The sequence below is a fragment of the Syngnathus typhle genome, linkage group LG6 (assembly GCF_033458585.1).
Source record: "Syngnathus typhle isolate RoL2023-S1 ecotype Sweden linkage group LG6, RoL_Styp_1.0, whole genome shotgun sequence".
Taxonomy (NCBI): Eukaryota; Metazoa; Chordata; class Actinopteri; order Syngnathiformes; family Syngnathidae; genus Syngnathus; species Syngnathus typhle.
The window spans coordinates 14,616,011-14,685,298 of NC_083743.1; the positions used below are offsets into that span (position 1 = coordinate 14,616,011).

Genomic DNA, 69,288 nt, shown 5'->3' on the forward strand with positions numbered 1-69,288 from the left:
CCTTCTCACCACGTGGTGCAGGGACAACAACCTCCTGCTGAACGTCAACAAGACCAAGATTGTTGTTGACTTCCGGAAGGGTCACACCCAACACCTGCCGCTGACCATCGACGGTGCTGCGGTGGAGAGAGTGAGAAGCACCAGGTTCCTGGGGGTGCACATCAGTGAGGATCTCTCCTGGTCCACCAACACCCATCACTGGCGAAGAAGGCCCAGCGCCGCCTGTACTTCCTGCGGAAACTCAGGCGAGCGTGTGCTCCTCCGGCCGTCATGACTACATTTTACCGTGGCACCATTGAGAGCGTCCTCTCCAGTTGTATTGCTGTTTGGGGTGGTAGCTACAGTGACTACAACATGAAGGCCCTCCAGCGCATAGTGAACACGGCTGGTAAGATTATTGGTGCTTCACTCCCCTCCTTGAAACACATTTACACCTCCCATCTCACCCGCAAGGCGACCACGATTGTGAGTGATGTGAGTCACCCCGCTCACTCTTTGTTCGATCTTCTACCCTCTGGGAAGAGGTACGCGAGCCTGCGCTCCCGCACCACCAGACTCACCAACAGCTTCATACTCCAGGCTGTTAGGATCCTGAACTCTCTCCCCCCTTCTGCGTAGCGTCCTGTACTTTTGCGCTATATTCTGACTGTCTGCTGTATGCACACTTGCTCCGTTTTGCTCCTCTTATTTATTGTGTTATTTGTTTATTTATTATTTATTCATCACTCTTATTATTCATTGTTTGTGCCTTCTTGTTTTTATTTTGTGTTGTTTGCTTGTATGTATGTCGTGTACTATGTCTTGTCACCGTGGGATAGTGGAAACGTAATTTCAATTTCTTTGTGTGTCTTGGCATGTGAAGAGATTGACAATAAAGCAGACTTTGACTTTTTCTGCGGCGCATTATCTCTTCTTCGTCTGTCTCGCTCTTGCTTCCTGCTAGAGCGCCCCCTGAAGGCCGTAAAAATCCATAAATACGCCGCGCCGCCATTTAAGATCTATTTCCCTCTTTGACAGCCAAATCGATTGCTTTTAACTTAAAAGCTGCATCAAATGCATTTCTTCATGGGTTTTCCATGATGAGGGTGTGTGCGTGATGCGCAAAATGTTCAAAACACAAACTAGTACGTCTTCTTCGGCGCATTATCTCTTCTTCGTCTGTCTCGCTCTTGCTTCCTGCTAGAGTGCCCCCTGGAGGCCGTAAAAATCCATAAATACGCCGCGCTGCCATTTAAGCCTCGGGGTTCAAAGTAACCTTCTGAATAAAATGCATTAAAAGTTCACGTTCATTACAACTTGTTTTTGGTGAGCAAAATGTCAGAAAAATTGAATTTAATTTCTGATTGATTGGGTTTTAATACAATGCAGATGGTCCAAACAGCGTCACTGCTTTGTGTAATCTCTGAGTCACATGGCAGAGTAAGAGAAAGGGTTTAGAGCCCTTTGACGCAGGTCACCTAGCGTGCATTCCTACTAAAGCTCATAATAGTCACAAGCAACACAGCCAGAATAAGCAGCAGCCATAGTAGTGTTTCAAAATAGTATTTTTGTTGTTGTTTTTTTCTTCAAGATACCACAGTGTATAAAAGTGATCAAGTCATCACAAAAATCACAAAAAAAATCTTTATATAAGCCGCGCCTGACTATAAGCCGCAGGGTTCAAAATTTTGGAAAAAGTCGCGGCTATAGTCCGGAAATTACGGTAGTTTAAAGTTATCCTCATTGAAAAATACTTATTTTATTTTAAAAATAAGGACATTTCTAAGTGACCCCAAACTTTCGTTTTTTATCTTCGTCAGAATGGGAACGTATAGATTTGCTGGCCAGTTAAAAAAAAGGCGCTAAATATCGTTGAAATGTAGTTCCATAACTTAAAGACCCAAAGGCAAGGTAATTCCCAAAGGCGCTAAATATCGTTGAAATGTAGTTCCGTAACTTAAAGACCCAAAGGCAAGGTAATTCCCAAAGACTAACTGAAAAAGCCCAACATATTTTAGGCTCATGCTGAGAATCAGCAACAGCCAGTAGAGAGAGCAGAACAGTGGAGTCCCCCAGCCTCAGGTATTGTTGTGAGTCATGGTTGTTTGATAGATTGTTGTACAGAAAAGCAACTTGTACGTAACGGAACTGCAGACTTATCTCTAAAGTCTAAAAGATTCTTCCTGGTCTACAAGCTTTGTTGTAAAGAAGCCAACCCTGTACAGTACCTGGCAACAGTTTTACACAAACTCAATAATGATCATAAAGTTAGTTCTTTTCTAAATGGTTAAAATTTAATAGCGATTCTTGTCACACAATTTCTCAGTTACAAAGTTTGCAAGACCATAATCACAAACACTGCTTAGCTCTCTCTCTCTCTCTCTCTCTCTCTCTCTCTCTCTCTCTCTCTCTCTCTCTCTCTCTCTCTCTCTCTCTCTCTCTCTCTCTCTCTCTCTCCAATGCATGAACTGAAATCTCTCTCTCTCTCTCTCTCTCTCTCTCTCTCTCTCTCTCTCTCTCTCTCTCTCTCTCTCTCTCTCTCTGTGTTTCTCACAGATGCAATAGACAAGACATGCAATAGGAGTATTCATTGACCTCAAAAAATCTTTGGACACAATTAATCATAACATACTATTCAATACACTAGATTATTATCCATTATCTATACCGCTTGTCCCCACGGGGGTCGCGGGCGTGCTGGAGTGAGATCCCAGCAGTGATCGGGCAGTAGGCAGGGGACAACCTGAACTGGTTGCCCGCCAATCGCAGGGCACACAGAGACGAACAACAATTCGCACTCACACTCACACCTAGGGACAATTTGGAGTGCTCAACTGGCCTACCAAGCATGTGTTTGGGATGTGGGAGGAAACCGGAGTGCCCGGAGAAAACCCACGCGGACCCGGGGAGAACATGCAAACTCCACACAGGGAGGGCCAGAGGTGGAATCGAACCTGCACCCCCCTAACTGTGAGGCGGTCGTGCTAACTAGTGCGTCATCGAGCCGCCTAATAATATGACTCAAGGAAATGTTAAAAGTAGCCATCCAGATCATTACATAAGTTAGTAATCACACAAAAAATCCCCTCAACTATGAAGTAAGTGGTAAGCACCAAGTGATTTTTTTACTAGTTAAATATGTGTATGAAAAATGAAATACAAATAAAAAATAAAAAATAAGAGTATACCAATGAAAAATATTGCACAACATTATTATTTAAAATATATATATTTTTTCAAGTAAAAACTTAAGCAAATAAAGCCAGATGAAATATTTTTGAATAACATTAATTTGCTTACACCAAATGTCACTAGTCGGTACACTGGATTGGTGAAAGAGAGTCATGTGTCAAGTCTTTCTAAATAGAATATAGATTGAAATCAACAGTAAAAATATGCAAACAAAAGGTTTTGGGCAAAAGGTATCTCTGTTTAATGAAATAAGTACAATAAAAAAGTTGTTGTGTTAAAAATATAAAGTAAAATTACACCCAAATTTTACTTGTATGTAAATGTAATGTCATAAATGTAGCTTACTACCCGCCTCTGATCCCTCACTGGTAGAATAATATCCTTGGATTTTGTGGGGGTGTTTGTGTCCACAGTGCAAAAGCAGGGATATACTGAGTTTAGGTTTAGTGAATTAGATTAGAGATTTGAGTGCCCGTGGTTCCCTATATTCCTTTGTGGTTACTTCTAGGATTTCAATGGGTGTTACAAGTTCCTGTTACTGTTAGTTTTACATTTTTCGATAGCTTTGTTTTAAAGCATTTAAACCTTGTTTGTCCGTCATTGGCTCATCAGATGGCATAAATAGAGCTGTTTTGGTTGCCATCAACAAAACATTGTATATCATGATATTTTGTGTTGTTTTGATCTTTAGTGAACACCATACACAGTTATGGTTAAGAAGTGTCTGAACCATTAAAGCTGTTTAAAGTTCCCTTTGGATTTTAAAGGAAATAATCAAGATGAGAGTTACATTACATTGTATATCATGATATTTTGTGTTGTTTTGATATTTAGTGTTTCTTTTTAGAGGACGTCTACCGTGAAGCAATGCATGAACTGAAATGCCTCTCTCTCTCTCTCTCTCTCTCTCTCTCTCTCTCTCTCTCTCTCTCTCTCTCTCTCTCTCTCTGTGTTTCTGTCTGTCTGTCTCTGTCTGTCTGTGTTTCTCTCTGTGTTTCTGTCTGTCTCTGTCTTTCACTCTCTGTTTCTCTGTTTCTGTCATTCTCTCTCTCCCTATCTGTCTGTCTGTCCATCTGTTTGTCCATCTGTCTGTCTGTATCTCAATCAGTCAGTTCATCCGGCTATCCATCCATCCATCCGTCGATTGATCGATCGACCGAGAGATAAATATCGATAATTATTGCTTCCAAATCCACACTTGATGGCTTTAGGTCTGTCTTCTTACTGGAGCTTTGGTTTGGTTTGTCTTGAGATTCAAATCTTAAGCGTGTCTGTTGTAAAAATGTGTATTTTGTGTGCTGAACCTTTTTCCATATTTTCTTTCTTGCACCTCTCAGCCCAATCCTATGTGACATGGCCATAAAAGAGCGTTAAAATCAGTGTGACATGGTTCATGTATTTTTTTTATTAGTTTGTTTATTTGACAGGGACAGTGTACATCAATGAACATTTCTGTAGAGGCACCTGAATTAGCTAATGGACTATTTTTCATCTGTTGGCAAGGTTTGTGAAGTGTCTTGCCCAAGGACACAATGACACGTGGCTCAGACAGAAATGGGCTCAAACTGCCGACCCTCCGGTTTCTGAACATCCCACTCTACTGCCTGAGCCACGGCCGTCCTTTACAGAACGTATGGTCAAATGCCGACCTCACTGCCATGTACACAATGTTTGTAACGCAGAATCTTGAATGTGGATGCAAATAGTCCATAAAACGTCCTTACCAAATATTTGCATTTAAACAAATAGGTTTTAAAAAGCTCACACTTCACATCTGCAGTGATGAAGTATGGTGGCATGTTCCGTGACGTGATTAAAGCTCTCACGGAGGCACACCACTCACGATGGTGCTCAACATTGGTATTCAGTTACCGTAGACAAATACAGCAGAAGAATAGAGAGGGCTACCTGTGTGTATGTGTGTGTCAGACTGAACAACAACATCATGGACACTGGTAAGCAACTTCTACTTCTATTATATGTATGTGATTTGTTTTCCTGTTCTTTGACGAAATGTACTTTTGAAACTTTTCTAAATATTCAGGTCTGAATAATTTGTGTTATTTCTATCATTTTGTATTAGTTGTAGGTTTTGTAATAAAATAATCTACGTATAGTAAAAAATGATGTCCCTCATCCATGCATTTTCTTTTTTCGAATAATCAGAATTATATTTTCTCCATTAAAACTCCATATGTGGGGCTTTTCTAAAATATTGTGCACAATGTTTGATCTAATGAATTACTAATGTTATTAAAATCTTTCTGTCATTGAAAACAGTACGAATAGGTACCACCATCTACTCCATATTTAATATTCAAGTTCCAACAAAGTGTGTAATCTTTATCAAATTGAAGTTTTAATTAAATGTAATGCCATGCAAAAATCAGTTGTCATAGACATTTATACATGATTCTCAAAGAGTTAGGATGAGTTTCACCAACGAGGTTAAATTGAATCTAGGATTAGCTCTTATCAGAGATTAGTAAAACTAAACTTAAAATGAGTTAAGTTCTTAAAGTTAACCAGATTTCTGTGGCAACATTTACAATTTAAAATCAAGTGTTTTGAAATTTCTCCCAAATTTCTCCCAATATAATCTGAGTTCAACCAAATGTATTGGGATTATTGTAGGTATTGTAATTAAATTAAAAATTTAATTAAGCAGGGCGGCATGGTGCACGTCCGCCTCACAGTTCAGAGGTGCATGGTTTGATTCAGATTCTGGCCTTCCTGTGTGGTGTGCATGTTACCCCCCGTGCCCGCGTGTGTTTTCACCTGGTGCCCTGTTTTTTTTCCGCATTCCAAAAACCCATTTACCACTCCAAATTGTCCGTACGTGGTTGTGAGTGTGTTTTCAAGTGTGAATGGTTGCTCATCTTATATGTGTGACATATTGGCTGGCGACATGTTCTCTGTGTCCCCCACCTACTGCCCAAAGTCAGCTGAGAGAGGTTAGGCAGTTCGGAAAATGGATGGATGGATTTAATTATGCAATTAAATATACTGGCTACTCTGTTACACTACTGTCAAGCCCCAAGGGGTAATGTTTTATTTAAAATTATTTTTATCATTATTGTTATTATTATTATTAAACATTACAGCCCATATCTCAGAGCGGCCGGCATTTGATTTGCGAGTGTAGCGAAAGAATGTCGCGAAAGTTGTTTTTTCCTCAAAGTTCATTCGAGGTTGCAAAGACATTTGTATCCAGACACTGTGGGTTTGACACCTTTTCTTGTCGCCATCAAATTTTGAGAGCCCTAATGAGGGAATGGCGTTTGACCTTCACCACCCCATGAGATGTGAGCATGGACATTTAGGATATGGGCTATTGTTGCTCGCTAGTTTCCTAACGTTTCTTGTTCACTTGATTGGCTGCCAGAATAGCTCGGCAGAGAAGCTAAAACTTTTCCTCCTGTGACAATAACTTGTTGACCGAATGGAGCAAAGAAAATAAAAGACAAGAAAACAGACAACAGCAGGGCAAAAAAAGAAACATACTGTGTGGCAACAAGTGTATGACAGTTATAACAGATCGAGAAGCAAGATGCTGGAAAACTTAAAAACAATGGCCGCAGTTGTAGCATTGGTGGTACAACGACATTTCTGTCACTGTCATGTATGACAGTTGCTCCAGTCTTCAAGTTCAGCTCCAAAACTGTTTACTTGATAAACCAGTATCTCACTATTTAAAAAAAAAAAAAAAAAAACTTCAAGTGGCTTATGCCTGTCCATCATTTCCATTGTTTTAGCTTCATACAACAAAAAGTGCAATTAAAGTTATCCCATCCCAACTGTTTCTGTAAAAATTCTTGATCACAGTTGAAATTGGAGTTTAAAGTTCTGGTGCAACAGGATTAAACAATAAAGCGAAATTTAAAGGGAGGTTTAAACTTAATCTGTTTTATTTTCAAACTAGATTTAAACTTTGGTGCAACAAAATAATTCAATGTACTTAAACCTGCTTGGTGCAATCTGGCCTTATTCCTTCCACAGCTAAAACTATGATGCATTCAAATCAACACAATTATAGCAATAATCATTACTGTGTATGAAGGTGCAATATCAGAGACATCAAAACCACTTTTGCATTTGTACCATGTTTAATCACACTATTTTATTACCTTACAGAATATTCAAAGAGAGTGTACCAGGGCGTCCGAGTCAAGCACACGGTCAAAGACCTGTTGGCAGAGAAACGATCTCGACAGACACATGGCCCAAGATACAGTGTAAGTACAACATTTTTAAAAGCACTTTGCTTTCGTCCCTTCCCGTCTCCCCCCACCTTTTTTTCTTCCTGACCAAACTTCACAACCACAGTGGACATTCTGCTGGTGGCCCTTTAAAAAGCTCCCCTTCTGTTGATGTTCAAGCTGCTTATGTGCACGAACCCATCCATGGTTAATCCATTGTCTATATTGTAACCCCGCCACCAGCTTTCTTTGCTTAGAAAAACTGTCATGCCCTTGCAAAGCCAATCTGTAAATAGCTAAGCATGGTGCTGAGAGGATAACAAAAGAGCACTCATACAATGCTAGCAATGGTGATGGCCATGCTTTCCAAAAACCTTCTGTCGGGTGGAAGAGGGAACTGGTGGACGGATGTCATAGAGAGAGAGCGAAAAGCTCATGAAGGAGGCTGTCTATGCAAAGTTAGAGCCACACACACCTGCAGCCCTGCATTGTCCGTGGCCTTGCACAGGCCACAGACAAGCTCTCTATTGTTGCCTCACAACAACACACATTCTCACTGGGAGTCAGGCGTAGCTTTAGACATGGACATGCACGAGCAAGACAATGTTGGTGCAGGACAGTGTTTGCTTTTATGTTGAAGTCAGACAATCACAAAATGAATATGCCTTTTATTTACGTATATGAATTAGGGAAGGGCAAGCAAGGTTTGGTATGTGGTTTGGACCCCTGCCTCACAGTTCTGAGTCCAGTTCTTGAGTTGTATTGAGGGTGTTTCACTTTCTCTCCCATTAAAAATGATTTTTTATAGGTTAACCAAAGACTGTTAATTGCATATACTGAAGCTATGGATGTAGTAAGTGTGAATAGTTGCCGCTCCAAGTTGTATCCCACCTATTGCTCAATGTTAAGTGTAAATGGCTCCAGCCCACCCGGGACCCTAAACAGTATAAGCAGTGGGAAATGGTTGGATGGATATGACACACAAACAATTCGCTGTATCTCAGAGGGAACAAAGTTAAATCTACCCTGAGGACAAATGAATAAAGCACACTTACGTTGAAATTGAACTAATATTCATCTGAAAAGGGATTGAATTTTCTCCAAAGCTGAAGCAAGGTACCGTAATTTTCGGACTATAAGTCGCGTATTTTTTTCCATAGTTTGGGTGGGGGGGCGACTTATACTCAGGAGCGACTTATATATGTTTTTTTTCACAAATTTTTACTTGATCATTAACACATCACTTACAAGTATAGTTGACCACTTCACATGTTATTTTTAGTATAGTTGATCACTTCACATGCTTTGATATCTTTATCTTGAACATATTCAAAACATGAAAAATAGAGAGAAAAAATCAAATAAAGTAATTAACACTTTAAAGCGCCACATCCTCTGGACATATCCTCTGTCACCAGGATGACATAAAGGATGAGAAATTTGATCGATGGATTTAATGATTTGGAGTGACACAAATGGTTTGAAAATATTGTTGTTTATGTGATAGTTATTTAAAATATAGTTTATATATCGTTGTATGGGCCTGTGGAATAATTTGAACTCCGGCGCGGCACACGGAATTGTTGACAAAGGACGATCGATGGATTTAATGAATTGGATGCTTTTATAAACGTGTTATTTATGTAATAGTTTTTTTAAATAACTGAATGTTACGTCAGGCCCGTTCTCAGTTCCTCTTTTGTGTTTGTCACGTTAGCATACCATATTGTTTAGCTTGTTGTTGCTCGTTCATGTCTGTTCTTGGTGTTGGATTTTGTCAAATAAATAGCCCCCCAAAATGCGACTTGTACTCCGGAGCGACTTATATATGTTTTTTTCACATTTTTGGGCATTTTATGGCTAGTGCGACTTATACTCCGGAGCGACTTATAGTCCGAAAATTACGGTATAATTGTGGGCTGTGAACTAAGGGTGGGCAAAATAAAAAGTGAAAATAGATGTCTTCTACATTTGACACACCCCAGACATTAGTTGTTAACAACCTTGCCAAAGAATTTTAAGAAATGTTCAGTATATGAAATGTTTTATTTTTTTAAATCTCCCCCACAAAAAAGAAAATATATATACTTTTTTACTGTTTGAATCATCATGCCATTAAGTGTATAACTTAAAAATAAAATATTGTCTAATCATATTAGTGTACTGAGGTGGCATGGTGGAGCATTGGTTAGCACGTCTGCTTCACAGTTAGGAGGGTGTGGGTTCGATTTCACCTCCGGCCCTCCCTGAGTGGAGTTTGCATGTTCTCCCCGTGCCCGTGCGGGTTTTCTCCCGGCACTCCAGTTTCCTCCCACCTCCCTTGGTAGGCCGATTGAGAACTCCAAATTGCCCATTGAGTGCGAGTGCGGATGATTGTTCATCTCTGTGTGCCCTGCAATTGGCTGGCAACCGGTTCAGGGTGTCCCCTGCCTACTGCCCGATAACTACTGGGATAGGCTCCATTACGCCTGCAACAAGCTATATAGAAAATGGATGGATAGATATTAGTGTACTGACGAGTTTGTACAAGATGGTAACTGATCAATGTTACTGTGATAATATTACACTACCACCATGAAAGTCTTGGCTTTTCAATCAATATTTACGTAGTACACTACAGCTGATGATTTTTGCTTGCTTTCACAGTTTATCATGCATGTAGCCAACATAGTGCTCTGTTTATTGTAGGTTTTAACAATTTCATCTATCTTTCATTCTCTAACTGCCACAGGTGGTCCTAGGCATTTACTGTACTAGGAGCTTTAAAAGGTGGTTAGGGCGTTTTAATATATTGCATGGATTTATACTACGGCCAAAGAGCAAGCCAACATATGTGTGTGTTCGTTTGTGATGGTATTTTGTCTCCAGTTCAGTGGCTTTTCATTACACTGTTTACTTTTATGTTTACAAAAGGCGATGCACAGAGGGCTGCTAAAGCCATCCATCAATGCCTTTATGTCCATTTATGCCATCCCTTATTCTTGAGAATAGAAGGCTTTCGAGAGTGCAGCACAAACTACTGACCACAATGAATTGTCTACTGTTTGGAAAGGGGACAGACTATTGTCGGTAACTTTATGCATGTTGTCTTCCAAAATACACCATAATAGCAAACAATCACAAATTAATGATGGAATATGAAATGATTAAGAACTAAACTATTAATAAAATTATTAACTCAATTATTAATAACTAAATAATCATGAATCAGAAATCTCTGCTTTTTACAATAGCATTGTTTGCCTTAGTTGTGTTTTCCAAAGAAAGGATGGCATGTAAACCAGACAGTCACTCACGCAGTCTGAACTTAAACATGTTGATTTCCATACACAGCCTTCAGAGATGCACTGAGCCGTACCTGGGCCATAAGAGGAAGTCTTAGCATTGGCAAATCACATTCAAATTCTGTCCTCAAAATTTGCTTGCCTCACAGCCTACATGTGCTTAATATTATCGACTCTTTCATGTTGGCAGTATGCAAACAGGAGAGCTTATCTCTTGTCTTTCGCCCCACATGCTGCTAAACTCAGTCTTTCAGGTTTTAAAAGGCCTAGATATTTCATATAATAGCTATTACAATCAAACCTCAAATTGAAACGACTAAACGGGATTCGTCAAAACTTGTCAATTGAAGTCCTTACCTTATTTCAATGCAGTTTTCATATTGAGCAAATGGACGAATGTAACAAATGACTGTAAAATGTGACAAATGTAGTGGCATATTAGATCCAGCTTGAGATTTGGGGAGCAGTTTTAGTTTAGTTAGTTTAGTTTTATTGTTTAGCACATATTATTATATCAGTAACTGTGCAAGGAGGGAGACGAAGCCTAGGGCTTGGAAAGAGCTCCACTCCTTCTAACCCCCAATTCCAACCCTTAATGCTGAGTGCCAAGCAGGGAGGCAATGGAGTTTTCAGTCACCTACTGTACTTTTTCCCTATTTCTTATTGCCTTATTTAAAAAAAAAAAAAAAATCCCTTTTTGCTTATTGACTAGCACAATTTTGCATGCTGAGCAATCAAATTTAGAACATTTTCAGATTCCAACAGAGGAAATGATACACACTCTGCTGTGACAAAAACTCATATTCTTTCCTTTCTCTTGATTGTCTGAAAGCTATTTGTGGACCTTGATTGTCATTTTGTGTATGTGTTCATTTCAACTGAGTTATTTACCTGGTACAAAATATACCTGTCACATTATTTGCTTTCAAAAGTAAAAACAAAAAAATGCATTTTAGTGTCATTCATGTATCATTTGTTTCCTTAACAGAGTGGTTCAACAACTCCACCTTCTTTCATTCAAATGTCAGGTGAGTTATCCACTCTGAGAAAAACACAACTTGAATGAATTAATGTTTAAATGGATTGTTTACTTTACAAACTTTTCGAAATATTGAGATCGCAAGAATCATGTTGTTCGTTATTATCATTATAGTTACATTACTGTGCCATTCTGATTGATTTCTAATGCGACATTTCTCATTAAGCTAAATGACTAGAACAGAAATACAACATGACTAGCTGGCGGCCAGTCCAGGATGCCCTGACTTTTTCTCAACATCCATGATAGGCTCTATCTCACTTGAAGCCCTAATAAGAACAAGTGGTAGAGAAAATGGATGGATGGAAAAAAATAGAACCACTTGTGTATAACGAGAAATGTAGTTCTACAAGTACACTATTAAAAACTACAATGGCAAACATATTGCTAAATTAGTATTTATTGCAAATTAGTAGAGTATCATATTTCCGGAGTGGACTCCGTTAATAACAGACTGTTTGATTGGATTGTTTTACTAACCACTTACCTTCTTCCCTACAGGATCTCATATGTTACCCAGCTACTACAGCATGAGGCGGCCTTGTATATCGGATTCGGACATCAGTCCATCTACCAAGCAGTTTTCACCAGATGTGTACCCGTCTACATTTGGAGGCAGACCACTGGGCTGTGAGACCTCAAGCTTCTCTCTCATTGACACCTACTATCCTGACACTTTCAGTGAATACCGCACCACCACCACCACCTTCTCCGGCTCTGGGGGATCTTTTCTCCCTTCTTCGGCCCTATCTTCGCTTTTGCCACCCTTCAGTGGAGAGTCATCACATGTATATATGGTAGGAATCTTTGCGTGTGCGTTTGTGTGTGCGTTTGTGTGTGCGCGTGGCTGTTAAAAAAAAAAGAAGAATCTGAGAATTTGCCAATATAGCGCCAATTTGACAAAAATAGAAACCATGCCTCCTAGTAGACTGACTATCAAGCGGTGGTTCAATGCAGCACGCCCGCGACCGCCGTGGGGACAAGCGGTATAGAAAATGGATGGATGGATGGTAATAAAAAATTGCAAACAATATCTATTTTTTAAAAGCGAAGACGATTTGTAATTTTTGTATTGACACAAAGATCGACTTTATGTCAATACACAATTTGTCTTTGTGGGCCACATAAAATAATGTGACGGGCCGTATCTGGCCCCCGGGCCTTGGCTTTGATACCATTAATTAGAGAGATACGGCATAAGAGGCGTGACATATGAATGGTTGAAAAGTTAGTTAGAAAACAGATACCAGTATGTACAGTTGCACAATTCAAAATCATTATCAATTGAAGCTCACTTATCGAGTGCCTCAAGGGTCTATGCTAGGACCTAAATTATTTATATTGTATATGAACAGTGGCTCAAAACTACTCAAAAGTTTTCCATTCGCCGATGACATAACTCTACTGTTCCAGAGAACATCTGAAACAGCTTCTGACTACTGTGAAAAAATAAATTGAACACATTAAAAATGGTTTGATCTTAACAATTAACTTAAACAAAACAAAGTGTATTATCTTTGGCACTAGGCAAACCAAACACCAAATCAAAATTATGGTAAACTTAACTGACAGAATGAATAGCCTGTATGAAAATAAATTATTAGAGTAGTAACTGATGCAAAATTATGTTGGAGGTCTCATATAGAAAAAGTTAAAAGAAAACAGTCAAACATCATTGGGATTCTATACAAAACAACAATACACATTATATTGTTCCTTATTACTACTGTTGTAGCCTTAATTTCCTTTCCGCACAGTTAAGACAAGACATGATCCACATTCAAATTGAAGGACATATACCAAAGCGCTCTCACAGACATAAAATATTTGTTCGAGTTTGTTGACTTTGGTCAATGTAACGCTTTCTTTCCATTGTCCTGGCTCCGTTTAGGTGTGCATGTGGTCGTACGTATGTGATATGTTGTGTGCGTGTACAAATCTGTAAATCTAAATAATAAGTGTCACTAACAATTCAACAAACCCGATTGGATCTGGTATTTACACAGTCACTTAAGGTCGTGCTTTATGCACATAGTAGGTGTCACCTCACGGATGAGTTGAGTTCACGTTAGAAGTCGCATTGGGTTAATGTGAACGAGTATGTGGAATGATCAAATTTAGTAAAGGATCTGAATTGGGCATCAAGCCTTGGAGTATGAATGTAGCCAGAGGGAGGACCGTGGGTGATATGCCTGTTTCGTTTAAGTGTACTGAACTTAGAATCAGTTCATTTGAAAAAAAAAAAAAAATGGTTCTAAAGATTCCTTCACCAAAAAAGTCATATTATCTACATGGGAATTAAAAAAAAAACTCTCAATAGAGAAAGGGCAAAGATAAGTAGCAAGAGTGGTCTTCTCATAACCCCGAGATTGTGGATTCGTCTCCCAGCCGCTGTCGAAATATCCGCCGCCCCAGTTGCTCCTGATGCTGTGTCATCAGTAAGTAGAAGACATTTTAGTATGAAGTGCTTTGAGTGCCTTGTAAGTGGAAAAGTGCTATGAAAGTAAAAGCCCCAAGTCTGCATTCCACCATGGTGGACAGCAGCACCACGATTTTCATCTGCACTTTTGTGCTCAAAAAAGATTAAAAGATTAAAGATTAAAGTCCCAATGATCGTCACACACACACCTGGGTGTGGTGAAATTTGTCCTCTGCATTTAACCCATCCCCGTGTGATTTTAATCCATCCCCTGGGGGAGAGGGGAGCAGTGAGCAGCAGCGGTGCCGCGCTCGGGAATCAGTTGGTGATCTAACCCCCCAATTCCAACCCTTAATGCTGAGTGCCAAGCAGGGAGGCAATGGGTCCCATTTTTATAGTCTTTGGTATGACCCGGCTGGGGTTTGAACCCACAACCTTCCAGTCTCCGGGCGGACACTCTACCACTAGGCCACTGAGCTGGTATGGCCACTGAGCTGGTATACCTCAACCTCCTCATGTTATTGCAATTAGTATAAATGTATTTGTTTATTATTAACAAAAACATTCCAGCTATAATGTGTCTGTGTGCATCTCTATATTGATTATTCATGTAAATATAGTATAAATCTTGATCTAAATCTACATATGTGCTTCTTTTCATTTGATTTGCATTCATTGTTACGAGATTGTTGGATAAACGAATGCCAATGATCCTTGAAGGGGGACAAACAGCAAATCACAAAATTCCTGGCTCAGTGACACTTACTTAGTCATCTGTGGGAATGCTAGAAGTCGTTTATGATGACATTGTGCTTGCACCACAATGCTGTGTGAAGTGAAATCTATTATAACCAATGAGAGCATTGTAACGGAAGTCTCTTACTGGATGTTTCTAATATATTCGTTACCCCATGAGAGATTTCAAAAAGATGGATATGTACTGTCATGTTGGACACTTGGAAAATAGTCACGTGATATTTGCAAAAAAATACAAGCCCAGATGCGCTGTTTTGTTCAGTCAGTCAGTCAGTCAGTCAGTCAGTCAGTCAGTCAGTCATTCAGTCAGTCAGTCAGTCAGTCAGTCAGTCAGTCAGTCAGTCAGTCAGTCAGTCAGTCAGTCAGTCAGTCATTTCAATCAGTCATTTCAATCAGTCAGTCTGTCATTTCAATTCATTCATTCATTCATTCATTCATTCATTCATTCAGTCAGTCAGTCAGTCAGTCAGTCAGTCAGTCAGTCAGTCAGTCAGTCAGTCAGTCAGTCAGTCAGTCATTCAGTCATTCGTTCAGTCATTCAGTCATTCATTCATTACTGTTGTTGGTTCATGACGATCACACCAGAACTGAGAAGTTGAATAACAAAATATTAAAAAACAAGAACTGGGGTATGCATCATCAAACTGCAACCACTACCTTTTCTTTCTTTTGTCTTCCATTGCACGAGTTCCCCTGACTGCAAGTCTATGCGGTAGAGCATTGGAATCACAAACTCTCACCCCTCAGTCAGTGGGGCAGAGCTAACTGAATTGTTTGGCGGAGGTGGTCGTAACGGCCATTTAGACGTTCATTCTGTGTGTTGTTGAGCCACAGAAGCTCAGTCAGCATTCTAATTGTACATTAAAGACAATTATAACTTAACTTACTTAAGAAATGTAATGTATGGGATTCTAAAATCAATCAATCAAATAGAAACGACTTTAATATGCATCTTTTGAATAATTAGTGATTATGTTTTGCACCACTAGATAAGAGGGATCCTGCATGCCACTAGTGCTGCTTGTACTACACTGTGAGAATCCATATATCCATTTCCTGAATCACTTATCCCTAGAGAACGAGCCAAAATTGACTCCCGTGCCGATGTGGACACACCAGCGCCTGAGGGGAAATATTGACCTTAATCTTGTTTTCTCACCCTCAGAGAGACTCGTGGGAGCAATCGATTCCAGAGCCAGGTCCTCAGGTAGACGCTCTCTGTCCAGACAACTTGGCTTCAGTCAGCATCCCATCTTCCATGCCCAGCCCAGAATCCCAAGGGAGCCCCTCGCAGCCGAGCCAAGGCTCATCCGTGGCCCCTGGTTCCAGCAGCCAGTCCTACACTCTGCAGGCCCTTGAGGATGTGCACTACCACCTGTTATCCTCCAGCAACCCCTACTCAGCTCCGACCTCCTCCTTCCCCTGTCCCCCCTACATGAACAGCGACTTGGCATCCAAGATTGTCACAGAGGAGCCAGCAGACAGCCATACGAGTCTCCCTCTCAATTTGGAGGCTCACACATCCTGGGATAAGGATGATGGCATGAGCTCCTGGTCACCCTATGAGCTCAGGAAGGCCTACTGACTGACTCCCATATGTCTGAGTTTGAGGTTATTTTTTTAAGAAGAAACGGTCTGTGACACAGATCGGGGAGGAGTGGGTGGACCTTATTTTGGTTGGATGTCATCAAGCACCACCGCGAGGAATTCGAAACTCCACAATGTAACTACAAACAAAACAACTACAAATAACATGGCTCACTTAATCTGTAGAGATTGCAAATAAACAATAATTCTTCAACATTTCAATTGTCCAAGGAATAACGTATTTGTTGTGGAGAATATTCAACAAGATTAAAAATTAAAAACCTTAAGGGTCCTACAGGGGATACTCATTTTAAATTAATCTAAAGGTAATCTTCTCCATTCATTCATTCATTCATTCATTCATTCATTCATTCATTCATTCATTCATTCATTCATGCAGTGAGTATATAAATGAAATATGATTCTTGACAGTAAATAAATGAAATATCCTGCTACAGAATTTGTTGCTACTTGAGACAAGATAATAGTTATACTGGCATTCTCATCGCATGAGTCAACCAATCAAATGTTCTGAATTGAAGAGCCCCTCCAGCTTTGGACAATATCTCTCGCAACTGTGCTTTTCCAGTGCAAGAGCCCTCATGTTGTTGCAACTTTAATCACTGAAGATCAGTGACTTTTTTTTCTATTAACTTGCTGCATATTCCTGTCTGAGAAGTTTTTCATTGATAATGATTGATGTCGCTGAATATAAAAACGCATGTTTGGGGGCTTGCTTTCTACATAATCCTGTCTGAGAAGTTTTTTTTTTATAACGATTGATGTCACCGAATATGAAAACGCATATTTGGGGGTTTGTTGGGACCTTGAAATATATAAGATCTTGTGTGATGCATATCTATGTACAGAATATGATCCTAAAACTACAAAGATATTCGACTTGTTCAGTAGTTCAATACAAGTCATTTTTGATATATGGACGGACGGACGGACGGACGGACGGACGGACGGACGGACGGACGGACGGACGGACGGACGGACGGACGGACGGACGGACGGATGGATGGATAGATAGATAGATAGATAGATAGATAGATAGATAGATAGATAGATAGATAGATAGATAGATAGATAGATAGATAGATAGATAGATAGATAGATAGATAGATAGATAGATAGATAGATAGATAGATAGATAGATAGATAGATAGATAGATAGATAGATAGATAGATAGATAGATGATATATAGGAAGTTTAATGGTTTTCCTGATGTTTAATAAAACATATTTCACTTTAATGGCAGTTAATGAAAGAGAAATACCTCAACAAAAGTATTTGCAGCAGATATTTGTGATAAAATTTCATCTGAAGCCAGATAAGGGAAACATGCCTATTAATCAAAAAAATAGCTCATATTTTTTGGGTGATTTGGATTGACTGCAGATTTACAAGACAGTGCATCATCATAATATCATTGCAGATGACGTTTTATTAAATAAAACTGGGCAAATTGAAAAGACGGAAAAGAAAATCTATTTGATGATGTGTTGAAGGAAAGATGACATTCTCATTTCTGACCACTAAGGGGCGATATTTCATCACCTAAACATAGCGAGTGGGCGATGGTCCCTGCATGAAAAAGGACAGTACTGTGCATCACATGCACGAAATGCCGAAAACAAGTAAATGCATTATTGTATGCAAAGTACAAATCACACCCCACCCCCACAATATAATAAAATTAAATATTGCCGTTACACATAGAATAATAATAACAACAGTATTTTACAGCATCCAAGTGTGAAGAGCGTTTGATTTCTCCTACAATACATTACTGCTGACAACCACTACTATGAGTAATGTTAGAAAAAATATAATAATAATAATAATAATAATAATAAATTACATACAAAATTCCTAACGTGCTTTGGTCGCTACTATATTATATTCATCTTGAGCTTATGGCAAGGATTGTAAGCATTTTGCTTAATATAAATGAGGAAAAGGTAAGTTACACCATGACATAATGTATAAATATGTATTATTGGATGATGAAATCTTTTTCTTTCTTTTCAAAGAAATGTACAGCAACAAACGAATAAATGAAAAAAGTTTATTTGAACTGAGTCAACATGTCCTTCATTTTTATTAATCTTTTAGTAGTTGATTAATAAATAAAAACATAAACAATCAAGAAAAAGCATAATATGTTTTAATTACAGAGATTGATTGCGTAACGCTTCAGCCATCATTAGTGGACTTGTTTCTGCACTTTCTGCACTTGCTGAAGGCCCGTGGATCCAAAGATGGCTACTGCCCTTTGCCACGCCCACCCAAGTCCCACTTTTATCACCGTTTTTCAGTATTAAAGCCTTAAATGTGCCCGATCGTGGTAATGACTCTTTGGCTGAGCCCTATTAATATCCGATAACGTATTAAAATAAAATTGTGGTGTTTAAATTGCGCACAAAACGCACTGTGCCGAAGTGCTTAATGAGGGGTGTGTGCTGCTGTCATCTTGCAAAAGGACGATAAATGAATAAAAATACCGTTTATTTTCGATCAAAATATAAAATAAAGTCATGATGCATTAAAAGTGTACATATAGACTGCACTAATTTAGTGAATTTCGCTGAAAAATCGATTTAACTCGGTTGCCTCTGAATATTCAAATCGAAAGTAACGCGCAATCAAATCATTGTCAAATCATTGAGTTCTAGGGGTTTTAAATAGTAGGCATGGAGGGAGAAAACCCCAAACTAATATGTTCCCAGCTATATAACAATATTGTTGTATGCCCTGACGCTGCTCTAACAGATTTGTGTTGATATTTTTGGAGACTTTTGTACAATTTTCGTTCTTGGTCATTGTGCTGAGGCAGAAAAGGACATTGAGGAGCCCCACGGGTCTTCATCAGGGAAACTTTTCATCATCTCTGTCGTCATGTCTGGTGAGTTTGGAGAAGAATTTTCACCAAGTCCAATCCATTTGTACCCTTTTCTCCTGTTAAACACAAAAAGAGAACACCAGTGATGCTTGAAATGAAAAGTAAAGCATTCAGGAAACCATGCGGGGGACGTGTGTTTTCCCTTTCACTTCGCAACAGCTAATTTCGTTCAAAGTTGGACATATTGCGAAGTTAACAAAAGATAACACATATTTACATTTTGATACCACCTATATTTCTGAGTTCAGCAGGGGAGTCCTTTTTATTCAAATTACCCTGTGCTGCCTCTTACTAATCTTATTATTTAATCAGTTGTTTTTATTATGTCTTATCTTGCGTTTTCAGAGCACAATATAGTTTTTTTTTTTAACGGCCTATCGAAAAAAGAACTAACATTTGGACAGTTTTCTTTCTTTGTCTTATGGTGTTGTGTAACAGGCGATTATGACTACACGAGTTACAGTGGGCTGTGTCTGCCGTTTAATTTTGGCTCTCCATTTGCCACGTTTAAGACAAATCATGGACTAGCATTTAGATGCATGAATATTTATCAGATGGTGTTCCTCGTTTTCTGATTAGCGCTTTATCAATTCGGCATACCTGACTATTCTGAGCCTTTGGGCATAAATCACCCGATTATCTGCAACGATTTCCATTGGATCCTTATTCCCATTCAGAGGAATTTAAGACACATCTCGCTAACAGAAACTGTGCAGGTTGATTTGAATATATAGTAACAGAGATCGGAGATGGCAATTTGACTACACGCAGCACAGACAACACAATAAAATAAGAAAACAACAACAAACTAAATAAGATCACAACTTTACTATCAAATTCTGAAGAGTTGAGTTTTCTCACAAACATTTTCATTGCTTTTCCACAAATGGAAGGAGATTATTCGACTCGATTAAGCAACACTCCCCCCTCCACCCCAAATCTGTATTTTACGCAAACGCGGCGCGTTTTTCTACAGTATCAACGATCCGGAATGAATGAAACACATTTACACCTCAGATCGATGTCCGCCATTTCAATCCATTACACATAAGAGCATATATGTACACTTACAGTCGCATAATTTCAACATCTTACCGACATTTTCTTGTTTGGGTGAGGTGGTTTAAAGAGCGCGTCGAGCAGTGGAGTGAAAGCTGCGTGCAGTCGCTCCGTGGTCGGAAGTTTCAATAATAGCTGGAAAGGGGCGCGTTGACCGGGGAAGAGCGTATGGGGCTCACCGGAATATAGCATGCGACGGTGTGCGCTTTTACGCGTTTTAACGCACGATGAAAACCGGAAAATAACTTGCTGAATAAAAACAAATGTGCAAAATTATTATATATATATATTATATATTATAACTTTTTTCCATGCGTAAAATACGTGCACCTTTTCAAATACCTTCACTATAGTATATGAACTTTAATGCTGTATGTCACATGGTTTTTTTGTGTGAGAGAAAAATGTGTTCTTCACACATGAGCGCACAATAAATCAGAAACAAACAAATACTTAATTGTTACCCAGAGATTTTTTTTAGGGATTCCCGAGGATGGGGTTCAGTTGGGGGGAGGCTGGGAGCCGAGCGGATGTTTGTTATTGTCCACTTTTAGGTAAACAGGAGTGTCCTAACCCTATCCCCCCCCCCCCCCCCCCCCCGCATTGCAGATAAGCCCCGGGTGTACCAAGGAGTGAGGGTTAAGACCACAGTCAAAGAGCTCCTGCAGAGGCACAGAGCCCGCGAGGCCAACTGTAAAAAAGTGAAAACGGTAATTCCACTCTCAGCAAATATTAGTCATGTCACTGTATTGCCTGTAATCCGTATCAAGGGTCGCTAACAGAAATATACTTTGTATGCAAATTAATGAGTGCCCTCCCAGCAAAACACACTCAAACATTATTATGTACACATATACTGGCACTGCACATGTAATTCTGATCACACTTTGAACACAAAACAGATTTCGAAAAATGCTTCTGCCATCCCCCTGTTTAAATGATGCATTTTCTCTGATATATAGCTATCCCAACACTGCGTGGATCTTCAGGCTTTATGTGCGTCACCTCTTCCAAGTAAGTCTCCACAGTCGTATCAAACCATTGCAAAAGCAGACAATACAACTGGAAGTGCGCCGTACTCCTATTTATAAATGTTGCCTACATTTTTTTTGTCCGCTGGTGATGCCGTGAAATCACTCTCTTAAATTATGGGCCCAGTCAAATATCTCCTTGTTAATTAGTAGTTGGTCTACCTGTCAAAAAGAGGTGGGAGAGAATTCTGCATCTGGGCATTCAATTACGTACTGGTTGTGAAAGGGTCTAAAGTCACAATTTAAGCCTTTTTGTATTTATAGCAAAGTGTTTCAGATTATTTACAGCCCCTCTTTGATTTTTAACCCTTTCAATAGCACTAGAGAATATAGGGTTAGCAGCATTGACTCGCAATTTTTTGGGGAGGGTGAGAATGTGCCCCTCCCACTAATTAGATGAACTTACTCGTTAAACTTGAAGGTTTTTCCATTTCCATGTCACTGTTTCATGGTGGAATGTTGGACTTTTTTTAAATTCACAACTTGCAAGTTTATTTATTTATTCAGTCATTTATTCTAAACGCAGGTAGCTATGTGGATGCCACCGCCACCTCCATCGTGGACCCCGGTACTTGCAGCTCGACCGCCGTGCAGCTTCGCCCCGCCTCCTTCACAGTCCCCGACAACGGGTGCAGCATTCAGGCACGGGGGAACAGCTTTACGTGCAGCCAGCAGTCGTTTGGGGACACGATTATGTCTCCTGACTGCTACAATGGAAGCAACATGATCAACGACAGTGATGGTTGCTACAACAGCTCCCTTCCTCTCCCTCCGTCCTTGCCGCTGCACTGGAGTCACGGCTTTGCCTTGGACTCAGACAACTATGGCCCCGGGCTGGTACGTTTGCACTGCAGACTTATTGTTCATCGTAAAACCTCGAAAATACTACTATTGGTAGTATGAATAGTGCATCTTATGCTTATGATTTTGACTAACTGCGTCTTAAAAAAAAAAAAAACCCTCAAAAATCAGTCTTAGAATATACAACAGGCCAATCAGACCACAAGTTAAGCCGCTGGACAGTTTAACTAAATACTGCAAGTCCCAGAATGCACCGCGTCACACCAGCTATTTCCAAAACTACCACACACCTCTCTCCTGTACCTCAACTAATTTGATGAACAAAATAAAGGGGCAATTTGAAACAAGTTATTTTGTGCATTAGCTCAGATAATTGTCTGAAGATATTTGCCCAACAACTATAATTTCTTTGTCTTCCAAATGTACATTGTGCATGTACACTACAACAGGCGTCACAAACATTTTTAATCAGTTTGATAGAATTCTGAAAAAAAAATGGTCCAATTGGATTAACTTTCATTGCTGTTAATAATAATTATTAATTATATTATTAATAATTATTGATTAATCTTAATAATGATGACTCGTACATGTCAAGAAACTATGATTACGTTAGAACTGTGTAAACTCTTTGTAATCCAAGTCATTGTAACCCACAAAATTGGCTTGATGCAGCATATGCAGACTGAACATGTTTACAATTTCTGAAAATATTAATAATTATCATAGTTAATTTTATTATTATTATGACCATTCAAAAAGGTCCATCCTAAAACATGCGTAGAATACAGAGTTTTTAGACATATCTGACTATTACGCTTGCTTGTGTGAAATTGTTGTAAAATAACTAAATTGCGGTTTAAAGATGGAGATGAGCCGCTGTATTTGCAAACTGCATTTTCCTTTGTAATTATCATATTTGTTTTTGTGGTTTTGAATACTGGAATCTCATTAATCACTAAACTGCAATATTTTCTTTTAGGCTCCCTGCTCCCCACCAGAGTCAGTAAAGCTGCGCAGCCCAGTGGATCACAACAGCTACTCGCCACAGGATTCTTTCTCATCTTCCTCTTCCTCCTGCTACGATTCGCCCACCAGGAAGGAGTGCAACTTCATTAGCTACTCCTCAGAGCACTACCACAACCAGCACTGCACCCTTCAGGACTGTTACTGCCTGCCTCAGTGCTGGGCCGACCCACAGGAGAGCTTCTGCGCTACTGAATACTCGCCTTACTTCCCTTCCACAGACTATGCATACCCCTGCCTCACGGAAGAGAATTATTTCAAGAGCAATATTGCAATGAGCACTGAAATGTGTTATAATGTTTTATGATGACAAGTTTATTGCTTTTCAAGCCCCTGGTAAGGATCTGCTTGTAACTCTAAGCGAGGGTGGCATGGATATGATAAATGGATAATGGATGGATGAAGTGGCTGAATTTATCAGACTTTTTTTTAATTCCTCAGATTTATTTTCATACTCATGACAAGTTTGCTTTTTTAATAAAATACTACAACACTCATTATGTGCTCCCAATCGACCTATACATTATATAGAACTTTTCAAGTGAAACTATGTGTGATGTGATCTTAGTACAATTTTAGGTGCTCACAGCAGTGCAGGTAATGCTACTAATTCCACATCATAGTATAGAGAAATCTATGTATAATCTGGACCTATAGGTAAAATTTGTGTGTATAAATTTTCAACCCTTCTATTTTCAATACCATTTGTTTTCTTAGGGTTGTAGGACAAGTTGGAGCCTATAACATCTTAGCTTGGGGAAGAAGTGAGGTCAGAGGTAAAGCCATCATTTTTTATGTGTGTGTGGGTTTGAGTGTTGTAGGGGGATGCTACTCTCCACAGTGGCTACAGAACTAAATGGCCAAACTGTCAAACTCGGTTTGATGTAAAACACAATGACCGTAAAGCATAAGAAGATAGATGAGTAAAACAATTAGTAAAACATTTTTGCCAGCAAGCTTATTTATACAAAAACAGTAAAAAGGAGCAATGAACAATTCATAAAATATATTTTTTAAATCTTCTAAAAATCCTCTAATTTCAGACCCTCATATGCGAATATTTTCCGATTTCACCTTTCTTAAAACCATAAAAAAATAATTAAAATGAAAAACAAGACATAAATTGAAATCAATTTGGACTAAGAACATCTGTTCAACATTTCAGATTTTTTTTAATTTAACACTACCCCAGTGATCCTCAAATCTCGGAGTGTTAGGTCCTAATATGAAATGTGAAAATTCTCAAAACCTCAACACATGGGAATAACAGTCAATAATTTCAAAAAGTACCAGTATATAGTTTTTATAATCAGAATGTGTTAGCAAACACTGGCTATATACAGTAGAATTTCCAATTAATAATAAAAATAAAAATAAATGTTGCTTTTATCTTTCAACATAAATAAGACTTAGCCTTCCATTTTCCAAAGTATACGGAAATACAAATAGTATAAGAAAATATGACCATTGAATCAGACCATTTGATTAATTATGTAACTGGTCTGAGTACTTATGTAACTTATTTGTGCTGCATAAGTGTACATTAATAAAACGGAAGTGACAAATAATGAACTCCAAATACTTTCTTACCTTGAGCAGAATTTATACTATAGTTACTACTCTTCATTTTGTAGCAGTCTAACACTATAAAAAAACACAACTTGTATTTTGGGGTGTCAAAAACAGAAAACTAACATGGAACAATTTTAAAGATGATAAGAATATGGATAATTTGTTCAATGAATTGAACCCTACAATGATTCAGAGGGTTTGGTGAACGTTGTTGTCATATTTATGAACGAAATACGATGACATCCATTGGAGCTCAATCGAATCCCCCAAAATTGAGTTCGATCTCCTGCACCAAAAAGAGGAACCAGGTACTTGTCAGGTGAATGGGTCACCCGTGGCGGGAGAGTAATAGAAAAGGCCCTTAGTGATTGCTTACCATTAAAAGTTTAGAATTCACTTGATGTTACTTGGAATTTTATTTCAAAACAATTGCCTCATTTTGTCCCGATAATGAGATTTTCAGCAAATGAAGGTCTAAAAATGAACGTAAATGCTGGCATTATGAAAAAGTATAACTACATCTCAATGGCTTAACGCAGTGCTTCTCAATTATTTTCTGTTACGCCCCCCCCCCCCCTAGCAAGAAGAAAACTATTCGCGCCCCCCCCCCCTCCCCACCGTGACTATCCTAACTTGTCTTGTAGGTCGTAAAATGTTGCACTGTCGCAAACGTCACAGAAGTAACAATGAGAGCGCCACTGCCCCCTGCTGGGAAGATGCGCAATTACACTTTATTCTAGTACTGCAAAAAAAAAGCCTGTTCCCCAGGGTCATACGCGCCCCCCCAGGTATAGCACGGCGCCCCCCAAGGGGGGCGCGCCCCACTATTTGAGAAGCACTGGCTTAACGAGTGTGAGTCATGTTGTGGTATGACAGTGAATATGTACTTGTAATATGTAAGCATGTTGATGAGTCAATTACACTAGGATGTTTTTACATGCATTGATTCTGCAAATTGATTGCACATAGGAAAAGTGTACAGGTGTAGTACATCAGTGGTTATGGGAAGTTCTTTTAAGAATAGTCAACAATGAGGTTACCCTGCTTTCTTGTGCAAGCTTTACACCTCATCAGTGTTGTGGCTTGTCCCATCAAAAAATATTTGCAAAAATGTGAGAGGTCTGACTATTGTCACAAATATCCAACTGTGGCTTGTTTTGTTACATTGGGGTAACACTTCAGAAATCCACAGACAGATTGGTAGTATTTTTGTAATGATTGAATGAATGCAGTCATCCCTTTGAACTAATAAACAGCAAGCACTATTACAAATATTTATTCTAAGATGTCCAAACGTGGGACAATCTTTCCATCTCATATGTCCGAGCATGTTTTCAAGTGCAACTTCTGTGAGTAATCACAAAAATAGTACTATTTTTTGTTTGTTTGTTTGTTGAGCTCATGTTATTAAAAGTGTGTTATGAGAAATGCTGGTTATTAAATAGCATCAACAATGAATAGTCAACCTTTTCTATAACAACGGGTTAAATTTCTACTGTGGGGAGAAAAAAAGAGAACACAACAATGAGAAAAAGGATTTGATAGCTTGCATAACACTCAAGTTCTCGCAACGCATTCCTGATCTTTTGTAGTAGCTACCTTTCATTGCCAAAGTTAAGCATTAAGAGATTGCTGGGCATGCATGTGCATGTGTGAAAGCAGGCGCGTGTGCACATTGTGTACGTACTTTACTTTTCTGCCGCAGGCCTTCACATGTGGAGGTCAGGTCAGATTCATTAAATGGCTTTCTTTGTGGTTACTGAATATTCTTCTGTAGATAGTTGGATTGCTATTCAACTGTACACTGTTCAGTAATTTCTATGCATCACGCAAAGACAAGATCAAATAAAACTTTGTGTGAAAGTTTTATATTAAGAATTCTAAATTAAATACAATTATTAGGGTGCAGTTTTAGTCAATGTTTGTTTACCGCTCTATGTGCCCTGTGATTGGTTGAGAACCCCTTACCAAATGTCAACGAGGATAAGCTCGAACTCCCTGGGATCATCAACTGGCTTGGTTCAGAAAATGGATAGACGAGGGTTATGTTCTTCGTCAGTGGCTGAGAAATTCCATCATTGCGTTTGATTGATTGCAAATGTAAATTCATGCAATACATTTTACCTTGGAAGAGCAGTCATTTGTAAACTAATACGAGCCAAGTGCTAAAAAACGTTCACGTCAGAAACAGTTGCACTCTTTGACCTCAAAGTTGTGCTGCGCCCCCACTCTGCTTGAATTGCGAGTTGCCTACTTATGAAAATCTTGTTGGTTTATAAGCCATAAAATCCACTTTACCACAGCTCAATGTGCATGTGTAGTACTCAAGAGTGGGAGAGTCCCTGTTGCGTCAACACAGGCGCCTTGTGTTCTCCACGCATGAGGGTGATGTAGGAAAACTAATGTTTAACTTAGATTAACTGTAAATACACCTGGCACAGATGTTCCATGAACCTGCTTATGTTCCAAATAGGGAAGTTCCGTGGTAAATTGTCAGTTCCTGAATGGTGAATGCATTGAAGTGATATTTCTAAAGAATCGCCCAGCCTTTGTATATTAAAATTACGTTATGAAGTTCCGCCAACATTTACTGCTGTCCAATTATAATTATTTCCATCCTTTCCTCTTTCCAGCTACTTTTGGGAGTTTCATGAACTTGAAGCCTTATTTCCAAAGTCTGTTCATCAACTGTTAACATATTGGATATTCTTTCATTCCTTGTTGGTGTTTAACTACTGTATTTATTCGGGGAAGGCAGCTGTGTAAGCAGGGTTCAGCTGCAACCCCCTCTAAGCGATTGTATCTTGTGCTCTCAGCTCAAGTTTGGATCTGCTGCACAAGTCAAGGGACAGCACTGTCCTCACGCTTAACGGCCCGAGGATATGCAACAAGCACGTGTGTATTGACTGAGCAAAGACAGCGAGAGCCTTAAGTGAAAGGTGAAAGTGAAGAGCAGATTTGTTTGCACTGCAGGTCAAAACACGTTCAGGCCTTGACATGATCACACAGGCTGAGACCAGGTGGAGCGGCTCTCTTCAACACACATACACCCACACACCCGCTCCCTCACACACAATTCAGCCTTGTGGTCTGCAGTTTGGAATTAGTACTTAATAAGAATGGCTGACAAGCCACGTACAGGCCTGAGGGTTGCATGTGACAAGGGGGAATATATAATGTAGCTTTTTGACACGTGTGGTCAGAGCCTGAGAAGTGGAGTTCGCATGGTCCTCAAGCACAACAAAAAAACTGTATTTCTTATAAACATCCTTTTTGGACAGGAAATGTTACAACAGTCTAAAAGTCTTTGTTTCGTTTATTGAATTCTAAAATTGATAAGCTAAAAACAGAACCTTCGGCACAAGATACATTCATCACAGTCCTTGTCGTTTAAAGAAAATTCGATGCACGGTATTGTTTCATTTATCCATGTCACATTGTGGTGTAGGGACACTAATATGTACAACATTTGCTTACTTTTGTCACTTTCTATGTTAAGGGGGTTATTGGTGGTTGGTTAAAGAAGAAGTCAAACCCCAATGTTTTCTTTAAAACAATATGTTGTATGAGACCCCCCCCCCCCTAGTCTAAAAACGGCATTCTGATTAATATTGCGATTGTGGAATGAGTTAAGCAGCAAAATTCACCCTTTGACTGAAAATGACGTCACAGTTGCCAGGTCTCAGATCATAACCAATCACAGCTCATCCTCAGAAAACTGTTGAGCCATGATTGGTTGTGACCTGAGACGAGGCAACTGGGATGTGATTTTCAGTCGACATCAAGTGGCAAAATGGCCTCAGATGGATAAAAACAAGTGGATTTTGCCTGTTTGATAAGTATGAGAATGCATGCTTTCATGCTATAGACATAAGATCACAGACAATAGTCTGGCAGCACATATGGAAGAGGTTGAAGTTGTTGTTGCTTTTTCTACCCTCTACCAGCCATATTTCCACAAAGTGGTACCGTTCAGTTAATCTTGAGACAGTACGATTAGGAACGGTGACTGCTTATCTGACTTGTGTTCCCACTCCAGTTTGGAGGTGGAATGGTGATATAAAAGTATGTGGATATGTATGTTTACATTGCAGAGGTGTGGTAAAGAAGGAGAATGAGATACAGAGAAGCATTATCAATAGAAGAAACAAAGGTCTTGGTTTTGCGTTGCATGTCCTTGCAATTCCTTTCCTACTGCTGCACCAAAGCGATGTGTCAAGATGTCCCCTTGCTAGCAGATTAACGATATTCTGAAAACATTTGTGCTTTAGCATGTTTACCTTTGTTATTGCTTTAACTTTATGTGTCAATAGAAAGTAGATGACAGCAGAATGTTTCAAGTTTTTGACTGGTACCCCTTTAAGGTGGGGATTTAATTTACAGGCCTTGGCCTTTATTACCTATGGAACAACAGTTTCACAACACACACTCCAATTTAAGGGTGTGATATATCAAAGTCAAAGTCTGCTCTATTGTCAATTTCTTCACATGCCAAGACACACAATGAAATCAAAATTACGTTCCCACGATCCCACGGTGACAAGACAACAACACAATACACAATACAAGTAAACAACACAAAAAATAAAAACAAGAAGGCACAAACAATGAATAAATAAGAGTGATGAATAAATAATAAATAAACAAATAACATAATAAATAAGAGAAGCAAAAATGGAGCAAGTGTGCATACAGCAGACAGTCAGAATATAGCGCAAAAGTACAGGACCCTACGCAGAAGGGAGGAGAGAGTTCAGGATCCTAACAGCCTGGAGTATGAAGCTGTTGGTGAGTCTGGTGGTGCGGGAGCGCAGGCTCCTGTACCTCTTCCCAGAGGGCAGAAGATCAAACAAAGAGTGAGCGGGGTATATGATAGCAATGTTCATCCTGGTAGCGAGGAGGAGACAAGAAGTGTTGATGAGGAAGCTGGAAGCTTTTACAACTTGACACTAATTATAATTTATGGCGGTGGGGGTATGTCGGTACTGTTTGGAGGAGCCAAGCAGTTATATAATCTGCAGGCATGGTGCAGCAATTTTGGTATATTACATGCCTCAGCATTTCAAAGGTTTGACATAGCATATTGTTAAGATATTGTGACTTGTTTGTTCTTTACATGGTGTGATTGTTATAGTTTAACCTTGTAGTCCGTCAACTCCTAGAGCTGTAGGGAGCCATTTCAAGTTGTAATTGTATGCTTTTATTTACAACAACTGTAAAAAAAAGCAACAACCACAGCATTTTTTCATTAGGATAACCAATAGCAGTATTGAAATCAATGGTGGTCTGTTGTAATGTATTATGATGGCATGATGTCTGCATAATCAAACCACCTTTTATCGCGCCATTTACATTGCCTACAAGGAGAATGCAAAACAACATCAGCATTTACAAAACCCGACTCTGATATATTGCTTAACCTTGGTGACCACACAAAAATCAAAAAAATCACACAAGCCTCGCTCGACGGCTATAAGTCGGCTCTTTGCCCCTATCGGTGTCCATCCCCGCACGAGCTCTGGATGGGCAGCTCCTAGCCACAGTTAGGCACATAACCCCTCCGTTAACGGTGCTCTTGTCCGGCAACTACCAAGAGACCTTTCAATTTCACCTCCTGTCCACACCAGGTCACCCCTGGCTGTGCCGGCACAACCCCTACATAGACTGGGAGACTAGGATGGTACTGGGATGGAGCCCCAGCTGCTATCAAACCAGCCTGAAGGGGACAGTAGTTGCAGGCGCCTCCCACAGTTCCCTTTCCGCCACCTGACCTCTCTCTGGTGCTAACCTGTTACCTCGACCTCGGGGAGGTCTTCAGCAAGGCCACTTGCCTCCCGCCCCATCGCCCCTACGACTGCGCTATTAACTAGGGGTGTAACGATACATCGATACACATCGATTAATCGATATAATGCTCTACGATTTATTGGCATCGATGCTAAAGGTAAACATCGATTTATATCGCCGTGTTTGACCTCGGACATTAGACGCGACTTTATTTTGAAATCCAGTTCATTGTTGCTTGCTTCCTCTTTCTGGGAGCAGGGAGCAGTGCGCGGCGTTGCTGCACGTGAAAGGGGAGTCGACAACTAGTACGCGGCTCCTGGGCTGGTGCTATGGCTAGTGTCCAAAAAGACGAGGAAATTGGCTCCCCTTTAGGCTTCAAGTCATTCGTTTGGAAGCACTTTGGATTCCAAAGAAAAGATGGCTCAACGGACAAGACACGTGCAGTTTGTAAATCCTGCCATGCGGTGATCAAATATTCAGGGAGCACAAATCTCGCCGCACATTTAAAGAAAAAACACGACATCAAAGTTCAGTGTTAAAGTAAGCAATTTGTATACTACAATACTCTTGTAATTTCCTAAATAAAGAGTTTGCAGTACCTTGTTGATTTTGCGTATGAATTGTTGTAAATCAGGATATTGTTCTATATTTTTTATTAAAAAATATATATATCGATCGTAGAGCACTATATCGCGATATATCGTGAATGAATCGCAGCAGGCTTTAAGATATCGGCAAATATCGTATCGTAGTTCTTTATATCGATATTATATCGTATCGTGACAAAACCCGCGATTTACACCCCTACTATTAACCTATTACAGAGTACCGTCCCACCCAAGGGCCACCTGTACTCATTGTCAATTCCAAAGAGAAAGAAGCGATGGAGTACATCAAACCTCCCTCACGGCGTCATAACTCGCACCTCCTCGTCACTAGCCGGGGCCAAATTCTTCTTCGTGGGCAAGAAGAATGGCACGCTGCGCCCATACATAGACTATCGCTGGTTGAATGACATCATGGCGAAGAATCGTTATCCTGTCGTCGGTGTTCGAACTCCTTGAAGGGGGCCACGGGCTTCCACAAGTTGGACCAAGGGAACGCTTACCACCTTGTTCGCATCCGGAAGGGGGACGAGTGGAAGATGGCGTTCAACACACCCAGTGGCGACTATGAATATTTAGTGGTCCGGTAAAAAAAAAAATATATCGATCGTAGAGCACTATATCGTGATATATCGTGAATGAATCGCAGCAGGCTTTAAGATATCGGCAAATATCGTATCGTAGATCTTTGTATCGATATGATATCGTATCGTGACAAAACCCGCGATTTACACCCCTACAAATAACAGAAAGGTACCAGAAAGTATTGTCTCGTCCCCCCGTACGTCCCCACCCTTTTTATTCCCTGTAAGCGTCTTTGGGTCATTGAAAAGCACTATATAAATTAAATGAATTATTATTATTATTATGATCAAAGTAGTTTGCGCTTGGCGGAAAAACAGCCGCAATTGTTAAGCGTGATTATGATTTTGATAGACACGCTACGTCCCAGCGCTAGTAGACTACGTTCTACTTAAAATCACATCTAATTCTGAGGTCAAGTAATGTAAAGTAGTGATACGGCGCTCCGTGGTCATGTGTGGTGGATGTCACTGGATTTCATTCATAAATATGACAGTGTTGAATATTGTAAAAATAAGTTGTCCTGTATAGACCCACTTCATAAATATGACAGTGTTGAATATTGTAGAAATAAATTGTCCTGTATAGACCCACTTCATGCGTACCAGTTTCTTATCTCTAACCCCAGTTTCTATCAATATCAACCATTGGTGTGCTTCCTCCACCCTGATTTTAATGGGAATGAAGGGAGTGTGCTTTGATCGTCCGTGAGTCAACTTGTTCTATCCCACAATGGCGCACGATGGCGGCCCTGTTAAGCAGTTATGCTGCACATTTTCGCCAGATTTGAGCTTGGCCCCAAAATTAGGGCCCCTTGACTTTAAGTTTTGCCTTAAACAGATTTTCCCTCACTATCAAATTACCCCAATACAGAGAGATACAATAAAATAATCTATGGTCCATATTGTTGCATTTGCGTGTTATGTGTGGAATATAAACTGATTAGGAGTGTCTAGCAAAATACCTGAAATGAATAGGTTAGGTAGAACGTTCATATACTGCTCCCACCCTGAAGACAATATTAAACCATGTGGACGTGTATAGTAAAAAGAAATCTTCCTCACCTGTAACGTATAAGCTTGCGGTGTTTTCGTACCCTCTTCTGAAATGTGATCTCATCAAAAAATCTGCACTACTCGGTGATCCTAGTGAACAATTTGCTTTGAATAGTCACAAATGCAAATGATCAAAAATATTTGCTTCGACATTCTCCAACCACTCGCACAACACAAAACAGCCAAAAATCCAGAAAAAAAAGAACATTTTATTATTTATTTACAGTTAAATCACAGTACAATATTTGCATGGCAAAATACTGTTAAACATGGCATAAATCATCAGACTACATTTTAGGTGTAATAAGCATAATAGCCACAGTTAACTTAATGATTGCTTTCGTTATATTTCCTTATATTGAGAAAAATCATATTATTACAATAGTTGCAAGATGATTCTTCAAAAATACACTTTAAAATACTACCTACCATCAGTTTGTGTTTTTTTTTCTTATTGCTATATTTATTAGTTCCCGTTTTGCATTTCTGTCCAGTGAACCTTGAAGTACATGCAGGTGTTTCCCTCTATGCTGTCGCATACGGTGCTTTCGGGCCCAACAAAAAGCAAAGACTGAAATTAGAATACAGATTTTTGCAGCTGTTCTGACATTTATGTTTATGGTAAGGTTCAGAGACATGATTTAAGACACTAAACTTTTATAGTTTTATTTGAGATGAGTAGAAATGGTGGAGCAACTTAACATTCATTGGGATCCTTATTTGATTTTCAATTTTAATACATTGTTGGCCTTCAAGATTAAGATGAAAGAAGCCTCCGACATAAATCTTATCTCACTTTTCCCCCCAGTATCCCCTATCTGCATTTAAAATGTTTTAACTTGCCCTATGCGTATTTACTCCTGCCAGCACGTAAACTTGTAAGTGTAACCTTTACTTATAATCAATCCGTTCAATGAATGACTACACTGCCCAGTGATTGCATAAATAATAGTCAGTAACTGCAGGAAGGCAGGACTTACACAGAAACCTACACATAAAAACTGAAAAAGAAAAAATGCTGATTGAGGCCATGGCATTTTGTCTTAATCTAAAATCATGCTAAGATCATTTTGCGCACATGGGAAATGAGAACTTCCGGTAACTCGAATTATAAAGCTTCGTAACACTTATTTCTATGATTCTGCTATTATTTACGTGACATACATTAAAGCAAGCAAATGAGGCCTGAGGAATTATTTTAATTGTGTTTATGGAAACCAGAGAGGGTCAACCAGTTCACATTTTGTTCCCTGAGTGAGAACTGAAATGACTCAGCTTGCGCAGAAGTCATGAAGGTGAGCCACCCACCATAGAGGTACAAACTATGATCTAATTAATGCTTCCTGCTGAACTCTGCTGAAAATTTTAAATTTAGCTTTCCATGCTACACATACAAATCCAGTAATTATTGACATGCTCGAACATGCCGACACTGTTAACAATTTAAGTGAGATATAACGCTTGAGGGCTCCATCTCAAATTGGCCCCTCTCCATTTGCACGTCAAGCAAAACATTCATTTCAAAATATTGCTCTGAACAAGCCTAAACTTATGTCAACCACATCGTCACATTTCTTCCCATCAGTGCAAAAGTACAACGACCCCATGATCAAGGTCTACATACCGCCACAATTTACAATTTACCATCCACAGGAACTTTAATTGTTGTTTGTTACCTCATGGAAACATACTACGTATTTTTTTTCGCCTCATTCCAAAGATGTTCAGTCATGTTGAGTTCAGGCGTTGACTCTGTGAGCCACTCAAATTCTTCTGTACCCGACTCATCCAAGCATGCCTTTATGACTTTTCTTTTAGGACTTTACCCAAAGTGTTCCTATATAATTGAAATTCTGATATAAAGGCATTTACATATACTTTGGCCCAGGAAGAGGCTGCAGTGATTCCAGCGTGAAATAGCATTCAGTGGAGCTAACACATGGACACGGTGATTAAATTGTGGATAGTTCTTGAAATATTCACATCACCATTAAGGAAGCTTCCAATCAAAAAGATGTACTGCATGCAGTGTTGTACCTGAACGTGTTCAATAGGGGTGTAATGATTCATCGATACATATCGATTAATCGATATAATGCTCTACGATTTATTGGCATCGATGCTAAACGTAAACATCGATTTATATCGCCGTGTTTGACCTCGGACATTAGACACAACTTTATTTTGAAATCCAGTTCATTGTTGCTTACTTCCTCTTTCCGCGAGCAGTGAGCGGCGTGTTGTGTTGTGAGCAGAGCAGGCACGTGAAAGGGGAGTCGACAACTAGTACGCGGCTCCTGGGCTGGTGCTATGGCTAGTGTCCAAAAAGACGAGGAAATTTGATCCCCTTTAGGCTTCAAGTCATTCGTTTGGAAGCACTTTGGATTCCAAAGAAAAGATGGCTCAACGGACAAGACACGTGCAGTTTGTAAATCCTGCCATGCGGTGATCAAATATTCAGGGAGCACAAATCTCGCCGCACATTTAAAGAAAAAACACGACATCAAAGTTCAGTGTTAAAATAAGCACTTTGTATACTACAATACTCTTGTAATTTCCTAAATAAAGAGTTTGCAGTACCTTGTTGATTTTGCGTATGAATTGTTAGAAATCAGGATATTGTTCTATATTTTTTAGTTAGAAAAAAAAAAATCGATCGTAGAGCACTATATCGCGATATATCGTGAATGAATCGCAGCAGGCTTTAAGATATCGGCAAATATCGTATCGTAGTTTTTTGTATCTATATGATATCGTATCGTGACAAAACCCGCGATTTACACCCCTGGTGTTCAATGAACGAAGGTTCATAATTTGGACGAACGTGAACTAAACGTATCACATTTTTGCTTTGTGAACAAACAATGAACTGTTTTGAAGGGCAGTTCATTTTCATTCAAGAATGCCAGGTTTTATCTTCTTAGCTTTCAAAATAAAACCTCGTAAACACACACTAAACAAGGTTTAATTAAACAGGAGAACAGGGGTTTGGCAACCCCGGCCACAAACAGTCGCACGGCTCGTGCGTCACTAAAATGCGACTCGCCCTTTCTTGTCAAACGGGTATCATCCTTTGAGAGCGTTCAGAAATTTGAGGAGAAGTTATGGTGTTGAACAACAAATTAATGAGATTGTCTTTTGTGTTTTAGTAATTTATTTAGGCTTTGCATCCTTTGCACTTTTATTTTTTAAATTATAAACGTTTTCTAGTTCTTTGAGCAAGCAAGTTAAGAAATAATACATTCCCCATTAATTAAAAGTGAGTTAAAGCAAATATGTTACTTTAAATATTTCTGTACATCCTTTGTTTCCTACCTCAGTCTGGCACCTACCGAAGATTGTTTGTGTTTGCACATTCTGGACCACAGTCATTTTTTTGTTTCAATTCATTGAAGAAAAAGACAATTTAAGCAATTTCGCTTGTATTTGAGATTGTAGGGTGATAGCATACATTTTTGGAACGATAAACTTAATTAATTTAATTATGAACCATGAAATGAACTAGTTCATTTTAAAAGTTGTGAACTAAACTTTGAACTGGTTCATGTAGAAAATGAACTTTCCCAACACTGACTGTATGTAAGTGTGGTTATAACGGTAACTAAAACAAACACCTGCCATGAACTCTGAAAAAAATTCAAGTCTACACTAAGGCTGTGCAGTTAATTGAAAGTCAATGACACAACTACAAAATTGACGTAATCGTTATCAAACAATGATTAATATGCAGTAATATCCAATGCAGTTTGTTTATATGAAGAAACTGTACTTGAATTTATTCATGTGCATCTTTTTTTATTTCAGAATAATTTATTTCATAATTAGATAACTAATTTTCCTAAGAAAATTATTTGTCTTATTTCATTTTTCAATATTTTTTCAACATTACCTTGTTTTGTACTAAAACTAAAAGATTTTTTTAATATTTGTGATTTCAATGATTTCCAAAATAATTGTGATTAAATATTTTTTTCAGAATCGAACAGCCCTACACAACCCTTCGGTACATTAAAAGGATGAACTATGCTGCAGTGCTTATGTGAATCAGTCTTATATTCATTTCTAAAAAGATTTTTGAAACAAAGCACTGTATCTACTGTATCTCACCAAACTTGCGGAGTCATCATATTAGCAATGGAATATTGAGAGGTTTGGTGCACTCATTCAAAATGTGTACACACAATAAAATTTCCTGGTTGGATCTTAAAAATACTTGAAAAAACAGTGTTGGTTGGCCATACTGCCATCAGGGCAAAAAGACAACGCGTGACGAGAAGCTGCAACATCCCAGGGGAATTGTTAGCCTGTTAAAAAGTGTCCGCACTCCTCTTTGATTTGCAATGTTCGACTATCAACGTCAGCAATATGCACTTAGACAAATGTGAGTATGAAATTTTGTGCGCTTTGTAACGTGATATGTATTGTTTTGTTACTTTTGATAAATCAATTGTATCTGTTTTATACACCGTATTTTCTGGACTATAAACCACTACTTTTTGCACAAGCCACTGTGCGGTTTACTATGGATTCTTTACGATGGATGGTTTTTATGGTATAGTATGATTTATGGATATTCTCTTACATATGGAAATTAAACATTAAAACACATGCTGCTTATAGTCCAGCCTTCCCTGAATTTTAGCTGGTGAGTCTTATATTCAGGGCTAACACGTTCCTGTGTTACAAAATATAATAGCGTATCATATTTGCACATGAGAACTTTGCAATATCAGGATTGTGAATTTCACCTTTCTTTGTCAAAATCCCCTTTTTATTTTACTTTTATCTTACATCTCTGTTTTATTTTTTTCAAACAAGTTTTTAGCACTGTTGACTGCTGCAGTCAATTTAACACAAATACTGTTTTATACTTTGTAACATTTGTGCGACTCTTTGCAAATAGCGATCCTTTGAAAAATGGCTTCACATTAAAATTGAATTATAACCTTGATATGCAAAAAGGCAGTAGACCTCCATCTTTGTAAATTACTGTGCACCTGTGGCACTTCCTCTTTTGACTCAAGCAAGTCCATGTATATATATTGTCTGTGTGGATTCTGTATTCATGTGTTCACAGAATCAGGAGTCAATTGTTCTCAAAGTATTTACATTTAAAGGTATTAATATTGATTAAAGTGAACTGTACTACGACACTGAATTTATAAAGTATCTTATACGACACTGACTTTATAAAGTAGCTTATGGGCAACCTTTTGACACTTCATTTCCAAATACCTCACGCACTGTAATATATCACTGTTATGAATCTGTTAATGTGAGATGGGCCAATATCAAGTTCACAGGACATTCCATTCACTCACTGCAGATGTTATCAGTCATGCAATGACGTGCATTTAGAGTTCACCATGTAATTCAGAACCCTTTATATTGGACAGACGCCTCTAAAAAGTCCAAAATATTGCACATAACCTTCTCTTATCGTGCTCACTAGACCAATGTTAGCGTAAAATAATTACAAAGAAAAAAAATTCTCATCTGCTTTGTATACAGTTTATTCTGTTTATGGTTACAGGGAATTAACTGTCCCAGCTGCTGTCAGGTATAAGCCAGACTTTAACCTAGCAGTCATCCACAGAGTTCATATAAAGACAGACAACCATTCACACTGTCACTGAGTAGTAATTGAACCCACATTGCCCCAAGTGAACCCTGACAATGTCAGTCATCCTGAAAAAACATTCATTTCTTTAAATAATGTGAAGTCATTTAATGATTCCATTGAACCTATGCATATGAATACTTTCCTAACAACAATTCTGAAGCTCTCATCATGCTGGAGGGCAGTAAGTTTGCACCTGAACTTTTAGTGACACGTACAATGTCATCAGACACTTATCAGATACAGATAAGAACAAAGGGAAAACACAGCCATGTGCCACCTCACCTTTACAATAGAGATCATGTGGATGTACAGAGCCAATGGCACAACAGACACTTGCCCTTTTACCCTTAACATTGTGCTGCAAAAACCCCCTAGAGGTTAAAGGTAGATGACGTGACAAGGAGACAGTTCCTTTTCTCAACTGTCACTCTGGTGAAATTAACAGGAGCCAATTTAATTCATTAATTAATTTATTTATTTGTAAAGACAGCTGTTTCTTTGTATTTTTTCAATAAAATGTGTAATTAGAAGAGCAATAAATCTAACAATTGATGTTGACAACAAAATGTGACCATAAAACCTCAATCCAAAAATATGACCCTCTTATTGGTGAAAATAACCTTTGAAATTAATACAACACATATTGGATCATTTTTGACAGAAATAGTACCATGTAATATTATTCTAATGCATCATCCATTTTTATATTTTAAACCCAAATACATCTTGGTTGGTCAATAATAACCCAATAAGGATTCCATAAATTTGAAAAGAGTTCGACATTTATTTATTTATTTATTTATTTATTTATTTTGTTATTGAACATTACAATCATATCTGGAAATGTTGGGGCATCTGACAGTGCATCATGAATTATAAATGTTAATAACAGTAAAGTTTAAGTAAACAGAGGAATAAAAACATGTGGTATAGTAGCTTAGTTAACAATAAATAGTAGATAACAATAGTCCAATAGACAGACGGTAGGTGTGAAATTTTAAGTGCTGTTTTATTTAGTGTTCATGAGTAGGAGTCTGGTAGCCAAGGGGAGGTAAGTGTTTATGTGATGGGAGGTTGTGGTCTGGATGAACTGCAGCCTCATGCCTAAGGGGAAAAGGTCCAACAAGTTTAGTCCAGGGTGAGTAGGGTCAGCTGTAATCTGACATGAAGTCCCCAGGTCCTATAGACCGATTGGTTTTGAATGGATGGAATCCTACAGACCAGGGGTCGGGAACCTATGGCTCGCGAGCCAGATATGGCTCTTTTGGTGACTGCGTCTGGCTAATGAACTTTTTGACGACTTCACGGATAAAGAAAAGATACTCAAACGGATAAAAGACATGCCTCTGTCAGTAAGAACCGTTCACGATCGGGCAATTATGACTGATGAGAGCCTCAAGGCCTGCATGAAGTTCAACCTCACCGCATATCAACCGCACTACAAAGCCATCAGCGAAACGATGCAGCCCCAGAAGTCTCATTAATGGTGAGCTTTTTTTTCTCGGCTTCAATATAAAAACATTATTAAAAAGAATACATTAGTACACTCAAAACATCGTTGGTCTTACTTAAAGGGATCCCCTCCCTCCGTAAACTGGGCCGCGGAGCAGTATTCCAACACGATAATGACCCCAAACACACTTCCAAGATGACCACTGCCTTCCCAAAGAAGCTGAGGGTGAAAGTGATGGACTGGCCAAGCATGTCCCCAGACCTAAACACTATTGAACATCTGTGGGGCATCCTCAAACGGAAGGTGGAGGAGCGAAAGTCTCAAACATCCACCAGCTCCGTAATGTCATCATGGAAGAGTGGAAGAGGATTCCAGCGGCGACCTGTGAAGCTCTGGTGAACTCCATGCCGAAAAGGGTTACGACGGTGCTGGAAAATAATAGTGGCCACACAAAATATTGACATTTGGGTCCAATTTTGACATTTTCAGTTGGGGTGTACTCACCTTTGTTGCCAGCTTTTTACACATTCATTGTTCTATTTTGAGTTACTTTGAAGTAACAATACATTTACTTTGCTATCCAAGCTCTACAGTAGGGGTGTCCAAACTACGGCCCGCGGGCCAACTGCGGCAAATTCTGAAAACATAATTGAATGTGGCCCGCACAACAGCTTGAGCACTTCTCAGTTTCCACACTAGATGGAGCCCGCCACACAAAGCGCTTGACGTCCGATTAGCAGCCCCCCCCCCCCCCGGAAGAGAAGCGAACGCGCTGTGCTTGACGTCCGAATGGTCCGAAATCTTATGGTCAACTCCCACTTGGGTCAGTCCTTGGTGATTGTGGTGTCCAGAAAGTGGAAGCAGTCCATTGTGGAGATGAAAAAGCCTGTGAGGGAATAGAGGCATGATGGGCCTGTGGCCTTCCTAGTTTGGGATAACAACCCTCAGGTTGTGGTTGTTGAAGGACACCAGCTGGTCCACCTCCATATTGTTGGCAAACTCACAGTCTCACATAAGCCCAAAGAGGGTGGTGTCATCCCCAAACGTACACAATTTTACGATCTTGTGCATGACTAACAGACCACTTTTAAAGTATATGAAATGAGAGGCTTTAATTGGCCATGGTTGAAGCCAGCTATGACCACTCCCACAACGGTGTAGCCCTGCCACTTGCAGATCCTGCATAAGTACCAACATGAGGCCTAACCCATCTCCATGCAAGATTTACACCAATCATGAAAGATGAGCTCTTCGTCTTAACTAATGTCTGCATATAGCAAGAAGTTAGTCTGTTTTCTACTGAGCTTGTGACACTGTGTGCGTGACCTTTCAGTCATCATCTTAAGTCAAGTACTGGTGCAGTTACTGCAATTCCTCATAAAGGTAAAGCAATATTTATGCAACAATGTGTTTCCTCTTTTGTGATTGAAATTAAGTAGAAAATCATGGAGTCGTGGGAATGTGGAAGTTGACTTTTTTCTGTTTTTACTGTTGGCCATCACCTTCACAGTCTGTCAGAGTCAAAATCAAGGTCATCAAACTTTTACGAGTTAAGTTTGACATTGCGAACCACAAACTGAAAGTTGTTCCCCTCTACAGGCCATATTTAGTACTGCACACTAGACAATGGTGAGGGAGTGCTCCTGTCGCTGCGGAATTCTTTACCTTTATTTGAAAGCGGCCCATTCCTTATTCCGTGAAAATGACATGATTAGCCGCAAGTGTTCACCGCATTTCACCTTTCATAAATCAGCTGAGAGATTTTCCCGGTGTAGAAAATAAGCATCAGGGGAGAAAATAAATGCATGGCCTCTAAAGGTCTGCCTCGCAGTCAAAGTTTTTGGGTAGATTAGTTCTGACCTATCTGTGTAAAGTCTTCCTGTTCTCAATGTGCTTATGTAGGAAACTCCAATTTTCTCCCACATTCCAAAATCATGCATGTCAGGTTAATTCAAGACTTGACACTGTCCAATACAAAGGGCTGTCTCTCTTTGTGCCCTGAGATTCACTTGTCTGTTGCAATTTACTGCCTCTGGCATGTCAACTGATATTGTCTTCGGCTCACCCCTGACCCTGGGGTCAGGATTTGGATCACAGATGGACTGCATGCATCTCACTTTTTAGACATTATAACTTGTCTAACATATGTATAAAGATTTTAACCACAATCAAAATGTACTTTGTCAGCAAGGGACATATGTATCAGTGTTTTGCTTTGAGTGTGTCACTCCACTTCCTGTTTTGTGTCTACTTCTAAAGCAAGATGTCAATGCTCAATTTGATTTGCAGGAACAGAGGAGTTTATGTCACCATACTTTGTGTTTAATTTGCAATTGTTGTCTAATAGATCACACTGTTTGCAATTGCTGATAAACTGCTCCTTCCATCAGGTCTCATAGTCCAGCAAGTGTATTATAAATGTGCCAAGAGCTTGTTTCTCCACACAATGGAAATTAAGTTGTCTTCATGGCTCTTTTTCTGTCATTTCTAGCCCATCCTCCTGCTCTGAGCAGGTCCAGGCCATACCAGGGTGTTCGAGTCAAAGATCCAGTTAAAGAGCTGCTGCGAAGAAAAAGGAATGCAGAGTGGCCAAGCACCAAGACAACTTCACATCATATTGCACCTAACATGACCCAAGTCAGTTTGAGTGAAACAGTTTGAAAGCTATTGATTAATAATTAGCTAGTTGTATCTGTGTGAGGGTGTTTGACATTTCTGTGAAAGTGCACAGTATCATTCTGAGCTCTAAAGAGGGCAAAATAAGGTCACCAAAATTTTAGACAAGTGCAGTCTTCTCCCTTTTGGCTTCACCTTACTCACGGGTCGGAACAATAAATCATCCTCTTCCATGCCTTCCCAGTTCTCGCCATTTTTAGCCTTAACTGCAGCTATTTGCAAGTCTTCCTTCGTCACGTCCATATACGTATCTCCTCCATCTTGGCTTACAACTGCAATGAGTTGTAAGACAGCTATCACGAAAAATAGAAAAAAATGTGTTTAGCTTCAACAAATTCATCATAAGTAACTCACCAAATTCTCGATTTGATTCAGATTGCAGCTACCAGTAAACCAGTAACCAGGGTGATTTCCTAGTCTTTAAAAAATCTAAAAGTAATTTTAATAATACAAAAAAAGAGAGATTTGCGAAAAAAACAATAACAACCTAACAACAATGAGCTTTTCTTAAATATTGATTGATTTGTTTTTTGGGCATGTACAGAGTCATAGTTTCATCATCATAGCTTTCTGTATATACTGAACAAACACAGAACTTGCCGAAATGTGAAATGGGATGAAGGAAGCTTGCTTATCGGTTCCTCTCTACATTCTCCCTACGATTGGGTGGGAACCAGTTCAGGCTGTACTCCGCCTGCAGCCCAAAGTCACCTGGGATAGGCTCCAGCACGCCCGCAACCCTCGTGAGGAGAAGCCTTGAATGAACGAATGAATGAATTTTTACATCCAACTCCAGAGGAGTAGTCGTGCCTCTCATGTTCATTTGCTTTAAAGCATAAATACATTTTCTCACTTCTGTCTATAAACTTTGTCTTTACTTTAACAAGTGGTTACAAAAAACACACAAATAATAATACTGTCATAGGAATACTTCAACATCGTCAAGTGTGTGTTATTCTCTTTGAAAATGCTGAATTTTTATTCAGCTTTTATATGAAAATAGACTCTTGAAAGGAAGCAGCCCAAAGACAAAAAGTGTCTTTCAATTTTTTTGCAGCTGAAGTATAACGCTTTATGCTAGTGACAGCAAGATCTTTTTAAAGGAGCCACATCATGTTAAACCAACTTTTTGATATATTTTTTTAATGCTAATTCCTCACCGAAACTTCACCCATCTCCTGCTCCTTCCTCCCCTCAAAGCAAGCAGAGGTGTCATATTCAGGTCAAAACCCTGACACAGCTTTAGCCACAGCTGCTTCTATTCAACTGAGCTGCAGGTAAACTAGCTCTCAAGTGTTAGCTTGTGTATTTGCTGGTTTATTAGAAACACTGTGACTGACACCAAACTGTGGCAGGGTTTCTAAATTCTAGGTGTAGATTTTGCACCCCTGGTAACAACAGTTCTGCAAAATCCAACAAAAAGGGCCGGGTTGTCATGTGATGTCACGAAGTAAGGAACCATCTCCATACGGTGATGGACCTGCAGAATAACACAAGCCTTTTCTCTAGCAGCTGTCTCTGCAATATGATTTAACATGTTCTGATCTGATTTTGGTGTGTCAAATAAATTATACGTAAAATATTTCCACAAATCGCTCGAAATGTGCTCGCAGCATTGATGCTTGGTGCATTGAATGAGTTTTATTCATTGTAAGTTTGAGATGTCCGACTTGTGTTTACAGTGGAGTGGGCGTTTTAAAGATCCAGGCATCTTCTGGAAAAACAGTCACCAAAAATTTGAAAAAATTATATTCTATAGTTGCCAATAGATGCCTACAAATATTGTGTAAGTGTAAAAAGCTTACCAATAGCATATATATGGCTCCTTTAATGTTTATTTGAGAAGATCAGGGGATGCTTTGAGAATACCGTTTTTTCCCATGTATAATGCGCAAAATTTAACTAATTTATTGTCCTAAAATCTGGGGTGCGCATTATACGTACATGGGTACAAAAAAAAAAAGAAATTGTTTTTTTTTATTTTATTTTTTTAAAATCCGGATATCATCCGGAGGCCGCCATTACAGATGCGGTTTCTTCTCTGCTGTTCACTTCAAACACACTCCATACGAACACAATGCTCTCGTATCAGACGCTTGCTAGATCACCTGCTCGTTTGCTGTCACAATGTACCCTACACAAATCCGAAACATTTCTTCGCTATTGAGTATGCTAGCGCATGCGCAGTGATACTGACCGGCAGAATAACATCCGGTTGTTCCCAAAGATGATCTTTTTCCTGAAATAATTTTACGTTCAAGGACTTAAGTAGGAGTCAAAATTTGGGTGCGTTTTATACATGGGTACAGGCTTTTTTCCAGCATCAACATGCCATTTTTAGGGTGCGTATTATACATGGGGGCGCATTATACATGGAAAAAAACGGTAATTGTCAATTTGTTTTTTATATGTGAAGCCCTTTGAGACTGCTTGTGATTTAGGGCTGTACAAATAAACTTGACTCGACTTGAATTTCTGGAAACCATTTTCTCAGATTAAACATTCTTCTAAGGGGGTCACCAATATGGTGTAACCCGTGAGTAGCAATAGGCCTGTTATGGAAATAGGTCGCTAGTGATGTGATTTTTCTAGGGCTGCTGCAGAAACAATCATTTGAAAATGTTAACACTTAATCAGTAGCAAAGAGGTAGATGTCCATTTTAAAAATGTTGATGATTCCTGTTCTAAATAATGATCCTTCAATTGAATTTTATTAATGCATGCTTGGGTTGAAGTTTCTCAAACTGTCCAGAATAGATAATGGACAACATTGGGATTTTTTTCCCTCTTTTTCAGATGCTTGGGGCCAAGCGCGCAGATTTAAAACAAAGTGCTTGTGGCACAAAAAAAAAAAAAAACATTTTGACAGCTGTAGTATAAGACCCAAATCATAGATGCTATTCACGAGAGCTTCAAGAAAAGCCCTGCAGTGAGCCAGAGCGTTTTCCTGAACAGAGGGGGGGATTTTGTCCTTATATAATGCAGGTGTTTTTCCATGACAGTTAGAGCCATTTGCTGTATGGCTCCGGGACAGGGCATAGCGCCCTATGCAAAATAACCTGAAGCTTTGCCAAAAATCCATCCCACTTGATTTTTATTGCACCCACACACAGACAACATGCACACACTCAGATAGTTCCGAATGTACCCATTGATAAGACAACTGTTGGCAAACGCTTAAGAGAGTCAAGAGACAATTGTTTCTAAAATCTTCAGCGTAAACATATTAACATATATACACATATAAACAACACACCAAAGACACTTAACATTACGATAAAAACATCCTTTAGAAGTGTAACCTATTTCAACCTGTGCAAAAATGCTTTCATCATTTCGCACTAGGAATATGGCATTTAATCAAAGAAAAATAATAAAAGTTGGAATGATGGTATATATATTTGTAAGATGACAATTTACCTGCCTCTGAATTCCTGGATTGCCAGCTAGCAGTTGTGTGTGTGTACGCAATTATACAGCTGGGAGCTTAGTGGTTAACAGTGATAAAACTTGAGCCTTATGGAAAATATTACATTATCTTTTTTTTGCTGCAAACTAGAAATCTGCCATTTACAGGGAATTTTAAGGAATTTAAAATCATGAATGAAAATATTTTGTATAAAAAAATACCCATACAAAAAATGGATATTTTTTATGGGTTTCTTTTGCATTGTATATTAATGTTCCAGTTTTCAAAAATGTTCTAAGTGCTCAATCTATTGTGTTAGACGTTACCATGATCGTTCTGAAGGGTGCAAAAGATTTAAAATTAAAAACTCAAGACAGTTCCAGTTGTTCAATATTCAAATGTTTATTATGAAAATGTTCCCCTCCACAAACGTTTTTTTAAATTACTTTAATATGAGAACTATTTGTCCCATAATTTATACAACTCTTCAGTATCAGTCTCTTTCTTGTAAAACTGCTTCTAATCTATCATTTTGTAAGCACTTCTTCTTAGCATGAGAACCACCCACAGCAGATTTCCAATATGAATTTGATTCTAGACTCAAAAGATTTATCATGGGTGCTAGGTTGCTGCAATATGATTTATTTGTTCAGTTTCTCTGCCCGCTTTGTATACAATGACATCTGGTTTTACTCAGTGCAAGGGTACATTTTGAATATTTACATATGGGATGTGGATACTGTCTATGACAGATCAGCAGCAGAAATATGATTCTGTTGTTATTTTATGACATTACATTTTCTCTTTTCAGCTTTCCACTCATTATTGCAATCTATAATTTTTTTAGGAGGTGATTACACATAACAACCAGTCGACATTGGTACAAGGTATGCATTTGCCATCTGCCTTCCAGTTGAACACCTGCATGTGAAGGTTGCCAGGCATGATTGTCTCATACATGTTGTACTGTATGTATCTATACAATTCAGGAATCTTTGAGCAAGACATAGCCAGCTGCTCCCGAGCAACGTCTCTAGAATGTGATGGAGAAATGACACAGTGGAGAGCTTCACTACCTGTCAGCGGGAATGGACCGACAGTCACGTCTTGGTCCTCACCCGACTACAGTCAGCAGGTCACTTCCGCTCAGCCTCTGGCTGGATCAGCTGGCCCTACTTTGACAGCTGATGTCTACATGCAAACTCTGTGCCCCAGTTACACCATGCTAACCTACACACAGACACCATTACTCACTAACGTTGGGGTGAGTAGTTTCAATTTATATTGAAAATAATGGGCAGCACGGAAGTGCTTCATTGTGCTTTGGCTCAGAGTTTGAGTCTTGGCTCCGGCCTTCCTTTGTGGAATTTTTATTTTGCAATGGCAGGGGTGTTTCTGCCTGAAATAAGATAGGATAGGCTCCGGTTCTCTGCGACTTGGAACAGGATAACAGTTATAGAAAATTAGTAGATAGATATTGAGTATTCAGGCAAGTAATCAGTTAACCTCCCAAATTTATCAGGAACATGCTTGTCGTCAAAGACAAAACGGGGTTATGTCAAATGTTGAACCTTAGTGACCCTGATCAAACATTTTGGGTAACCCATTATTTTTATCCAGATATTCTTGGTGGGAGATAATCCGGTCCATTCAATATGTGGCTTTGGAGATTGGCGCACTTGCTTTATCACTGCTTAGAGATTTGTTTTTCTTGTTCCAGACCATACCTGTGGCTGCAACATCATGTGCCCTTCCTCATATGGACCTTCCAGATTCAGGGTGTGCTTATATCCCCTGGGCCCAGCCCCTCACCACCATCTCCACCATGATCTCAGGGGTCCAGTTTGCCCCAGGTTCAACAACTCTATCAGGATCCTGTCTGGTACAGATGCCGTTGTCCAAGTCTTTGGCCAGCCAAGGTCATCAGCCACATTTATTGGACCCACTGGAGTATTCAGACCAGACAAACTCCAAAACAGAGGAGGTGATTCATGAAGATCAAGCGGAAGAACTGGAAACACCGAACCTACTTGATAAAATTCTGGAGGATCAGGGGAAAGATGAATATTCAGGAGGCAAGGTGTCATATAGTAACTCCTTCTTTTTGCCTAGTGGTTTTGACACCTAATTTTTATGAACAGAGTACTTTTTGGCTCCACTGATGACAAAAGTGCTGTTGTTGACTTGCCTGCTTGTTTGTTTTTGGGCAGAATTAAAAAAAAAACAATATCTACCATGTTTCCATGCATAATGCGCAAAATTTAATTAATTTATTGTCCTAAAACCTGGGGTGCGCATTATGCATGGGTACTACAATTTCTTAAGAAAATCTCCCTCGAAATCACACCTTTCTTCTTGTTGTCAATCGCGCATCGCATTCAGCCATCATGCCCAACACATTCAGTAAAATTCATAATTGACGACACATCGTTTGATGCGATGGTGCAATCCTTGATGGTGTGTTATTGTCAAATATTGTTTGTTTTTTAATCTCCATCGCAAACCGGATATCATACAGAGGCCGCCATTACAGATGCGCAGAACAATGATGTGGAAGACACGTCACCTATATAAAGAGCGAGAGTTCAGTTCTCTACCTAAATGCGTATTACAGGTAATATTTTATTTCACAACACTTTGCCTTGTTCCTTTCTTCTGTGCTGTTCACTTCAAACACGCTCCATACGAACACAATGCTCTCGTATCAGATGCTTGCTCGATCACCTGTTCGTTTGCTGTCACAATGTACCCTACACAAATCCGAAACATTTCTTTGCTATCGAGTTTGCTACCGCATGCGCACTGATACTGACCGTCAGAATAACATCCGGTTGTTCCCAAAGATGATCTTTTTTCTGAAATAATTGTACGTTTACGGACTTAAGTAAGAGTCAACATTTTGGTGCGTATTATACATTGGTCCAGGCTTTTTTCCAGCATCGACATGCCATTTTTAGGGTGCGTATTATGCACGGGGGCGCATTATGCATGGAAAAACACGGTAATTTTAATGAAAACTGGCATACTTGCACCCCTTCCAATTTTAGTGTAAATTCCAATAAAGTAATAAAAGAGGACAAAACAAACTCTAGAAATCTATTTGTAGCTCTGATTTAAAACCAATAATACATAGTGTAATTTGACACCACATATTTTTCTTCCTCTTAGAATAGCTGTGCCACCCTCAGGATTGTGCCAGTGAGTCAGCATAAATCCCATTCACTTGACACAAAGACTGAGAATCATGTGTAGTGTTTGAGTCACCGCTTGAGTCATTTTTCCAAAATAAAAAACAGCTAGATAAGTGATGAGAGAGCTGTGACTGTTTACATAAGTAATCATGGTACATTCTTACACTGTAATACTTGTCAGCATATGCACTTCCTTAGGCAAGACTCGAATACTTAGGATCTGGGTTGTTGTATGTATGTCATTCCAGGAGCAGTGCATGAACATGAGTGTTATTTAAGTGTTACATAAGTGTGATGGCAATTTAAATCCCCAAATCTGGTCATACAGGCTTGTCTTGCAACAAGAGCATCACACTGGACACAAGCATATCTGATAATAAATCACAAGACAACATTATGACATCCATCCATTCATCCACCCATCCACATGCTGTTCACGGTCATGGGGAGGTTTTAAAAGCTTTAATCCTTGCATCAACAATTTAATAAACCTTTGTAACAGTTACTGTTTCGTAACGTTCTCTAACAGCTCAGCTTCATTCTTTTGGTGATGTATTAAAATTAGTTTAATTAACAGCAACTACTTTTTTTTATGAATCATTTGTTCGATTCAAATAAATTCACTATTAGCCGGGTTTGTTAAACTTACAATTATATTTGAACAGCAGAAGAAACAAGCGCACGTTTTGTAAAACAGGTCTGTTTTTCTGTCTATTCCACGTATTCTTCCACAGTATATTCTTGTGAGTATCAAGCTGTTACAAGAGATGGAGCTCCACAAATATGTATATGAGTGTTTCATAAAGAAATGTTTTTTCTCTAATGAGTTAGGTATCTCACAAGTTACGATGTTTGTCTTAGCATGGCGTTTTTCAGACTGACACCAACAGGCCTGTTATCAAATCACCATAGTATCTCTTTTTGTTTGGAACAGTTATTGTCTCAAAATCAAAGCCAGCAACTTTACAAGGGGCAGCAGTTTATTTTGAAAATAGCTCCAGCATGATGCTGGCAGTGGGCGGAATCCTTGTACCTCTAAACCAGGGGTGTCAAACTCATTTTTTTGTGGGCCGCATTGTAGTCATAGCTTCTTTTGGAGGGCCATTATGACTGTCAACCCAAATAAATGTATGAGCACCTCATATTATATACAGTAAAAGCTACAAAACAAACTGATTCAATTATGATTAAAAGTGAACACAATTTGAAATTCTAGTAATGACACACGACTTTGATGAACAATTTGTCTTCGCGGGCCACATAAAGCGATGTGGCGGGCCGGATCTGGCCCCCGGGCCTTGAGTTTGACATCTTCATTAAGTCCATCAATTGTCCTTTGTCAACAATCGGTGCGCGCCGCTGACGGCGCTTGCACTTCAAAATATTACACAGGCCCATATAACATAGATATATAAATTAGATATCAAATAACTATTATATAACCAATAATATTATCAAACCATCTGTGCACTCTAAATCATTAAATCCATCAATCAAATTCCTCGTCCTTTGTCAACAACGGCGAGCGTGCGCCCTGACGTCAGCCTCGTCGTTATTCCACAGATCTAGTATATAACTACGTATATTGTAGCGTTAACAAAGTACAAGGAAAGATGTGGGTTTGGTAAACGGCTCTTTATTTAACAAAACAAACTTCCAGGCGTGTGGCGGCGTGGACTTCCAGCCATGGAGGTGGAAGAGAGACTCATAGAATAGGACCGGGCGTGCGTAAAAGCCATGACCGAGCCCCATCCGCCGTCCCCGGACAGCCACCCGGCCGAGCGCTGGCCCCCGACTTCTATCCACGAAGGTGAAAGAGAGCTCTGTAGAGTAGGACCGGGGGTGCGTAAAAGCCATTATAGTTTTTCAAACCTTCTGTGTCACTCCAAATCCTTAAATCCTTCAAACTCTTCGTCCTCCGTGTCACTTAGAAACAAAGCCGCTAATGATGCCGGTAGTACGTGGGGTCCTTCGTCATCTTCGTCATCCCGTGATCAATCTTTGTTCTTTGAAAATTACGGTACATACATACATGCATACATACATACATACATACATACATACATACATACATACATACATACATACATACATACATACATACATACATACATACATACATACATACATACATACATACATACATACATACATACAGCTTTGATTACTTTTAAGATTGAATGGTGTACATTATGTTTCGAATTAATGATAGCCATTGTATTCCTTTGTTCAGACAAATTGAGCAGGTCTTACCTTAACAAACCTTTCTGACAGTTTCGGCAGTGTCACGCTCTGGAGAAGGCGGAAGTTGCTGCCGAAACTTTCAGAAAAGTTTGTTAAGGTAAGACCTGCTCAATTTGTCTGAACAAAGGAATACCATGGCTGTTTTTAAGAGTATCAAGATTTTTAAGATTTTTAGTACTCTCCAGCCTGTCCGCTGGGGAGATTACATATTACACATTTAGTCGTATCAGAACAAGCATCTAGGCTCCAATGACTAGGATAATTCCTGAGGGCACTGAAAAAAAACATCCATCATCTATGACAGAACACCTGCACAAGCTGATGAGATCCAGTACAAGAACCTTTTTCAGAAATGATGACTTTCAAAGGCTTTCAGTGCATCACTGTACTGTGTAGTGATATGTATCTTTTAATGTTATTAAGAAAATCTAAAAAGTTTGTTCATTTACTTGTCCAAATATATATCATAATTGTATGAAAACATCAAATGTCTTCTACAGACGCTTGTTCACTCATACAGGCTGGTACACCTTAGTCATGTTTGATGTGTACATAAGACGTTCCTGTCACTCTCTCAATGCAGCTGCACCGTTTGACCTGCCAATTGAGAGTTTCTCTTGTGGGGCTTGGGTGTGTGTTGGTGCTTTGTACACAATCATATGAAAGAATTTCTACAAATCACATTTGACTGAGTCAGAAGAAACTCCCTCTGATATTTGCACACAAGGGTGAAGGGCAGAGTTGTGAAATACAGCATGAGATTATTTACACTGTTCATTGTATTGACCCCTTGAATTACATTTCCTCATAGCTGGCAATGTGCTGACTGAAATATGGATTTTTTTTGTTTTCTTAAGAGGGTAATAAGGTACAAAGCTTTATTCAACAAATCTGATCACATCCTGTAAGTTAGATGTTTTTGTATTTTAGAGATGCCATTTTGAGAGTTGCAACGTCATGCTTTTGTCAGAATGATTAATTTAAGTGTTTTAATTTTATATATAACACTGCATTCATCCAAGACTCACAAATATTCTTGACTGATCAGTTCGTTTGAGTGGGTGACAAATTACTAATTATAATTTGCAGACTCGCATCAAATGATGTGATGTCGACGGAACCAAACTTTGGTTTACCGGGAGTCCACTTACTATGACAGTTACAAACTTAAACCATGTGGAAACGCTACTTGCTGCATCTTTATGAGAGTGTGTACAGTATGGGGTCCATACACATGGAATCATGACTGATACTCTATGAATCTTTCCAAGGCACCCTGCAAATATTCTCTAGTGAGTTGACACAAAGCAACTTTCATCCATGGAGCAATAAAAGAAATTCCATGCTTTCTTAAGGTGGGACCTGTAACGTTTCAGGTCCGTGTTGTGAAGAGAAACAAACGAGGCAAAAATTCACATCTACACTCGTGCAGGGATATAAAAAAGGCTCGTCATTCGGGAAACAAGAAAGATGTCCTTTTCCTGTCGAGTCTGGCCAGAACCCGTGGAAAGTCAGGGCAGCAACCATATGACTTTTAGCGACATACCTAAACAAAAGCCCCATATCCATTACATTTACAACAAACACAGGGGCAACAAATACACTGAAAACAGTAGTGGTGTTAAAATTGAGCCCTGTGGAACACTCAGAGCAAATAAAGCTAACAAAAATCTAAGAGTGATTGTGCCAAAGAAGAATCTTACGAAGGATCAGGCATAGGCTGAGTTCCTGGAAGAAATCAAAAATCAGATGAAAGCTCTTGATCCACTTATGAATACTCTGGGATTAATCAAGAAGCAATTGATGGGGATAGAAGCTAGGATGAAGGAAATCTAATTCCTCAAAGATGATAATGCAGAGAAAAAACAGCTGATCAAAACCCTCACCAGCAGAGTGGAAGAACTTGATCGGAAGTACAAGATCAATGATCAATCAATAGGCCTCACAAAATCGCCAGTGTCATTACCCAGGAGGATGTCATTAAAACTCGTAACAGTGTTGATTCTATACTATGTAGCGTCCAAAGATCCAACTGGACAACCTTCATAACATTATGTTCAAAATAAATCAAGTGAATGAGCACCACTTTTCCACGTTTTTCAAATAAAAGGCAGCTTGAATGAATAATCGCACCAAAGATTGATTTATATGTCAGACATAAATAAAAATTCACTCCAGGAAGGTCACAAGACCCATTGGTAGCTAGCTTGTTTCAGCCCAGAAAAACGGGGACATTTCAGAGCGTTATATTTCACTGTAGGCAAAGTGTTCTTTTCTTAACAGGCGTTGTTGTGTTTGTGCTAAACATAGCTTTTGAAGTCATGGCCAGAGACTTCAACCTGGGCTTCAAAATGCTGCAAAAACAATCGAAACTTTCCTGCCGAATGTGGAAAATTGTGTTATGGATGATACAAAAATGTAACTTTTCGCCCATAAGTTAAACATTTTTCACAGCAGAGTCATCTGATCTAAACAATTGATAACAAAGGTAAAAGCAAACTTGCACACAAAAAAAGTTTAACCTAATGAATTCTGTCGAGTGTCCAATTCATGACCTCTATCACACTTTGCCAGGGAAATTCCACAGAAATTTCAGAGGCCAATATAACGGCACACAACACATATACTGAGGCACGCGAGCGCGCCCGCACTAACACGCGCGCGCCCACACGTGCAAACTTTTAGTGTTTTTGAACAGAAAACGCATCCTTTAAATGCAATAAAACATAAAAAAAATAATACATATAAATTTACGGATGAGGAAAATTTACAGTTCATATTTTTTTCCTAACCAATAGAAACCGTCTTCGGTTTTGAAAGGCTTGTTTTATCATTGTACTCTGCTGCCATCTATTGCTAGATGTAGGTAACTTTCAAGTAAGCGCAGAAAAGCCTCTTGGAGGGCTCTACTTATTTACCTACCGACCGACCGACCGACCGACCTACCTACCTACCTACCTACCTACCTACCTACCTACCTACCTATCTACCTACCTACCTACCTACCTACCTACCTACCTACCTACCTACCTACCTACCTACCTACCTACCTACCTACCTACCTACCTACCTACCTTACTACCTACCTACCTACCTACCTACCTACCTACCTACAACCCATGGCAAAAATTATGGAATTAGGATGTTCATTCAGTTGTTTAATTCTGTAGAAAAAAAAAAAGAAAAATTATTGAGGCAGTCAATAACAGTAACTTTTTTAGATCAAGCAGAGGAGAAAAAAATCTGGAATCACTCAATTCTGAGGAAAAGATTATGGAATCACCCTGCATATTTCCAGCCCCAAAACTAAAACATGCATCAAATTAGATCCGCTTGTTAGTCTGCATCTTACAAAGGAGTAATGACATCTTGGAGAGCTGTTGCATCAAGTGGGCTGACATGAATCATGGGTCCAACACGTCAGAAGACAATTGAACATCCATCCATCTTCTGTATTGCTTGTCCCCACGGGGGTCGCGGGCATGCTGGAGTCTAATCCCAGCAGTCATCGGGCATTAGGCGGGATACACCCTGAACTGGTTGCCAGCCAATCACAGGGCACACAGAAATGAACAACCATTCGCACTCACACCTACGGGCAATTGGGAGTGCTCAATCAGCCTACCATGCATGTTGGAGGAAACCGAAGTGTCCGAAAAAACTCACGCAAGCATGGGGAGAACATGCAAAGGAGGTGTAATTGAACCCACACCCTCTGAATTGTGAGGCAGACGTGCTAACCAGGGCGCCGCCGACAGAGGAGAGGACTATCACATTCTTAAAAGAGGGCAAATCAACACAATGTTGCAAAAGCTGTTGGTTTTAAAGATGTTGGATTTTAAAGAAAAATAATCATGATGTGAGATATTCTTATTTTAGCAATTCTCCATGATTTGAAACATATCTGTACTAACACTAGCAGTGGCTTTATACAAAATATAAAGTCTGCACACCTGTGTTCAAATGCCATTTTTTTTAGTGTGATTTAAATAGTCAGCGATATATCATTTCAAAACACGGTCACCTACAAATGGGACGACGCGATTTGAATACTTTTAATGTGTAGAAATATCCTAAAAACTGAATTTTGACATTAAATGTAAAAACAGAAGTCATCAGACAGCACATCACCATTAAAGTGCTTCTTATTAGCCCCAAATAAATTTCAGATGTTGTGATCATGACCTTTTAAATGTATTTGTTGTTGCTTACTAGTAAGCTTGAAGATTTTGTGCCAACACTGACCGGGATTGGAACTGTTCATAAGTGCCTCCATTTTGAAGGACCAATTCCACCAGAGGAATAAAAGCCCCAAACCATAATACTGTCACCAACATGGTATGGTGTTGTTGTTTAAGATAAAAAACAAACTTCTGGAATTGTGGATCAGCCTTTGTTTTCTTGGACCAAAACAAAATCTTCCAAGCTGTCACCTGTTTTTTTTATGATTTTACAAATGGATAACGATGAATGGTAAAAAAAAAAAAATGTGACTGATTTTCACCAGGCATGCATGCGTGTGTGTATTTGTGTGCGGGCGTGCGGACAATTTCTGTCTGACAAATCGGAGCGGCACACAAGTGCAGTCTGGATGCGTAGGAGTGACATCTCCAGAGACGCCAACCTATAGAAATTCACACAACTTCCATACATTTTAAATCTTGTGAAGAATAGAAATAATATTACCAAGAGGCATTCATTGCTGCCACAAAAAAGATAAGACATAACCATTATTCTATAACCATAATTGTGAACAAAGTGGCTTAATTTTTTATTAAGTACTGTAATTTACTTATTGCATCAACCTGACACACTACAAATCAGCCAGTGTCAGAATTCATGTACAGTGTTAAAAACATTTGCATTACCACCCCTTAGTAAAAATAGCTTGTGTAGTCTCACACTGATACGTTGTTAAAACTGGGTGTCACCTGGATTCGATATGACTCGCAGGCCTGTCTTTGCAACCAAGGAGTAACAAAAATCTCATGGACAAAAAAGTGTTTGTCGTAAATTCACCAGTAGATGACGCTAGATTAACACAGACAACTACAAGTGAACGTCAAAAAGGCTATACAGACGTGCCCACTACTTCCTGACTGTAAACCAAATGTAAGAGTATTTAATGTATAGTTTATATTTTCAAGTATTTATGAGTAATGCACAATCATATTATGTGTTGGCATTTAATTGCATTTAAATGCATTAAGACATATTTGAGTGTAAATGCATTATGAAGACAGCCATACATTAAATAAATAGATATGTTAACTTTTTAATTGTTTAATTCCACAAAAATCCAATATAGTAAGAAATGTTAACTATGCAAAAGCCATAAATTACCATTTTGTCCTTCACTACAAAGTACAAACATCTTGTTTGTTTTGTACAAACCGGATTCGGTTGAATTTGGGAAATTGTGTTAAATGTAAATAAAAACAAAATACAATGATTTGAAAATCCTTTTCAACCTATATTCAATTGAATACACTACGAAGACAACATATTTAATGCTCAAACTCATAAATTTTATTTTATTTTTCAAATAATAATTAAGACTCAATAAACGTTTTGGAAGAGAGGAGACTAATTCTCTTAGCTTCTCATGTGGAATTCTATCCCATTCTTGCTTGGTGAACCGCTTCAGTTGTTCAACAGTCGGGGGTCTTTCCTGTTGTATTTTACGCTTCATAATGCGCCACACATTTTCAATGGGAGACAGGTCTGGACTGCAAGCGGGCCAGGGGAGAACCTGGACGCTTTTACTTCGAAGCCACGCTGTTGTAACATGCGCAGAATGTGGCTTGGCATTACGTATCTTGCTGAAATAAGCAGCGTCGTCCATAAAACAGACGTCGCTTGGATGGCAGCATATGTTGCTCCAAAATCTGTATGTACTTTTCAGCATTTATGTTGCCTTCACAGAAATGTAAGTCACCCATGCCATGGGAACTAATGCACCCCTATACCATCACAGATGTTGGCTTTTGAAATTTGCTTTGATAACAGTCCGGATGGTCCGCTTCCTCTTTGGTCTGGAGGACACGACGTCCAGTGTTTCCAAAAACAATTTGATAAGTGCACTCATCAGACCACAAAACACTTTTCCATTATGCATCAGTCCATTTTACATGAGCTCGGGCCCAGAGAACCCGGCAGCGTTTCTGGATGTTGTTCATCAACGGCTTTTGCTTTGCTAGAGTTTTAACTCGCACTTACTTATGTAGTGACGAACTGTATTTACTGACAGTGGTTTTCTGAAGTTTTCCTGAGCCCATTTGGTGATATCCTTTACACACTCATGTCAGTTTTTAAGGCAGTGCCGTCTGAGGGATCGAAGGTCACGGTCATTCAGTCTTGGTTTCCGGCTGCGGCGCTTACGTGCGGTGATATCACCAGATTCTCTGAACCTGTTGATGATATTATGGACCATAGATGTTGAAATCCCTAAATTCCTTGCAATTTTGCTTTGAGAAATGTTATTCTTAAACGGTTCAACTGTTTTATCACGCAGATGTGGACAAAGTGGTGAACCTCGCCCCATCCTTGCTTGGGAATGACTGAACTTGTTTGGGGAGGCTCCTTTTATACCTAATCATGGTACCCACTTCTTCCCAATTAGCCTGATCACATGTAGGATGTTCCAAATAGGTGTTTGATGAGCTTTTCTCAGCGTTCTCAGTATTTTTTGCCGTCTTTCCCAACTTCTACTGGCCGTGTTGCAGCCATGAAATTCTACGTTAATTATTATTTGGCAAAAAACAATTAAGTTTATCAGTTTGAACATTAAATATGTTGTCTTTGTAATGTATTCAATTGAATAGGGGTCGAGAAGGATTTTCAAATCGTTGTATTTTGTTAATATTTACATTTTACACAATTTCTCAACTTCAACCGAATCCGGTTTGTAGATAAAAATCTCACTTTTGATAGAGAAATTAAAGCACCCAGCCCTATAATGAATAAAATCTAAAGCATGTCACAATCTGGGCTACAAAGACTATATTAAACTGTTCAAATCATTTTGTTTGTCAACTGTTGACCGACGGTGCCGGGGGGTCAGGGGTTACAATTAACAAACTCACTGTGAAAAAGTTCAATGTAGAGCATGGAGATCTTTCTTAGTTGTGCATCAAATTGCTTCTAAACTTGCTCTGTATTGAGACATGAGCTGGGAACCATTGGTGTGAGTTATGGTTGAATAGGAATAGGTTAAGAAAATGCATATTTATTGGGGTCGAATAAATATATATATCAATACAAAATGAAGCCAAAAAACAACAACACTTTGTTAAACATGTAGTTTTTCCTAAGTCAAAATACAGTAGTTTGCATTAAGAGTGTAGGTTATTTTGATGGTGTCAGGGTACACTTGTCTGACCTGTATGCAGGTAGAATGAGATTTGTTCTCACTCAGTGATGGTATGCATGTGGGTGTTTGTCTCTATATATGCCTTGCGATAGTTCAAGGTGTAGTCCGCCATTCGCCTATAGTAAGCTAGGATAGGTGACAGCACCTCCTGAACAGGATAAACTACATCTTTCACGGCTGCTGTACTCTGATGTAATTCCATCACCACTCGGCTGGTTAGTCTAGTTTGTCAATCTGGATCTGGAAGTCCCACAGGATCTTGGTCTGCTTGTTCTCAACCACAACTGAAGTATTAAAAATGAATTTTGGATATATTTCTGTATTGTGCCATTCAATCTAGATTCCAAACAAGTGAAGGTATGAGTTAATATAACTTACAAACTGGTGTAAATACAATTTAAAAAGGCATTGACACTTTGTTAGCACTCTTCAGAACTTTTTCGCGCGAGGGACTCAATTACATAGTGTATATCAGGAGGAAACAAAGGTTTCCATCAGTTTTAACAACTTGCTGTATAGATGCAGTACTACACACTAAAGATTTTTGTTCGCTAATAATTCACAGCAAGAGACTTCTTATGAAAGACATTCATCATTATAAAACTCCTCTGCCAAGAGAAGTTAAACCTGTTAGATCAGTGGTCCCCAAACTACGGCCCGCAGGCCGTATACGGCCCCCCTCCGCATTAGACCCGGCCCCCTGAACAATACCAGAGACGGAAAAAAAATCTAAACAATACCAGACCCCCTGAACAATACCAGAGACGGGAAAAAAATGCTAAACAATACCAGCGACGGAGAAAAAATTGCTACTACGACCTCACTTTGCCCCAGCACGTTTTTACCCTTATGGCCACCCATAACCCAGTCATAGAACGTGAAAGAACGGAATAATGGCAAAAAGGTTGGGTAAGAGAAAAATTGATTCCGAATGGAGGGTATTTAACCCGCAGTGGACACACTTTTTTTTTTGTTCAATTCAAAGAAAAGACTGCTTGTCTCGTCTGTCAAGAGATGGTGGCGGTATTCAAGGAATACAACCTGCGCCGACATTATGAATCCCGTCACAAAGACAAGTACGCCAGCTTGCAAGGCCAGATGCGAGCAGAAAAGTTCCCTTCTCAAGGTTTCTCATTTTTCCCCTGGTAGTTTTTTTTTTAGTTTTTCCTTGCCCTTTTAGGAGCTTTAGATCAGGCGATGCTTTGAGAATAATTGTCAATTGTTTGTCTATGTGAAGCCCTTTGAGACTGCTTGTGATTTAGGGCTATACAAATAAACTTGACTTGACACCGCGGAGCTTCTTATTTTTATTCGTGGCGTTACCGCAAACTTTGAGATGTGCGAGGAGCTGGCATCCCTACAAAGCCTGAAAGGCACTACGACTGGGGAGGATATTTTCGACAAACCATGCAACAGTTGGATATGGACTGGGCAAAGGTTGCCAGCGTCACGACCGACGGGGCCCCAAGTAGATGGAAGAATGGGGTCTCAAGCGAAGTTGAACTTTTACCTAGGATTGTGCACGGCACAGCATAACTTTCTTTCTGTTAAGAACCCACTGAGGGTTATTTGATCTTTATCGAGTTCATAAATAGTGTTATTGGCATATATATTTTCCGCGTTATTTTATTCTGTGAAGAACCCAGAGAGGGCTATTTGATCTCAGAAAGAGTTATTAATATTTGAATATGTGTGGTGCGCTGGAGTGTCAGCATGTTTTCTTGAAAACACTAAATTATTACATTTAGGGACACGTGTGATTGTCACACTTTTTCTGTTAGAAATTGACCCCGGCCCCCCATCAGAGAAGGGAAAAGTTATGCGGCCCTCACTGGAAAAAGTTTGGGGACCCCTGTGTTAGATTGTACTTCTCCAACCAATGTTAATAACAAACATGCTCAGACTCAAAGGTTGTGGAGAGGGTTAAACACTGTAAAATACCCACAGAGTTGATAAAGATTTTGACAAAAATATATATAGTTTTTGTTGTTGCTTTGTGAATTATTGTTTGGTAAGTCCCTCGGAGTTATTAATTTTATATTTCCATCTCTTTTTACTGCTTTGAGGGATTTTGTGATTATAGTTCATTGAACCCAATTTTTACATTTGAACCTAGAATTCTTTTTTTTTCTGTTATTTGAACAACTTCAATAAGATTCTTGGAAACGTCTGCGTGACACAGGCCTTTTATCCTATGCAGTCATAACCATTTGGAAAGTAGGCGGAATATGCTTTAGCCAACGGGCAAGCACTCAGAGGAGATCAATTAAAGTGCTTGTCCTTGTTGCCCTATTGGCTGTGTTTTTATCACACTCTAGTCTAGCATGCAGTATGATTTACAATGTTTTCGTGTAACTGTAGCTCAGGTATGAAAGGTATGAATCTGTCTCTATCTGTCAGCCCCATGCTTGACTTATGATCAGCCCTGGATGTCCTTCAATAGTACCTTCAACTGGCTAGACTCCAGTCCAATGAAGGCATGTTGCTCTCACTGGATTGCACTGCACTCTTATAATTTTACAGCATTGTTGGAGTCACTTCTCTGCATTGGGTCTTTGTGGCAGATTTATGCTTTAAACCAGGGGTGTCCAAACTTTTTGCAAGGAGGGCCAGATTTAGTAACGTGAAGGGGCCCGGGTGCCAAACGCTGCGTGTTCGCTTCTCTTCCGGGGGGCGGGCAGTGCTAATAGGACGTCAAACGCTGCGTGTTCGCTTCTCTTCCGGGGGGGAGGGGTGCTAATGGGACGTCAAACGCTGCGTGTTCGCTTCTCTTCCGGGGGGTGCTAATGGGACGTCAAACGCTGCGTGTTTGCTTCTCTTCCCTTGGGGGTGCTACCGGGACGTCAAACGCTTTGTGTGGCGGGCTCCATCTAGTGTTGAAACTCAGAAGTGAGCTCAAGCTTCTTGTGCGGGCCATATTCAATTATGTTTTAAGAATTTGCTGCGGGCCAATAAAAACTGGACCGCGGGCCGCAGTTGGCCCGCGGGCCGTAGTTTGGACACCCCTGCTTTAAACTTCTGAAGCTGACCAACACAGGTTGCAGTTTTAGAGGTCTAAAATAATTCAGCAGATACAATGTAATTTACCAGCAAGAGGAGTATTATAAAACATTAACCTAAAAATGACATCCACTACGGCCTACATCATATCTAGCTTTTTCTTGGTGACTCGATTTATTGACTAGTTTATTGAGAGTTTATGTTTCTTCATTATACTTTTTACTCAAACATAGCATTAAGTCTCCAAACCATAAGAAGATGGGGTAGAGAATCATCAGTGGGCAGCAGCCACTCAGAGCCAGAGAAGTTCAATCAGTAACTCAGTTGAAAAGGAATTCCATGCCCAATTTATTTATATTGCACAAGAACTGACTGAATGTCACACTTTTAATGATGGTCTATCAGCAATGTTCTGCACAGCCAAACAGGGAGTACATCAATTTTATTCGTTAATATATGTATATTATCCATCCTACTAATCTAAATACTAATCTACAAGAATTGCAGGCATGCTAGAACATATCCCGCAGTTGACTTTGTCTGAGAGGTGGAGTACACTGGTTGTCATCCAATTGCAGATTTCTTGATTTCTAAAATCTTTTTTGTAACTTGATTTGAACCACTGCTGACATAGAGCCATATTAAACGTATGATGTTGATATTGATACCTTTATTTGATATAAAAAAAAAAGAGAGGACATTTTAGATGCCCTTTTTTCTGTAATGCTTTGTCAAGATATTGGATCGAGACTTGGTATCGGCTGATACTTAAAACAAATGGACACATATTGGTGCAATTAAATCAGGACAGCTTTCCTGCATGCACTATTGCAAATTGCAATCGTTTTAGTTTCACATTTTTGACACGTGTGGTTTTTTTTCTTTATATTCAACAGAAGGGTACCAATATTTTTTTCCTGACATACTGTATGAAAGAGCAATCTCAAAAGTACTCTACAAACGTTTGTAATGGACACAGATCGAATGGTGTTGATTTAATGTAACTACCGTAATTTCCGGACTATAAACCGCACCGGACTATAAACCGCGCCAGCTAAAATTAGGGGATATTTTAGTTTTTTTTTTTTATATAAGATGCACCGGACTATAAACCACACGTGCGCACGAGTTATTTACAAAAAAAGACAGTACACAGAAAGGCTTTTTAAAGTTTTAACTTATACTTTAACATGTCTTTCTAAACGCTGGCTGTGACGCAGCAGTAGTACCGCAAAAACATGGAAGTGTGTACGTGAGTTATTAACAAAGAAAGATGGTGCACAGAAAGCCTTTTTAAAGTTTTAATAACATACCGTAACATTTCTTTCCAAACACTGCCTGTGACGCGGCAGTAATACCGCAACAACACGGCAGTAACACAGCACTAATAGGGCTGGATTAAAAAAAAAAACATACCGGTAAAAGTCACTGAGACGCGGCGGTAAAATAAAGAGCTTCATCGTCTTCATCTTCCTCCTGTGCACTGAAACCATCGAAGTCTTCCTCCTCAGTGTCCGATTGGAATAGCGTTAGATATCCTTCGTCACACACTTTCTCAGTCTCTCTTTCGTCGTCGCTTTTATGCATTTCTTCTAGTGTGATGAGAGTATGTTCATGCTAATTTTATTCATGCACGAAGCGCTAAATTACATTAAACTAGCGAGTGACACGTATCGCTCCAAAGAAGATGTGACCGGGAAATAAAGAAAAGGGTGATGCAACACAATGTCATTAACATCAACTTAAAAGCGGGATCATATGCATTTCTTTTGTCCCCCATAATGACAGTTTGTGTATAAACGCTTCCTTTCAGTAATGTCCGTCTTGATCTCGTTCTGTCTCATCTTTGTGTGAATTATACGGCCCTATTTGCCTGGCGGACGGACATGCGATCAACATACCACTTTTCTCCGCAGTGACCGTGTCACATATCCCTCCGTCCAGCAAAGCGGTGCCGCACAACAGCGGTCCACAGCATTTTTACGAGTGTATCGGAGAAATCAACGCCAACAAAAAAAATTACATCCAGCCTAGTTAAGACCATACCAAAGACTATAAAAATGGGACCCATTGCCTCCCTGCGTGTGTGACAATCATTGGGACTTAAAAAAAAAAAAAAAAAAAAATTGAAAAAAAAAATTTAAATTTTTTTTTGTACCCATGTATAATGCGCACCCCAGATTTTATGACAATAAATTAGTTAAATTTTGCGCACTATACACGGAAAAAAACGGTAAATGCATTTGTTTTCAAAAAGCTTTTTTTAATATCCATGCTTTAGTATCTACTAAAAGTAAAAACCTTTTATGCAATGACCTTTATATGTCATTTATATTACTTCACACAAACACTACATTCATCTGCTCCTGGTCTGGCCCCCCGGTCAAAATTTAGAACCCAATCCGGCCCGCAAGTCAAAAATGTTGCCCACCCCTGGGCTAAACGATGGGTATGCTAACGTGACATAAACACAAACGAAGAGCTGAGGACGGGCCTGACGTAACATTCAGAGTTATTCAAATAACTATTACATAAATAAGACGTTTATAAAACCATCGGTGTCACTCCAATTCATTAAATCTATCGATCGTCCTTTATGTTAACAATGGGTGCGCGCCGCTGACGGCGCTTGCACTTCAAAATATTCCACAGGCCCATAGAACGATATATAAATTATATATCGAATAACTATCATATAAGCAATAATATTATCAAACCATCTGTGTCACTCCAAATCATTAAATCCATCGATCAAATTCCTCGTCCTTTGTCAACAACGCAGCGCGTGCGCCCTGACATCAGCCTCGTCGTTATTCCACAGATCTAGTATATAACTATATTGTAGCGTTAACAAAGTACAAGGAAAGACGTGGGTTTGGTAAACGGCTCTTTATTTAACAAAAAAAGATTTCAACGTGCCAACAACTACTGAACTGTAACGATAAAAACACATACAAGTTGCTACACGAAATAAAATGTATCAAATAACTACAACATAAATAGTTCACTGCCACACGGCCCGAAGCCCCGGCGTCGACTTCCAGGCGTGTGGCGGCGTGGACTTCCATCCCCGGAGATGGCACTTCCAGCCACGGAGGTGGAAGAGAGCTCCATAGAATAGGACCGGGCGTGCGTAAAAGCCATGTCCGAGCCCCATTCACCGTCCCCGGACTTTTAGAGCACTACATGCTTCCGTCTGCTGAAGAGCTCTATGGAGATGATGATTTTCATTTTTCAGCATGATCTGGCACCTGCCCACAGTGCCAAAACCACCAGTAAATGATGAACTGATCATGGCATTACTGTCCTCGATTGGCCTGCCAATTCTCCTGACCTGGACCCCATAGAGAATTTGTGGGGTATTGTGAAGAAGAAGCTGAAAGACACCCGACCCAACAATGCAAATGAGCTAAAGGCCCTTCCCTATTGAAGCATCCTGGGCATCCATAACACCTCAGCAATGCCACAGGCTGATTGCCTCCATGCCACGCCGCAATAATGCAGTAATCCGTGCAAAAGGATTCCCAACCAAGTACTGAGTGCATTAATGGACATTTTCAAATGTTTGATTTTGTTTTGCTGTTATAAATCTTTTTTTTTTTTTTACTTGGTCTGAGGAAATATTCTAATATTTTGAGATAGAATTTTTGAGTTTTCTTCAGCTCTATGCCATAATCAGCAATATTAAAATAATAAAGGGCTTGCAATATTTCTGTTGACTTGTAATGAATCCAGAATGTATGACGCTTTTGTTTTTTTAATTGCATTACAGAAAATAAAGAACTTTATCACAATATTCAAATTTTCTGAGACAGTCCTGCATTTATACATACATATATGTATGTATGTGTGTGTGCGTGTGTTTGTTTGTTTGTTTGTTTGTTTGTTTGTTTGTTTGTTTGTTTGTTTGTTTATTTATTTATTTTTTATTTTTTATTTTTTATTTTTTATTTTTTATTTTTTATTTTTTATTTTTTATTTTTTATTTTTTATTTTTTATTTTTTATTTTTTATTTATTTATTTTTTTATTTTTATTTGTTTGTTTCCCTGTAGTCTACTGTATACTGTAAATGTGAAAGGAATTTGATAGTCTGGTTAGTGTGTGGTGTTTAAATAACATTTTAATTAAGTGATTTTGCGTGTCGGCATCTCACTATAGCTCTGTAGATAGTTTTTTTATTATTATTATTTAAATAATTTGTATGAATTGCAATCTATTTAATGTTGAAATTATGTAAACGATTGCGTGGTGGGCGTGATTAGTGTCAGGTTACCAGGGTGGGTCTGCTTGTCAACAAAGTGTCACTTCAAGCCGAGCTGGAATGCCAGGTTTGGGGACTCAACCAATTGCGTCTAGTCGCACGGAGTTTGTGTCGGTATTAGGCGGAAAGTTTCATTTCTCCCAGTTTGTAATCGATAGCATTGAAGTGTTCTGTTTTAATAGTCGCACAAGATGAGAGGACGTTATAAAAGACTGGAGGGCAAGGCGGGAGTGCACGCAAGACTCTACAGCGGCGCTCATCCAGTGTCTGAGGCACTGGGAGCTGAGGCACACACAGCCCCATCGGATTCACCTGGCTCCGGGGTGCGTGTTCACGAGGGGGGCGACTGTGAAACAGGTACAATGACTTGAATCGTTTAATGAACCCGATGGAGTTGTCAAATACAGTATTTGGCGATTCTTTCCTTTCAAAGATACAATTTTATCAATATTGGTATACACCAGTCAGAAGTGAATAAGATTTCATTTAAGTTTTTCACAAGTAAACCATCTGCCTGGCATAAACTGAATTCCTTCCTTTCACACAAGGCCTTATGTTAACCTGATTTTATACATGTGTGTGTTGTCATGTATTTTGATACCATATCTTGCTTAATCTTCTAGCTCCAAAGCACTGCAATGATGATAACAAGAAGGTCTACCTTGGAGTACGTGTTAAGATGCCTGTCAAGGATATGCTTCGGAAGATCCGCATAGCCCAGGGCAGAGAGCCCCAAGATCTTCAGGTAACCTTTTCTGCTAAAGCTTATTTTTGGCTTTTAATATGACAGGGTTCTCCACAACATGTATTTCACAGCCCCTAATCACTGTATATTTAAATATCAACATCCTTAAAACTACTATTGTTAAAAATAACCCAATCTGGGTTCACTCAAGCAAGCAGAGTACCACCAAAGCCCACCTCATTATGACAACATCTTTTTATCTGGGTTCTTTTGCACTCAGCAGTTTGAGGGTGTTGCTATCTAGTATCTGTCAGTTTTTAATCTCTCTATCAGTCTATCTTTCCATCTGTCTGGCTGTCATTGTGTCTGTCAGATGCAATGTCCGTATCTTGAAAATTTATGTCAAGGGTTATACCAGTGCTTCTCAATTATTTTCTGTTACGCCCCCCCCTAGCAAGAAGAAAACTATTCGCGCCCCCCCTTCCCCACCGTGACTATCCTAACTTGTCTTGTAAGTCGTAAAATGTTGCACTGTCGCAAACGTCACAGAAGTAACAATGAGAGGGCCACTGCCCCCTGCTGTGAAGATTCGCAATTACACTTTATTCTAGTACTGTCAAAAAAAAAGCCTGTTCCCCAGGGTCACACGCGCCCCCCCAGGAATAGCACCGCGCCCCCCAAGGGGGGCGCGCCCCACTATTTGAGAAGCACTGGGTTATACAAAGAACACATGTAACGTGGGGATATGCAGTTTCATCTGAGGACAATTTGTTTAACATTAAACATTAAGTTATCCACCCCACAAGATTCAGTTTGTACCCTGAGTAGCTGTATTTACTTTTACAAGAGCTTTAAGTTCTGGTCGAGAAGACATATTGTTGTAGTTATCATTGTATGCTGGAAAGAAAAAGAAGAAATCAAATGGGACAAAATACACATTATATTAAAAAAATGGAAAACTATTTTCCACAATGAATGTACAGGAATATTTTTGACTTTCTTATCAAAATTGATTTCATATATTTATTAGTGCTTTGGCAGGCACTTGTATCCTAGTAGTACATAAAGAAGCACTTGCATAAGCAAATCTCATCTTACTTTTTTTACTTTTGCCAAGCAGAGCGGCGGTAAAATAAAGAGCTTCATCGTCTTCATCTTCCTCCTGTGCACTGAAACCATCGAAGTCTTCCTCCTCAGTGTCCGATTGGAATAGCGTTAGATATCCTTCGTCACACACTTTCTCAGTCTCTCTTTCGTCGTCGCTTTTATGCATTTCTTCTAGTGTGATGAGAGTATGTTCATGCTAATTTTATTCATGCACGAAGCGCTAAATTACATTAAACTAGCGAGTGACACGTATCGCTCCAAAGAAGATGTGACCGGGAAATAAAGAAAAGGGTGATGCAACACAATGTCATTAACATCAACTTAAAAGCGGGATCATATGCATTTCTTTTGTCCCCCATAATGACAGTTTGTGTATAAACGCTTCCTTTCAGTAATGTCCGTCTTGATCTCGTTCTGTCTCATCTTTGTGTGAATTATACGGCCCTATTTGCCTGGCGGACGGACATGCGATCAACATACCACTTTTCTCCGCAGTGACCGTGTCACATATCCCTCCGTCCAGCAAAGCGGTGCCGCACAACAGCGGTCCACAGCATTTTTACGAGTGTATCGGAGAAATCAACGCCAACAAAAAAAATTACATCCAGCCTAGTTAAGACCATACCAAAGACTATAAAAATGGGACCCATTGCCTCCCTGCGTGTGTGACAATCATTGGGACTTAAAAAAAAAAAAAAAAAAAATTGAAAAAAAAAATTTAAATTTTTTTTTGTACCCATGTATAATGCGCACCCCAGATTTTATGACAATAAATTAGTTAAATTTTGCGCACTATACACGGAAAAAAACGGTAAATGCATTTGTTTTCAAAAAGCTTTTTTTAATATCCATGCTTTAGTATCTACTAAAAGTAAAAACCTTTTATGCAATGACCTTTATATGTCATTTATATTACTTCACACAAACACTACATTCATCTGCTCCTGGTCTGGCCCCCCGGTCAAAATTTAGAACCCAATCCGGCCCGCAAGTCAAAAATGTTGCCCACCCCTGGGCTAAACGATGGGTATGCTAACGTGACATAAACACAAACGAAGAGCTGAGGACGGGCCTGACGTAACATTCAGAGTTATTCAAATAACTATTACATAAATAAGACGTTTATAAAACCATCGGTGTCACTCCAATTCATTAAATCTATCGATCGTCCTTTATGTTAACAATGGGTGCGCGCCGCTGACGGCGCTTGCACTTCAAAATATTCCACAGGCCCATAGAACGATATATAAATTATATATCGAATAACTATCATATAAGCAATAATATTATCAAACCATCTGTGTCACTCCAAATCATTAAATCCATCGATCAAATTCCTCGTCCTTTGTCAACAACGCAGCGCGTGCGCCCTGACATCAGCCT

General features: G+C 39.3%; 2 protein-coding genes and 3 long non-coding RNA genes across 7 annotated transcripts; 2 read left to right on the forward strand and 3 right to left on the reverse strand.

Moving 5' to 3' along the window:
• Positions 1 to 4,963: 4,963 nt before the first annotated feature.
• Positions 4,964 to 16,671, forward strand: pou2af2 (POU class 2 homeobox associating factor 2). The gene is made up of 5 exons (XM_061281167.1): positions 4,964 to 5,126; positions 7,306 to 7,406; positions 11,643 to 11,682; positions 12,195 to 12,490; positions 16,034 to 16,671. Exons 1-5 carry the CDS (start codon positions 5,117 to 5,119, stop codon positions 16,451 to 16,453), a joined length of 867 nt encoding a protein of 288 aa, XP_061137151.1. The 5' UTR covers positions 4,964 to 5,116; the 3' UTR covers positions 16,454 to 16,671.
• A 1,845-nt stretch (positions 16,672 to 18,516) lies between these two features.
• LOC133155711 (uncharacterized) lies at positions 18,517 to 21,017 on the reverse strand. Its single transcript, XR_009714718.1, has 2 exons — positions 20,460 to 21,017; positions 18,517 to 19,420 (listed from the first exon to the last, which is right to left on the reverse strand). It is a non-coding gene; the product is annotated as an uncharacterized LOC133155711 (long non-coding RNA).
• A 16,093-nt stretch (positions 21,018 to 37,110) lies between these two features.
• On the forward strand, positions 37,111 to 50,057 carry LOC133155788 (POU domain class 2-associating factor 1). Of its 3 annotated transcripts, none has more exons than XM_061281340.1 (5): positions 37,111 to 37,263; positions 42,450 to 42,595; positions 46,891 to 46,930; positions 47,033 to 47,307; positions 47,764 to 50,057. In XM_061281340.1, exons 1-5 carry the CDS (start codon positions 37,248 to 37,250, stop codon positions 48,169 to 48,171), a joined length of 885 nt encoding a protein of 294 aa, XP_061137324.1. In that variant the 5' UTR covers positions 37,111 to 37,247; the 3' UTR covers positions 48,172 to 50,057. The 3 variants fall into 3 exon arrangements, with proteins under 3 accessions (XP_061137324.1, XP_061137326.1, XP_061137325.1); XM_061281342.1 differs by having other exon boundaries at positions 47,033 to 47,178; XM_061281341.1 differs by lacking the exon at positions 37,111 to 37,263 and adding an exon at positions 37,270 to 37,434.
• Positions 38,958 to 43,424, reverse strand: LOC133155789 (uncharacterized). Its single transcript, XR_009714732.1, has 3 exons — positions 42,989 to 43,424; positions 40,463 to 42,906; positions 38,958 to 40,386 (listed from the first exon to the last, which is right to left on the reverse strand). It is a non-coding gene; the product is annotated as an uncharacterized LOC133155789 (long non-coding RNA).
• Positions 50,058 to 50,897: 840 nt separating the features above from the next.
• LOC133155790 (uncharacterized) lies at positions 50,898 to 51,542 on the reverse strand. The gene is made up of 3 exons (XR_009714733.1): positions 51,488 to 51,542; positions 51,107 to 51,240; positions 50,898 to 51,032 (listed from the first exon to the last, which is right to left on the reverse strand). It is a non-coding gene; the product is annotated as an uncharacterized LOC133155790 (long non-coding RNA).
• Between the last annotated feature and the right edge of the window lie 17,746 nt (positions 51,543 to 69,288).

Bases quoted from the DNA above. Each gene is read 5' to 3' on its own strand.
- LOC133155788 (XM_061281340.1), top strand. The intron at 42,596-46,890 runs GTCAGTTTGAGT...TAATTTTTTTAG, and splicing joins TTGCACCTAACATGACCCAA to GAGGTGATTACACATAACAA. The intron at 46,931-47,032 runs GTATGCATTTGC...TATACAATTCAG, and splicing joins CCAGTCGACATTGGTACAAG to GAATCTTTGAGCAAGACATA.
- pou2af2 (XM_061281167.1), top strand. The intron at 7,407-11,642 runs GTAAGTACAACA...TTTCCTTAACAG, and splicing joins CACATGGCCCAAGATACAGT to AGTGGTTCAACAACTCCACC. The intron at 11,683-12,194 runs GTGAGTTATCCA...TCTTCCCTACAG, and splicing joins TTCTTTCATTCAAATGTCAG to GATCTCATATGTTACCCAGC.